Raw genomic sequence first — 60,948 nt, 5'->3', positions numbered from 1 at the left:
CTCTTAAAGGGGATGTTCACTTGTTGCACTTAAAGAATGGTATTGCTTTACGACAGATAGATAGCAATAATATTTTGATAAAAAGGAAAGTGATGATGATGCTTACATGTAAAAGTTATATGTATCCAGGGCCGTTTCTTCAACAGGGCGGGCAGGGCGGCCACACGGGGCGCCGTGGGGCCGGGGGGCGCAGGAGAGGCCTCGGGCCCCGGTGGTCCCCTGCCCGCTGCTGCTGCTGTTTAAGGGCTGTCAGGGGCGCGGATGCCGCGCTCAGTGCTGAGCGCGGGCGCGCCCTGCCCGAACTCAAGGTACCTTCACACGAAGCGACGCTGCAGCGATAGCGACAACGATGCCGATCGCTGCAGCGTCGCTGTTTGATCGCTGGAGAGCTGTCACACAGACCGCTCTCCAGCGACCAACGATGCCGAGGTCCCCGGGTAACCAGGGTAAACATCGGGTTGCTAAGCGCAGGGCCGCGCTTAGTGACCCGATGTTTACCCTGGTTACCAGCGTAAAAGTAAAAAAAACAAACAGTACATACTCACCTGCGCGTCTCCCAGCCTCTGCTTCCTGCACTGACTGAGCTCCGGCCCTAACAGCACAGCGGTGTCGTCACCGCTGTGCTTTCACTTTCACTTTAGGGACCGGAGCTCAGTCAGTGTGATGAAGCAGACGCTGGAGGACGCATGTGAGTATGTACTGTTTGTTTTTTTTACTTTTACGCTGGTAACCAGGGTAAACATCGGGTTACTAAGCGCGGCCCTGCGCTTAGTTACCCGATGTTTACCCTGGTTACCAGTGTAAAATATCGCTGGTATCGTTGCTTTTGGTGTCAAACACAACGATACACAGCGATCGGACGACCAAATAAAGTTCTGGACTTTATTCAGCGACCAGCGACATCACAGCAGGATTCTGATCGCTGCTGCGTGTCAAACGAAACGATATCGCTAGCGAGGACGCTGCAACGTCACGGATCGCTAGCGATGTCGTTTCGTGTGAAGGTACCTTCAGCTGCAAATCTGACAGCTGAGCGGTCAGATCATCGCCTCGCGTCGCCGCGCCCCCCCCCCCGCACCGCACATAATGGTTGCGGCCACCTCGGCGCCGCCACTCACCTCCGCTCCGCGCTGGTATGTGGAAACATTTAGCTCCTGCTGATTTCTACTTGGCACCAGGCGACAATGCAAAGGTGTCAGTGACAGCGACATGCCCCAGTTATCTGCCTCTTCTCTCAAAAGTGACTGCCCCGATATACTATGCCATTCACATGCCCCCCAATATACTGTACCATTCACTTGCCCCCAATATACCGTGCCGTTCACCTGCCCCCAATATACCTTGCTGTTCACCTGCCCCCCAAATTACTGTGCCATTCACCTGCCCCAATATACCGTGCCGTTCACCTGCCCCCAATATACCGTGCCGTTCACCTGCCCCCAATATACCGTGCCGTTCACCTGCCCCAATATACTGTGCCATTCACATGCCCCCAATATACCGTGCCGTTCACCTGCCCTAATATACTGTGCCATTCACCTGCCCCAATATACTGTGCCATTCACTTGCCCCCAATATACCGTGCCATTCACCTGCCCCAATATACCGTGCCGTTCACCTGCCCCCAATATACCGTGCCGTTCACCTGCCCCAATATACTGTGCCATTCACATGCCCCCAATATACCGTGCCGTTCACCTGCCCTAATATACTGTGCCATTCACATGCCCCCAATATACTGTGCCATTCACATGCCCCCAATATACCGTGCCGTTCACCTGCCCTAATATACTGTGCCATTCACGTGCCCCAATATACTGTGCCATTCACCTGCCCCCAGTATACCGTGCCATTCACCTGCCCCAATATACCGTGCCATTCACCTGCCCCCCAATACACTGTGCCATTCACCTGCCCTAATATACCATGCCGTTCACCTGCCCCCAATATACGGTGCCATTCACATACCCCCAATATACCGTGCTGTTCACCTGCCCCCAATATACCGTGCCGTTCACCTGTCCCAATATACTGTGCAGGGGCGCCGCGCTCTCGGCTGAGCACGGGCGCTCCCTGAGACAGTGATCAAAGAGCTAAGCACACACACTATCACTGTCAGACTAGGCTGCCTGGCTGTTGCCAATTTCAATGCTGGACAGGACAGGCTGCAGTCTAGTCTGACAGTGGTAGCAGTATAGCAAAAATGCCCACCCCCTGCCTATGGATTAGTCCTTCCCTTCCCAGCAGCCCCAATATCCGGAAATTCACGAGGCTCTCCTAGATTTGGAGCAAAAGGTTGATGATCCCACTCTTGCTTCTGAAGCAAAGTCACTGTCAGTGATGTTGGAAGACTTTGCCTTTCTAATCACACTGGTAGTATGGTATGACCTTTTATTTCAGGTACAAATCGTAAGTAAATCTATGCAGTCAAAAAATATGGAGATGACTCGATGCAACGATTTGTTGAAGAAGTGTACCATATTTGTAAAAGAATATCGTGATTCTGGCTATGAATCTGCAAAGACCGTGGCCACTGAAATGGCTACAGACTTGGGCATCGAAGCTAAATTTACAATAAATAAAAGGCCCAGTAAAAAAAAAAAATTGTTTGACTATGAAAGTCAGGATGAGTTAATTACAGATGCAGAGCAACATTTTAAGATTTCTGTTTTCTACCCTCTTGTAGATAACATGGTTGCATCACTGGAGAGGCGTTTCTCACAACTGTCTGAGCATAATAAATGTTGGGGCTTTCTATACAACATTAAAGATTTGCCAGAAAAAGAACAACTTAAAAATATGTGCAAATCGTTGGAAAATATGCTAAGCCATACTGCAGAGGTAGACAAACTACAATGTGACATTGACGGCAATGAATTGCTGGAAGAATTAAAACATATTCAGCCAATGATTTCAAATTCTTCTATAACACCACTGGAGGTTTTGAAGCACATAAATTACACGCACTCTCATGACCTGTTTAAAAACATATGGATTGCCATGAGGATATTACTAACTATTCCGATTACAGTTGCAAGCAGTGAGAGAAGCTTTAGCAAACTGAAGCTGATAAAAACATATCTTCGTACCACAATGACAGATGAGAGGTTATCATCTCTTGCTATTTTATCAATAGAAAATGAACTGGCAGAAAAGCTGAATTATTCGGAAGCTATTAATGCTTTTGCAGCGGCTAAATCTAGAAGAGTCAGTTTCTCATAAATCTGCAACCTACAATTTTTAGGATCTGTTTCCAAAATAATTAATAGATATTATTTACCTACAACTTTGTTCTCACCGTTAATAATTAGCATACTTGTCCCTTTTCCCCAAGTTCTATATAAGTTAAAGGCAAATTATAATTTATTAAAAAAAGGGAAGATACAAGCCTGCTCTCTATTTATTACTCAAGCCCACAAAAATAATGTTTATTATTTTCGGTGCCGGGGGGGGGGGGGGGGGAGAGAAATTTCCTACTCTCGCCCTGTGTCATTTTTGGGCTAGAAACTGCCCTGTATGTATCCAATTAGTTGATTGTAAGAAATGTTTGATGATGTTGATAGAAGAATGAGGACAGAAAAGTGAACCCGTACGGGGTTAGTCAGCGAGTCCTCTTTGGAGCCATATGGGGATGGCTCAGTGATTTCAAACTGAAAGTAAATGTTATGTTCTATACCGAGTATAGTAGTTGAAAAGGCAGTAGGCCCGGGCTGAAAGGGGCGGTCCTGTAAAGAAAGGAGAGGCAGCAGGCCTGGAGCAGTTAGGACAGGCGGTCCTGCAGATTTAACGAAGGAGAATGAAAGAGAAAGAGTTAATTAATATTATAATGTTCAGAATAATTATTTAGTGGGTTAGCCTGTACGCCCTTAAAGAAGAAGTCAGTTTCATAATGTTTTATAAGTATGTCTTTAGTGGATAGGGAGTATACATCCTTAAAGGCAATGTCAACTTGTTATTCAAAAGTTTGCACTAAGTAGAATACCCGGTTGGGTAACAGGAGTTATTTATAGCCTGTAATTTATAATGTTTAACCATTCATAACCATTAACCATTAACGTTCAAGTGTCCTCACCTCCCATAAAGGGAAGCTCTGTTCAAGCTTACTTATTGTTATTGCATTTTCAAAATTGTATGTCTTTTTGCTAACCTGTATTGTTGTTTTCTTCCCAGTCCAGGAGTACTGGATTTAACCGGGGGGGAGTGCAGCGCCCCAGAGTCCTGGTCGTTGCAGTACTGTGGCTCCGCCACTAAGGGGAGCTATGGTACGTCTGATGGCACTGAAGGAGTTCATCTGACCAGGTATCACAGACACCAAGACATTTCACAGTCGGGCCTCCAGGGGGAGCTAAGGGTTCTATTCTAGGCCACTCCTCACATACTGGTAAAACTGGGGGTCAGGCAGGAAGTTAGTTGAGAAAGCTGACTGGGTTGGAACCAGGCAACACCTTGTGGCAGAGGGTGTTGTGGGGGAAGATTCGGTAGGGCCCCTGTCGGGGGTGGGATCCTGACAGAGGTCTGGCGACTTGAGAGAACGTCACGGGACCGTGCCTGCTCAGTATAGCGGCGGTGTCCAAGGAAGGATTAGAAGCGAGATAGATTGTGCTGAGTGAGAAACGAGATCAAAGCAACAAGGAGAATACCAGTAGGAGTCGTGCTGTGAGACCGAGGCAACATCCTACTGAGGCGCATAACCGGCGGCCGGAACGCCGAGGAAGTATTCATACATCTAGCTTCAAGCAATACTTCAAACCAACGGCAGGACAGTCAGTCACAGGCGGGCTGTCTCACCTAAATCACCTACGAAGACATACGGGGCAACTTGTGGAGAGGGGTGTCATGATCTCAATGGCAAGAGAACATAGCATAAGCATATATAGGAACTAGCTCTTGGAAGATGGGAACTGAGCTGACCATGAACTAAACCTAACGCACAACTAGCAGTGGCCGGGTAGCATGCCTACGTTGATTCTAGATGCCCAGCCCAGCCGGAGGACTAAATAAAGCTAGCAGAGGAAAATATTAGTCCTAGCTCACCTCTAGAGAAATACCCCGAAAGGAGACAGAGGCCCCCCACATGTATTGGCGGTGAGTTGAGATGAAATAACAAACGTAGTATGAAAATAGGTTTAGCAAATTTGAGGTCCACTTACTACATAGCAGAAGACAGAAAGGACACTTTCATGGTCAGCTGAAAACCCTATCAAAAACACCATCCAGAAATTACTTTAAAACTCTGGCATTAACTCATAACACCAGAGTGGCAATTCCCGTTCACAAGAGCTTTCCAGACACAGTAACGAAACTACAGCTGTGAACTGGAACAAAATGCAAAAACAAACATGGACAAGAGTCCAACTTATCTAGTAGTTGTCTAGGAGCAGGAACAAGCACAGAGAGGCTTCTGATAACATTGTTGACCGGCAAGCAACTAACAGAGCAGCAAGGTTATATAGCGACTCCCACATCTTGATGGGAACAGGTGAACAGAGAAGATGAAGACACCAGTTCAATTCCACCAGTAGCCACCGGGGGAGCCCAGAATCCAAATTCACAACAGTACCCCCCCCTCAAGGAGGGGGCACCGAACCCTCACCAGAACCACCAGGGCGATCAGGATGGGCCCTATGAAAGGCACGAACCAGATCGGAGGCATGAACATCAGATGCATTCACCCAAGAATTATCCTCCTGGCCGTATCCCTTCCACTTGACCAGATACTGGAGTCTCCGTCTGGAAACACGAGAGTCCAAGATTTTCTCCACAACGTACTCCAACTCACCCTCAACCAACACCGGAGCAGGAGGCTCAACGGAAGGCACAACCGGTACCTCATACCTGCGCAATAATGACCGATGAAAAACGTTATGAATAGAAAAGGATGCAGGGAGGTCCAAACGGAAGGAAACAGGGTTAAGAATCTCCAATATCTTATACGGGCCGATAAACCGAGGCTTAAACTTAGGAGAAGAGACCCTCATAGGGACAAAACGAGAAGACAACCACACCAAATCCCCAACAGAAAGCCGAGGACCAACACGACGGTGGCGGTTGGCAAAAAGCTGAGTCTTCTCCTGGGACAACCTCAAATTGTCCACCACCTGCCCCCAGATCTGATGCAATCTCTCCACCACAGCATCCACTCCAGGACAATCCGAAGATTCCACCTGACCAGAGGAAAATCGAGGATGAAACCCCGAATTACAGAAAAACGGGGACACCAAAGTGGCAGAGCTGGCCCGATTATTGAGAGCGAACTCCGCCAATGGCAAAAAAGCAACCCAATCATCCTGGTCAGCAGACACAAAACACCTCAGATATGTCTCCAGGGTCTGATTAATCCGCTCGGTCTGGCCATTCGTCTGAGGATGGAAAGCGGACGAAAAAGATAAATCTATGCCCATCCTAGCACAGAATGCCCGCCAAAATCTAGACACGAATTGGGTCCCTCTGTCAGAAACGATATTCTCAGGAATACCATGCAAACGAACAACATTTTGAAAAAACAGAGGAACCAACTCGGAAGAAGAAGGTAACTTGGGCAGAGGAACCAAATGGACCATCTTAGAAAAACGGTCACACACCACCCAGATGACAGACATCTTCTGAGAAACAGGCAGATCTGAAATAAAATCCATCGAGATGTGCGTCCAAGGCCTCTTAGGAATAGGCAAGGGCAACAATAATCCACTAGCCCGAGAACAACAAGGCTTGGCCCGAGCACAAACGTCACAAGACTGCACAAAGCCTCGCACATCTCGTGACAGGGAAGGCCACCAGAAGGACCTTGCCACCAAATCCCTGGTACCAAAAATGCCAGGATGACCTGCCAACGCAGAAGAATGAACCTCAGAGATGACTCTACTGGTCCAATCATCAGGAACAAACAGTTTATCAGGTGGGCAACGATCAGGTCTCTCCGCCTGAAACTCCTGCAAGGCCCGCCGCAGGTCTGGAGAAACGGCTGACAATACCACTCCATCCTTAAGGATACCTGTGGGCTCAGAGTTACCAGGCGAGTCAGGCTCAAAACTCCTAGAAAGGGCATCCGCCTTAACATTCTTAGAACCCGGTAGGTATGACACCACAAAATTAAACCGAGAGAAAAATAATGACCAGCGCGCCTGTCTAGGATTCAGGCGCCTGGCGGTCTCAAGATAAATCAAATTTTTGTGGTCAGTCAATACCACCACCTGATGTCTGGCCCCCTCAAGCCAATGGCGCCACTCCTCAAAAGCCCACTTCATGGCCAAAAGCTCCCGATTCCCAACATCATAATTCCGCTCAGCGGGCGAAAATTTACGGGAAAAGAAGGCACAAGGCCTCATCACGGAGCAGTCAGAACTTTTCTGCGACAACACTGCCCCAGCTCCGATCTCAGAAGCGTCGACCTCAACCTGAAAAGGTAGAGCAACATCAGGCTGACGCAACACAGGGGCAGAGGAAAAACGGCGCTTAAGCTCCCGAAAGGCCTCCACAGCATCAGGGGACCAATCAGCAACATCAGCACCCTTCTTAGTCAAATCGGTCAATGGCTTAGCAATATCCGAAAAACCAGCAATAAATCGACGATAAAAGTTAGCAAAGCCCAAAAATTTCTGAAGACTCTTAAGAGAAGAGGGCTGCGTCCAATCACAAATAGCTTGAACCTTGACAGGATCCATTTCAATGGAAGAGGGGGAAAAAATATATCCCAAAAAGGAAATCCTCTGTACCCCAAAAACACACTTAGAACCCTTCACACACAAAGAATTAGACCGCAAAACCTGAAAAACCCTCCTGACTTGCTGGACATGAGAGTCCCAGTCATCCGAAAAAATCAGAATATCATCCAGATACACAATCATAAATTTATCCAAATAATCGCGAAAAATATCATGCATAAAGGACTGGAAAACTGACGGAGCATTAGAAAGACCAAAAGGCATCACTAAATACTCAAAGTGGCCCTCGGGCGTATTAAATGCGGTTTTCCACTCATCCCCCTGCCTGATTCGCACCAAATTATACGCCCCACGAAGGTCAATCTTAGAGAACCACTTGGCCCCCTTTATGCGAGCAAACAAATCAGTCAGCAACGGCAATGGGTATTGATATTTAACAGTGATTTTATTCAAAAGCCGATAATCAATACATGGTCTCAAAGAGCCGTCTTTTTTTGACACAAAGAAAAAACCGGCTCCTAAGGGAGATGACGATGGACGAATATGTCCCTTTTCCAAGGACTCCTTTATATATTCTCGCATAGCAGCATGTTCAGGCACAGACAGATTAAATAAACGACCCTTTGGGTATTTACTACCCGGGATTAAATCTATGGCACAATCGCACTCTCGGTGCGGAGGTAACGAACCAAGCTTGGATTCTTCAAAGACGTCACGATAGTCAGACAGGAACTCAGGAATTTCAGAGGGAATAGATGATGAAATGGAAACCACAGGTACATCCCCATGAGCCCCCTTACATCCCCAGCTCAACACAGACATATCTCTCCAGTCGAGGACTGGGTTGTGAGATTGCAGCCAAGGCAATCCTAGCACCAAATCATCATGTAGATTATACAGCACCAGAAAGCGAATAATCTCCTGGTGATCCGGATTAATACGCATAGTTACTTGTGTCCAGTATTGTGGTTTATTATTAGCCAATGGGGTGGAGTCAATCCCCTTCAGAGGAATAGGAGTCTCCAAAGGCTCTAAATCATACCCACAGCGTTTGGCAAAGGACCAATCCATAAGACTCAAAGCGGCGCCAGAGTCGACATAGGCGTCCGTGGTAATAGATGACAAAGAGCAAATCAGGGTCACAGATAGAATAAATTTAGACGGTAAGGTGCAAATGGAAACAGATTTACCAAGCTTTTTAGTGCGCTTAGAGCATGCTGATATAACATGAGTAGAATCACCACAATAGAAACACAACCCATTTTTCCGTCTAAAATTCTGCCGCTCGCTTCGGGACAGAATTCTATCACACTGCATACTCTCTGGCGACTTCTCAGTGGACACCGCCAGATGGTGCACTGGTTTGCGCTCCCGCAAACGCCTATCGATCTGAATAGCCATTGTCATGGACTCATTCAGACCCGCAGGCACAGGGAACCCCACCATAACATCCTTAATGGCATCAGAGAGACCCTCTCTGAAAGTCGCCGCCAGGGCGCACTCATTCCACTGAGTAAGCACAGACCATTTACGGAATCTTTGGCAGTAAATTTCCGCTTCATCTTGCCCCTGAGATAGGGACATCAAAGTTTTTTCTGCCTGAAGCTCCAAATGAGGTTCGTCATAAAGCAACCCCAAGGCCAGAAAAAACGCATCCACATTGAGCAACGCAGGATCCCCTGGTGTCAATGAAAAAGCCCAGTCTTGAGGGTCGCCCCGGAGCAAGGAAATCACAATCCTGACCTGCTGTGCAGGGTCTCCGGCAGAGCGAGATTTCAGAGACAAAAATAATTTGCAATTATTTCGAAAATTCTGAAACCCGGATCTATTCCCCGAGAAAAATTCCGGCAAAGGAATTCTCGGCTCAGATACAGGTGCATGACAAACAAAATCTTGCAAATTTTGTACCTTCGTGGCGAGATTATTCAAACCTGCAGTTACACTCTGAAGATCCATTACAAACAGGTGGACACAGAGCCATTCAAGGGTTAAGAGGAGGTAAGAAGCAGCTAGACAGCAATTAAGGGCTAGGCAGCAAAACTCTGAGGGGAAAAAAAAAAAAAAAAAAATTTCCCTTCAACACTTCTTTTTCTCCTGCTTCAGCCCAAACAATTAACACTTTGCGGGCCGGTCAAACTGTCATGATCTCAATGGCAAGAGAACATAGCATAAGCATATATAGGAACTAGCTCTTGGAAGATGGGAACTGAGCTGACCATGAACTAAACCTAACGCACAACTAGCAGTGGCCGGGTAGCATGCCTACGTTGATTCTAGATGCCCAGCCCAGCCGGAGGACTAAATAAAGCTAGCAGAGGAAAATATTAGTCCTAGCTCACCTCTAGAGAAATACCCCGAAAGGAGACAGAGGCCCCCCACATGTATTGGCGGTGAGTTGAGATGAAATAACAAACGTAGTATGAAAATAGGTTTAGCAAATTTGAGGTCCACTTACTACATAGCAGAAGACAGAAAGGACACTTTCATGGTCAGCTGAAAACCCTATCAAAAACACCATCCAGAAATTACTTTAAAACTCTGGCATTAACTCATAACACCAGAGTGGCAATTCCCGTTCACAAGAGCTTTCCAGACACAGTAACGAAACTACAGCTGTGAACTGGAACAAAATGCAAAAACAAACATGGACAAGAGTCCAACTTATCTAGTAGTTGTCTAGGAGCAGGAACAAGCACAGAGAGGCTTCTGATAACATTGTTGACCGGCAAGCAACTAACAGAGCAGCAAGGTTATATAGCGACTCCCACATCTTGATGGGAACAGGTGAACAGAGAAGATGAAGACACCAGTTCAATTCCACCAGTAGCCACCGGGGGAGCCCAGAATCCAAATTCACAACAGAGGGGCGACTCTAGGGTCCCGGAAGAGCTCCGAGCCTACCCGTCATACGGGTGCCATCCTAACCGTAACATCAGGGAGGGACGGAAGATTAGCAGAACATCATCTAATCGAGTTGTGAGGGAACTTAAGAAACAGACACAACGGTTGTGGGGACTTTCCGTAAGCACAGCAGGGAAGGACCGCAACACATAGCGCTAGCAGGAAGGCACAGATTTCCACCTGCAAAGAGAACTCTGGAGGTGCCATTGGACCGGCCGGACTTGCGCAGCCTGGTTAACTGTATTCCGGATTGAGGACCCAGAGATCTTCAGTAAAGAGGTAAAGAGACTGCAACCTGGTGTCCTCGTTATTTACTGCAACGCACCACCACAGTCATCATATCTATCCCTGTACGCCCCTCAGCAGGGTCACGGACCGGGCCTAGCCACCGTGACAACCCCAGAGCAGAGACTCAGAGGCCCGGTACCGGGTACCCCTCGGCCCTGCGGCAGTGGGGGCGCTACACCTTCCCACAGGTGAAGTGTGTCCCCAGGGCTTCTCAGAGTGTAGATGGTGGAAGGTGTGAGGCGCAGTGAAGAACGAGGACACAAGGTTGCAGTCTCTTTACCTTTACTGAAGGCTTCAGCATCCACAGTCCAGGGTACAGATCATGGGGTAGGCAGAGTCCGGCCGGTCCGAAGGCAAATCCAGAGTCCCCTTATCCAGGTGGAAATCACTAGCCTTCCTCTAGCGCCTGTGTGTTGTAGTACCTTACTGCTGAGCTTCTCATAAGGTCCTCACAACTTATGTAGATGTTCTAGATGTTATGTCTCTTTCTCTGTCCCCCTGATGGTAAGGATAGGACAAACCCGTATGACTGATGGCCTTAGGCTTTTTACAGAGACTCTAGCACGCCCCAGCCCCCACAAGTTGCCACCATGCCGCCTGGGTATAGGTCGGGCAGGTAACGTGGAATTAGCTGTCCTGCCGGTCTCTGGAGCAAGGCATAGAGACTGTTGCTCCCTCGGTGTTCCGGCTACCGGATCCTACGCCTCAGAAGGAGGCAGCCTTTGCAGGGCAGAACTCCTTCTGGTTTCCTCTCCTTTTGCTATGACTTCGTTTCTCACCCTCTACAATACAATTCGCTGTTCTTGTCTCTTTCTTAGCATGTCGGGCAGGCGCAGCTCCGTGGCCTTCTGTCTAGGCCTCTGACAGGATCCCACCCCTGGCAGGGACCACCCTGTCGGCAACCCCTCGATGTTCCTCCTTCCTCTCTGTCTGCCTGACAGATACTGACTGAGTGAAGCTTAGCCAGCTTCTGACTAACTTCCTATCCAGACCACCAGTTTTACCTAATTGTGAAGAGTGCCCTAATAGATAGGAGCATAGCTCCCCCTGATGGACTGGAGTGTGAAGTGTGTTGCATGGTTTGTGATAGCAGATAAAGAGATCTCCTTTATTGCCTTCAAACGTAACATCACTCCCCCTGGTGGAAGAATGACATTACTGCAATGACCAGGACCTCTGGGGCGCTGCACTCCCCCCGCCGTTAAATCAAGTACTCCGGGACTGGGAAAAGAAAACAACAATACATTAGCAAAAAGACATGCACATTTTTAAATGCTATAAAACAAGTTAATTATACTAAGCTTCCCTTTATGGGAGGTAAGGACACTTGAACGTTACAAACAAGAACATATTTACATGGTGCGTACGACTTTAAGCCAAGTAGGAAACAGTTATTAACTAACTACGAAACACAATGACCCATACAGGTATACTATTTACTAAGTGCACTGGAGTGTGAAGTATGGTGTATGGTTTGTGATACCTGATAAAGAGATCTCATTTACTGCCTTCAAAGGTAACATCACTCCCCCTGGTGGAAGAATGATATTACTGCAACGACCAGGACCCTGGGGCGCTGCACAGTGCGTACGGCGTATACAGTGTGTGTGTGGTGCGTACGGCGTATACAGTGTGTGTGTGTGTGTGTGGTGAGTACGGTGTATACAGTGTGTGTGTATGGTGCGTACGGCGTATACAGTGTGTGTGTGGTGAGTATGGTGTATACAGTGTGTGTGTGTGGTGAGTATGGCGTATGCAGTGTGTGTGGAGTGAGTACGGCGTATGCAGTGTGTGTGTGTGTCTGGTGTATACGGTGTATACAGTGTGTGTGTGTGTGTGTGTGTGTGTGTGGTGAGTATGGCGTATACAGTGTGTGTGTGTGGTGCGTACGGTGTATACAGAGTGTGTGTGTGTGGTGCGACGGTGTATACAGTGTGTGTGTGTGTGTGGTGAGTATGGCGTATACAGTGTGTGTGGTGCGTGCGGCGTATACAGAGTGTGTGTGTGTGTGTGTGTGTGTGTGGTGCGACGGTGTTCCGCTGGTGGTACCGTGCAAGAGGCTGGTACCACCAATATGGAGGTCGGTGAACTTCCGCTGCTTGGAATTCTGGGATGCAGACATATCTGAGCGGAACAGGATGTGAAGACATTACAAGGTGAGTATATAGTGAGATAGTAGAGATGTGCAGAGAGATCTGCGGAGGATTGCTTTTGAGTCGACCATATCTCCCTCTCTCCCCTGAGGCCGACCTCCCATGTGCATTCTCTGTGCTACCTATGTTATTACTAGAATTGAAATTCTGTTGCTTTGAAATATTTTTATTGATGTATTTTATAAAAGGTAAGGTGAAAATAGGGAAACATAGGAGAAAAAAATTGGAAATTGGGGGGGAGGAATATATGGGGAAATTCTGTTGTAGAAGAGAGGGACATGTTTTTTCATCTTATTTGAACCCATGCAATACTTTATCTCTCCACAAGAGGGCAGCAGAGGATAACAAATAATAGAACTTTGGGATACTAACTGCTTCACACCTCATGCCATATATATTCATTATGGAGGGGGTGCAGGGGTATGGAGCACAGGTGTCTTAATTGCAGCAGGTCCAGTACCCCTCCACAGAGAGAGAGAGAATGTTGTCTAAGAAGAGGTTTTCATAGGTACCCATTCACATGGAGACGTTTATTCTCAGCAAGGAAGGAAAGCGTAGGACCTGGTATAAGAGAGATGCCAAAAGTGGCTACCAGGTACACATAAAATGGGCCTTTTTTATGGGCTAAACGCTCTCACTTTTCATATTTCTAGTGCAGTAATGCAGTTCAATTTCTGTGTTTCATGTTTGCATGTGTTAGCGCTGCAGTGTGCTGCCTTTTTTGCTTGTCAGGGGTATGGAGCAGACTCAGGAGCTGAGCCCGGACTGTATACACTAGTACAAACCATATGGGACTATTGTACTGCATGAAGGGAGCAGGTATGTGGGTTAACCCCTTCTGTGCAAGAAAGACAACTCTGAATGCAGAAGGGGAGGTAAGGGTTAACACGTTCACACATGAGGAGACATAAAAGATGTTATTATCCCAGCAGAGCTGCAGGAAGCACAGGAGCTGGGGACGGTTCACACTTTACTACTGGAGGACGTCACTGTTGGTCTGGGGTCTTCCCAGGAATCCTGTACCCGGCTGAGCTTCATTTTATCAGAAAGAGCTGACGGGAGAAAATGCCGCTCTACTGCTCCGTCAGCGCCATGTCCGGGGGCTTTCTGCCTCCTGCTCATCTGCGACCTGCGGACACTCGGTCAGTGAGCGCTGATTGGCTCTTACTGTCAGGTGACTGCACTTAGAGCTAAGGGGGGCTCAGCTTAAATTAAAAAAATCTTTTATCCTTTCATTTTGTAATATTTTCTTAAAGGGAATCTGTCATGTCATTTTGGCCAGCATTCTGTAATGCTGTAGATAAGCCCCCGATGTAACCTGAAAGATAAGAAAACAAGTTAGATTATACTCACCCAGGGGCGGTCCGGTGCGGTCCGGTCCGATGGGCGTCGCAGGTAAAGTACTGCAGTGCGCAGGTCCTGGGAAAGGTCAGAGAGGCCCAGAACCTGCGCACTGCAGGACTTTACACTGCCCTCAACAGGGCAAATCAGTACGCCTGCGCAGGAGCCGCAACAGAAGCAACATGGTAAAGCCTGCATTTATAGCCTGACTGCCTAGTGTGAACACTTACCTATGGCTATAAATGCAGGCTTTACCATGTTATTAGCCATAGGTAAGTGTTCACACTAGGCAGTCAGGTCAGGGACCCATCCGATCTGAGATTACCTTGACGTTTGGTGGATGGGCTCACATTTTTTGGCCAAATCTTGTGCTAAGCATCTCATGTGTTTTTTCATAGATTTCACAAGCCATTAAGCTATTCACATTTCATGTATCGCACATTTCCTAGCTTTAGTACAGTTGAGTGCAGCCATTGATCTATTTGCTATCTATAGTGTCTATGGCAGCTGAATTAATACCTGAATAAGCACCCAGCCCTTTAGCTCTGATATACTGCTCTGATATTGTGGATATACCATATGAGGAATATATAGTTTGACCCTATTTGCCCACTCTTAATATTAGGGCCTAACAGGGCCAGGAGGGTCAGTCATTGGTCAGCAGGGGCGTCATTTGCCCAGACTTTTAGGGTGCCAACCTCCACGGCAAGGCAGGGTGATATCAGTGTTTTTGAAGGACGGCTGGGGCACACGTGTTTTGTCTGCTGTGGGCCGGAACTGAATTCACATTGCCCCACAATCCCTTTTCTAAATGGATGTCTGGGTGGAGATGTCTGGGTGGAGTACGTTTCTTACTGACTTTTGCTTCGGAGCCCTCATTACCTCCTCTTCCATGGGATCGGTTTTGGCTACAAACAAGACAGAAGATCTTGGGTCCGGGTTAACAGGTTCGAGTTTACTGTGCAATTCATATACACGTGGCTGTTGCATACAGATTAAGACAAAGTCTCCTTTTAGTGTTGTTCCCTTGGTTTTGTGATCCATCAGTCCTTCTCCCCGTCCTGTCCTGAAACCCACCATCTTTCCCTCACTCTGCCACCCGGCTGACATCTTCCTCATCAGGGAGACAGAGGCATGACTTTCTATACGTCTTCTGGACCTTAGGTCTAACACTGTCCTGGCATCCAGATGTGACCAAAGCTGTGTCCTCATTCTTCTAGGAAGCTAAAACTGACCGGACCGTTCTCTTCTGCTACAGCTTAGCTGCACTAGAACCTGCTAGCTCTCCTATGTTCAGCCTTGCTTTCCTCTCCACTCAGACTTGCACTTGATGAGTCCTAGACTCTGACTAGACTGTGTGACAGCCCTTATTTCACTCACTGTAACCCGGAAACATTTTCTATAAAACCTGATTTGACCCTTCCCAAACTGTGGGCTAATCCCAGCTCCATTACCTATCTCATCACCAGTGTAATACAAACTGTAGTATATCCCTATCTATTATATGGTGTTTGATTCCCCTAGTGGACAGACCTCCCGCATTCTCAAGAACAGCCATAGGCATACCTTGTAGGAGAACCGAACACACAACACCGGCCATAGGGATAAAACATAACATAACTTTATCACACATAGATACAGTGCCTTGCAAAAGTATTCGGCCCCCTGGAACTTTTCAACCTTTTCCCACATATCATGCTTCATACATAAAGATACCAAATGTAAATTTTTGGTGAAGAATCAAGAACAAGTGGAACACAATTGTGAAGTTGAACGAAATTTATTGGTTATTTTAAATTTTTGTGTAAATTCAAAAACTGAAAAGTATAAACCACATTTAAGAAAAAAACATGATCGTGGGGCCATTGCTTCATCTGGAACTTCCTGGTGGACAGGTTGCTTGGCTGCCGGAGGCCTTGCTTGTTCTTGGTCTTGTTATGTGGATTCTGAAGACCAGGAGGCTCCTGAGGGCCCATCTCTCCTGCCGGCAGCTCAGAGTGACTTGGAGATATGTTTCCTTTAGTTCAGGAAAGTAAGAGAAGGAAAAGATGAATGTGATGTAATAACAAAAAAAACATGTATGAAGAGTCATGTAACACTGCAAACTGCACAAAGATGACCCACAATAACCTCAGTGCTGTAGCATTAAAGAGACTGCAAAACGGGGGATGGGAAAAGACCTGGGACTTGTCATTAATATGTCACTTTTTACCTGGTCTACAAAAAACGCACACACGATTCAATGGATCATAAAGAAATGTACAAAATGTATAAATGTATGGCAAGTGACAGATATTATGTATTGTGGAAGATAACCAGACTATTTTTTTTAAATTAAAGGGCCACTGTCACCCCCTCCAGCCGTTATAAACTAAAAGAGCCACCCTGTGCAGCAGTAATGCTGCATTCTAACAAGGTGGCTCTTTTAGTTTTTGGTTCAAGTATTCCCCAAAAATAAAGCGTTTTGAAACTTATCCAAAATACCTGTTTTTAGCCAGGGAGGCGGGTCCTCACTCCCCAGCTTGAACCGCTACTCTGCCGTCACTCAAATCTTCAGGGGCTTTCGGCGCCGCCCCCTCCGCGCTTTTTTCGCTTCAAAACCGGCGCCTGCGCTGTGTTTAAGCTCTGGCCGTCTGACGTCCCAGCCAGGCTTGCAGACTGCGCCTGTGCGGGCAGTGCGGCCACCCTGCTACTGAATCCCCGCCCCGCAGTGTGTTATGCATTATGCACAGTGCGGGGCTGGGATTCCTAGGCACGGCACAGGTGCAGTCCGGAACCCAGCATCTGAGCTGATGGCCAATGCTCAATGCGCCTGCCCCAGGCAGAAGAGCACAGCGCAGGAGCCGGATTTCAGAGGTAAACATCGCTGAGGGGGCGGCGACCAGCGCCCCAGACGAGATGACTGACGGCAGTTGGGCGCTTCAAAGAGGGGGGTTCAGACCCGCCTCCCTGGATAAAGACAGGTATTTTGGATAAGTTTCAAAACGCTTTATTTTGGGAATACTTGAACCAAAAACTAAAAGAGCCACCTTGTTAGAATGCAGCATTACTGCTGCACAAGGTGGCTCTTTAAGTTTATAACGGCTGGAGGGGGGTGACAGTGGCCCTTTAAGAGGTTAATGAATGTCTTTTATTCGGCCAATTGGAGCCTTCCAGAAAAGATCTACGACTGTGATGAATATACTTACTAATGGAGCTGCCTACTGGATGCAAAGAACTGCAGCTCATGGAAGAATGAAACTTCTTACCTTCTCAGCCAATAACTTCTTCTATCTGCCCGGCTTGTCTGCTGCAGCATCATCTCTGGACCCACAGCTTCTCGTTGTCTCCTGAGGCTGCTCCTCCTCTTCCATCCGGATTTGTATCTCCGAAAGGTGCCCGGTGACAAGGACTTCTCACCTACAATTATTACACCCAACTCAATACCTGTCACACATTGTTAGGGGGTCTTCTACAACTTTTTATAGCACTCAGTTCAAAATAAATAGTTTCTTTTTTCTCCTAAACAATCTGTCTGTCATTGACTTGTTCACCCCCAGCACGAGCTCTGGCAGAATATAGCTGTTCCTCGCTCCTCAGTGCCCGGTGCTGTAAGAGGTCGCGCAGGGGAACAAATGATTCCTGGCCCCAACTACACTAATATTGTCTGCCCAGAATGCCCCCAAGTATTCCTCTGCTCGATGCCCCCACAAGCACAATGCTACCCTGCGGTGTCACTGCCCGGGATATGGTCCTTTATAGGTTTCTTTTAGCTGTTCACGAATAAGTGAAATAATGCGAGTACAGGGATTCCCATGTGTGGGTGCAGGGTGGAGAGCATCGAGGATCAGACAAGGAGAGGCCCATACACAGACTGCTCGTATATAGGGGAAGAATCCTGCCGAAGCAACAAGAAGCTTCTGGACTGGGGGTGAGACAGCTCTTCAGCACGGGGAGAGAAGGAGGCAGAATAAGATAATGAAGAATATTTAATACTTCACAAGTCTGCAATGTGAGGAAGAGAATTACAAGATAAACGTTTAGTTCCTCTATAAACCAACAATCAGTAAGCTTGAAACCTTCTGCATCAACAACCGGAAAACCGACGCAAGGTCCACCTGTCGCATCAGTGCTCCCGAGCCTAACCTAATCAGTAATCAGTACTATTAAATAGTAATATTTCCTAACTTACTGCATTCCTCTACATCTGACCATACATCACCATTTAAAGAATCACAATCACTTACTTGTCTGCTGCGGCACTTCTTGGATTGATTTCTCGCTGCTACTTGTTCTTATTTTGCTGTTTTCTGTCCTTCAACCATCTTCTGCCTTTCACTGTCCACATCTTGTTGCACCGTCGCTGTTTTAATCCCTGTAACCAGAGATACTGTGCGAGTATGTTTTCACATGCGGCAATTTCAAGACCATTTACAGTTGGGGTGCCACCATAGTGCCCCTTTTGTCATTGGTGTGCCACCTGTACATACCCTTTACCACTGGCGTGACACCAGAGCACACCCTTTGCCGTTGGTGTGCCACTGGAACACACCCTATGCAGTAGGCCCACCAGATTGGCCCAATATATGACCTTTTGCCTTATTGCTTACCACCGGGGTTCCCATCTTAGGCTATTTTGCCACCAGGGTGCACTCTTTGGCCTTATTGCTTACCACCGGGGTGCCCATCTTAGGCTATTTTCCCACCGGGGTGCACTCTTTGGCCTTATTGCTTACCACCGGGGCACCCATCTTAGGCTATTTTGCCACCAGGGTGCACTCTTTGGCTTTCTTGCCAGTGATGTGCCACCGAAGCACATCTTATACCGTTGGTGTGCCATCGCAGCACACCTCTTTTCCGTTGGTGTGCCACCGGAGCACATTTTTTGCCGTTGGCTTGCCACCGTAGCAGACCGTTTCCCGTTGGTCTGCCACCGGAGCAAACCCTTTGCCGTTGGCCTGCCATCGGAGCACACCATTTGCCGTTGGTCTGCCACCGAAGCACACCCTTTAACGATGGCCTGCCACCGAAGCACACCATTTCCCGTTTAGCTGCCACTGGAGCACAGCCTTTGACGTTGGCGTGCCACGGAGCACAACCTTCGCCTCTGGGGTACCACCAAAGCACACCGTTTACCATTAGGATGCCACCGGAGCACACCCTTTAGCGCTGGGGAGCAACCGAAGAACACCATTTACCGTTGGGGTGCCACCAGAGCACATCCTATACCATTGGGGTGCCACCGAAGCACACCCGTTACCGTTGGGGTGCCATCGGAGCACTCCCTTTACCGTTGGGGTGCCATCGGAGCACTCCCTTTACCGTTGGGGTGCCACCGGAGCACACCCTTTACCGTTGGGGTGCCACCGAAGCAAAACCTTTGTCATTGGCCTGCCACCGAAGCACACCCTTTAACGCTGGCCTGCCACCGGAGCACACCATTGCCCGTTTGTCTGCCACTGGAGCACACCCTTTGACGTTGCTGTGACCCAATTGCACACCCTTTACCTTTGAGATGTGACCGAAGCACAACCTTTACCTTTGGGGTGCCATCGGAGCACACCATATACCGTTGGGGTGCCAACGGAGCACACCCTTTACCGTTGGGGTGCCATCGGAGCACACCCTTTATCATTGGGGTGCCACCAGAGCACACATTTTACCGTTGGTCTGCCACCGGAACACACCCTTTGCCGTTGGCGTGCCACCGAAACACACCATTTGCCGTAGGCCCACCAGAGTGACCCAAAATATGACCTTTTGCCTTATTGCTTACCACCGGGGCGCCCATCTTAGGCTATTTTGCCACCGGGGTGCACTTTTTGGCCTTATTGCTTACCACCGGGGTGCCCATCTTAGGCTATTTTCCCACCGGGGTGCACTCGTTGGCCTTATTGCTTACCACCGGGGTGCCCATCTTAGGCAATTTTGCAACTGGGGTGCAATCTTTGGCCTTATTGCTTACCACCGGGGTGCCCATCTTAGGCTATTTTCCCACCGGGGTGCACTCTTTGGCCTTATTGCTTACCACCGGGGTGCCCATCTTAGGCTATTTTCCCACCGGGGTGCACTCGTTGGCCTTATTGCTTACCACCGGGGTGCCCATCTTAGGCTATTTTCCCACCGGGGTGCACTCTTTGGCCTTACTACTTACCACCGGGGCGCCCATCTTAGGCTATTTTCCCACCGGAGTGCATGCTTTGGCCTTATTGCTTACCACCGGGGCACCCATCTTAGGCTATTTTCCCACCGGGGTGCACTCTTTGGCCTTATTGCTTACCACCGGGGTGTACATCTTAGGCTATTTTCCTACCGGGGTGCACTCTTTGGCCTTATTGCTTACCACCGGGGTGCCCATCTTAGGCAATTTTCCCACCGGGGTGCACTCTTTGGCTATATTACTTACCACCGGGGCACCAATCTTAGGCTATTCTGCCACCGGGGTGCACTCTTTGGCCTTATTGCTTACCACCGGGGTGCCCATCTTAGGCTATTTTCCCACCGGGGTGCACTCTTTGGCCTTATTGCTTACCACCGGGCTGCCCATCTTAGGCTATTATCCCTCTGGGGTGCACTCTTTGTCCTTATTGCTTACCACCGGGGTGCCCATCTTAGGCTATATTCCCACCGGGGTGCACTCTTTGGCCTTATTGCTTACCACCGAGGTGCCCATCTTAGGCTATTTTCCCAACAAAGTCCTCTCTTTGGCCTTATTGCTTACCACTGGGGTCCCCATCTTAGGCTATTTTCCCACCGGGGTGCACTCTTTGGCCTTATTGCTTACCACCGGGCTGCCCATCTTAGGCAATTTTGCAACCGGGGTGCAATCTTTGGCCTTATTGCTTACCACCGGGGTGCCCATCTTAGGCTATTTTCCCTCCGGGGTGCACTCTTTGTCCTTATTGCTTACCACCGGGGTGCCCATCTTAGGCTATTTTCCCACCGGGGTGCACGCTTTGGCCTTATTGCTTACCACCGGTGCACCCATCTTAGGCTATTTTGCCACCAGGGTGCACTCTTTGGCTTTCTTGCCACTGTTGTGCCACCGAAGCACATCTTTTACCGTTGGTGTGCCATCGCAGCACACCTCTTTTCCGTTGGTGTGCCACCGAAGCACATTCTTTGCCGTTGGTTTGCCACCGTAGCAGACCTTTTCCCGTTGGTCTGCCACCGGAGCAAACCCTTTGCCGTTGACCTGCCATCAGAGTACACCATTTGCCGTTGGTCTGCCACCGAAGCACACCCTTTAACGATGGCCTGCCACCGGAGCACACCATTTCACGTTTAACTGCCACTGGAGCACAGCCTTTGACGTTGGCATGCCACGGAGCACAACCTTGGCCTCTGGGGTACCACCAGAGCACACCGTTTACCGTTGGGGTGCCACCGGAGCACACCCTTTACCGTTGGGGAGCAACCGAAGCACACCATTTACCGTTAGGGTGCCACCAGAGCACACCCTATACCATTGGGGTGCCACCGAAGCACACCTTTTACCGCTGGGGTGCCACCAGAGCACACCCTATACCATTGGGGTGCCACCGAAGCACACCTTTTACCGCTGGGGTGCCACCGGAGCACACCCTTTACCGTTGGGGTGCCACCAGAGCACAACTTTTACCGTTGGGGTGCCATCGGAGCACACCCTTTATCGTTGGGGTGCCACCGAAGCAAACCCTTTGTCGTTGGCCTGCCACCGAAGCACACCCTTTAACGCTGGCATGCCACCGGAGCACACCATTGCCCGTTTGTCTGCACTCTTTGGCCTTACTACTTACCACCGGGGAGCCCATCTTAGGCTATTTTCCCACCGGGGTGCACGCTTTTGCCTTATTGCTTACCATCGGGGTGCCCATCTTAGGCTATTTTCCCACCGGGGTGCACTCTTTGGCCTTATTGCTTACCACCGGGGTGCCCATCTTAGGCTATTTTCCCACCGGGGTGCACGCTTTGGCCTTATTGCTTACCACCGGGGTGCCCATCTTAGGCTATTTTCCCACCGGGGTGCACTCGTTGGCCTTATTGCTTACCACCGGGGTGCCCATCTTAGGCTATTTTCCCACCGGGGTGCACTCTTTGGCCTTATTGCTTACCACCGGGGTGCCCATCTTAGGCTATTTTCCCACCGGGGTGCACACTTTGGCCTTATTGCTTACCACCGGGGCGCCCATCTTAGGCTATTTTCCCACCGGGGTGCACGCTTTGGCCTTATTGTTTACCACCGGGGTGCCCATCTTAGGCTATTTTCCCACCGGGGTGCACTCTTTGGCTTTCTTGCCATTGATGTGCCACCGAAGCACACCTTTTACCGTTGGTGTGCCATCGCAGCACACCTCTTTTCCGTTGGTGTGCCACCGAAGCACACCCTTTAACGATGGCCTGCCACCGGAGCACACCATTTCACGTTTAACTGCCACTGGAGCACAGCCTTTGACGTTGGCATGCCACGGAGCACAACCTTGGCCTCTGGGGTACCACCAGAGCACACCGTTTACCGTTGGGGTGCCACCGGAGCACACCCTTTACCGTTGGGGAGCAACCGAAGCACACCATTTACCGTTAGGGTGCCACCAGAGCACACCCTATACCATTGGGGTGCCACCGAAGCACACCTTTTACCGCTGGGATGCCACCGGAGCACACCCTTTACCGTTGGGGTGCCACCAGAGCACAACTTTTACCGTTGGGGTGCCATCGGAGCACACCCTTTATCGTTGGGGTGCCACCGAAGCAAACCCTTTGTCGTTGGCCTGCCACCGAAGCACACCCTTTAACGCTGGCATGCCACCGGAGCACACCATTGCCCGTTTGTCTGCACTCTTTGGCCTTACTACTTACCACCGGGGAGCCCATCTTAGGCTATTTTCCCACCGAGGTGCACGCTTTTGCCTTATTGCTTACCACCGGGGTGCCCATCTTAGGCTATTTTCCCACCGGGGTGCACTCTTTGGCCTTATTGCTTACCACCGGGGTGCCCATCTTAGGCTATTTTCCCACCGGGGTGCACGCTTTGGCCTTATTGCTTACCACCGGGGTGCCCATCTTAGGCTATTTTCCCACCGGGGTGCACTCGTTGGCCTGATTGCTTACCACCGGGGTGCCCATCTTAGGCTATTTTCCCACCGGGGTGCACTCTTTGGCCTTATTGCTTACCACCGGGGTGCCCATCTTAGGCTATTTTCCCACCGGGGTGCACTCTTTGGCCTTATTGCTTACCACCGGGGCGCCCATCTTAGGCTATTTTCCCACCGGGGTGCACGCTTTGGCCTTATTGTTTACCACCGGGGTGCCCATCTTAGGCTATTTTCCCACCGGGGTGCACTCGTTGGCCTTATTGCTTACCACCGGGACACCCATCTTAGGCTATTTTGCCACCGGGGTGCACTCTTTGGCTTTCTTGCCATTGATGTGCCACCGAAGCACACCTTTTACCGTTGGTGTGCCATCGCAGCACACCTCTTTTCCGTTGGTGTGCCACCGAAGCACATTGTTTGCCGTTGGTTTGCCACCATAGCAGACCGTTTCCCGTTGGTCTGCCACCGGAGCAAACCCTTTGCCGTTGGCCTGCCATCGGAGCACACCATTTGCCGTTGGTCTGCCACCGAAGCACACCCTTTAATGATGGCCTGCCACCGGAGCACACCATTTCCCGTTTAACTGCCACTGGAGCACAGCCTTTGATGTTGGTGTGCCACGGAGCACAACCTTGGCCTCTGGGGTACAACCAGAGCACACCGTTTACCGTTGGGGTGCCACCGGAGCACACCCTTTACCGTTGGGGAGCAACCGAAGCACACCATTTACCGTTAGGGTGCCACCAGAGCACACCCTATAACATTGGGGTGCCACCGATGCACACCTTTTACCGCTGAGGTGCCACCGGAGCACACCCTTTACCGTAGGGGTGCCACCAGCGCACAACTTTTACCGTTGGGGTGCCATCGGAGCAAACCCTTTACCGTTGGGGTGCCACCGAAGCAAACCCTTTGTCGTTGGCCTGCCACCGAAGCACACCCTTTAACGCTGGCATGCCACCGGAGCACACCATTGCCCGTTTGTCTGCACTCTTTGGCCTTACTACTTACCACCGGGGAGCCCATCTTAGGCTATTTTCCTACCGGGGTGCACGCTTTTGCCTTATTGCTTACCACCGGGGTGCCCATCTTAGGCTATTTTCCCACCGGGATGCACTCTTTGGCCTTATTGCTTACCACCGGGGCACCAATCTCAGGCTATTTTCCCACCGGGGTGCATGCTTTGGCCTTATTGCTTACCACCGGGGTGCCCATCTTAGGCTATTTTCCCACCGGGGTGCACTCTTTGGCCTTATTGCTTACCACCGGGGTGCCCATCTTAGGCTATTTTCCCACCGGGGTGCACTCGTTGGCCTTATTGCTTACCACCGGGGTGCCCATCTTTGGCTATTTTCCCACCGGGATGCACTCTTTGGCCTTATTGCTTACCACCGGAGCACCCATCTTAGGCTATTTTCCCACCGGGGTGCATGCTTTGGCCTTATTGCTTACCACCGGGGTGCCCATCTTAGGCTATTTTCCCACCGGGGTGCACTCTTTGGCCTTATTGCTTACCACCGGGGTGCCCATCTTAGGCTATTTTCCCACCGGGGTGCACTCGTTGGCCTTATTTCTTACCACCGGGGTGCCCATCTTTGGCTATTTTCCCACCGGGGTGCACTCTTTGGCCTTATTGCTTACCACCGGGACACCCATCTTAGGCTATTTTGCCACCGGGGTGCACTCTTTGGCTTTCTTGCCATTGATGTGCCACCGAAGCACACCTTTTACCGTTGGTGTGCCATCGCAGCACACCTCTTTTCCGTTGGTGTGCCACCGAAGCACATTCTTTGCCGTTGGTTTGCCACCGTAGCAGACCGTTTCCCGTTGGTCTGCCACCAGAGCAAACCCTTTGCCGTTGGCCTGCCATCGGAGCACACCATTTGCCGTTGGTCTGCCACCGAAGCACACCCTTTAATGATGGCCTGCCACCGGAGCACACCATTTCCCGTTTAACTGCCACTGGAGCACAGCCTTTGACGTTGGCGTGCCACGGAGCACAACCTTGGCCTCTGGGGTACCACCAGAGCACACCGTTTACCGTTGGGGTGCCACCGGAGCACACCCTTTACCGTTGGGGAGCAACCGAAGCACACCATTTACCATTAGAGTGCCACCAGAGCACACCCTATACCATTGGGGTGCCACCGAAGCACACCTTTTACCGCTGGGGTGCCACCGGAGCACACCCTTTACCGTTGGGGTGCCACCAGAGCACAACTTTTACCATTGGGGTGCCATCGGAGCACACCCTTTACCGTTGGGGTGCCACCGAAGCAAACCCTTTGTCGTTGGCCTGCCACCGAAGCACACCCTTTAACGCTGGCATGCCACCGGAGCACACCCTTTACCGTTGGAGAGCAATCGATGCACACCATTTACCATTGGGGTGCCACCAGAGCAAACCCTATATCATTGGGGTGCCACCGAAGCACACCCGTTACCGTTGGGGTGCCATCGGAGCACTCCCTTTACCGTTGGTGTGCCACCAGAGCACACCTTTTACTGTTGGGGTGCCACCGGAGCACACCCTTTACCGTTGGGGTGCCACTCGAGCACACCTTATACCGTTGGGGTGCCACCGGAGCACACCCTTTACCGTTGGGGTGCCATCGGAGCACACCCTTTACTGTTGTGGTGCCACCGGAGCACACCTTATACCGTTAGGGTGCCACCGAAGCACATCCTTTTCCCCTTTACCGTTGGGGTGCCACCAGAGCACTTTGTTTCCCGTTTGTGTGCCAGCATAGCACACATAGCCTTCCATTTAATATACTGGTCCTCACATAGCTTTCTATTTAATTATGGATCCCACATAGCCCTCCATTTAATTTATTGGGCCCCACATAACCTTCTAAATAGTACAATAATTCCCCACATAGCCTTTTATTAAATGTATTGGCCCCCACATAGCCTTGCAATTAATTTATTGGACCCCACTTAACTCTTCATCTAATAAAATTGGTCCCACATAGACTTCCAATTAACATATTGGGTCCAAAGTAGTCTATTTAATATAATGGCTCCCACATAACCGTCCTTTTAATAAATTGGGCATCACGTAGCCTTCCAATTAATATAATGGGACCCATATGATTCTTATTTTAATATATTTGGCCCCACATAGCCTTCCAATTATTATAATAGATCCCACATAGCCTTCCATTTAATACATTAGGCCTTACATAACCTTCAGTTTAATATTTTGGGCCTCATATAGTTCTTCATTTAATATAATAGGAACTATATATCCATCCATTTATAATGGGCACCACATAACCTTCCATTTAATGTATTTTAATAGGCCCCACATAGCCTTACATTTAATCTATTGGGCCCCATATAGCCTTTTATTTAATTTGATGGGCCACACATAGCCTTCTCATTTTAATATAATTGGTGCTACAAAGCCTTCCATTTAATATTGTGGGCAGCACATAGCATTCTATTTAATAAAATGAGCCCCACATAGCTTCCAATTAATATAATGGACCCCACATAATTCTTAATTTGCTACAATGGGCCCAACATAGCCTTCCATTTAATGCAATTGGACCCACATAGCCTTTCATTGAATTTAATGGGGCTAACATAGCCCTCTATTTAAATTTAATGGGGCCAAGATAACCCTCTATTTAATATAGTGGGCCAAACATAGCCTATTCCTTAAAAATATTTGACCCCACATAGCTCTTTTTTAATATAATGGGACCCACATAACTCTCCAATTAATATAATGGGTCCCACATAGGTTTTTGTTTAATATACTGTGCCCCCACATATCCTTCCGTTTATTATAATGGTCCCCACATAATTCTTCATTTAATATAATGGGCTCCCTGGAACTTTTCAACCTTTTCCCACATATCATGCTTCAAACATAAAGATACCAAATGTTAATTTTTGGTGAACAATCAACAACAAGTGGAACACAATTGTGAAGTTGAACGAAATTTATTGGTTATTTTAAATTTTTGTGGAAAATCAAAAACTGAAAAGTGGGGCGTGCAATATTATTCGGCCCCTTTGACTTAATACTTTGTTGCGCCACCTTTTGCTGCGATTACAGGTGCAGGTCGCTTGGGGTATGTCTCTATCAGTTGTGTACATCGAGAGACTGAAATTCTTGCCCATTTTTCCTTGGCAAACAGCTCGAGCTCAGTGAGGTTTGATGGAGATCGTTTGTGAACAGCAGTTTTCAGTTCTTTCCACGGATTCTCGTTTGGATTGAGGTCTGGACTTTGACTTGGCCATTTTAACACCTGGATACGATTATTTGTGAACCATTCCATTGTAGATTTTGCTTTATGTTTGGGATCACTGTCTTGTTGGATGACAAATCTCCATCCCAGTCTCAGGTCTTTTACAGACTCCAACAGGTTTTCTTCAAGAATCGTCCTGTATTTGGCTCCATGCATTTTCCCATCAATTTTAACCATCTTCCCTGTCCCTGCTGAAGAAAAGCAGGCCCAAACCATGATGCTGCCACCACCATGTTTGACAGTGGGGATGGTGTGTTCAGGGTGATGAGCTGTGTTGCGATATCGTTTGGCATTGTTGCCAAAAAGTTCGATTTTGGTTTCATCTAACCAGAGCACCTTCTTCCACATGTTTGGTGTGTCTCCCAGGAGGCTTGTTGCAAACTTTAAAAACACTTTTTATGGATATCTTTGAGAAAAGGCTTTCTTCTTGCCACTCTTCTTTAAAGGCCAGACTTGTGCAGTGTACGACTGATTGTTGTCTTATGGACAGACTGTCCCACCTCAGCTGTAGATCTTTGCAGTTCATCCAGAGTGATCATGGCCCCCTTGGCTGCATCTCTGATCTGTTTTCTCCTTGTTTGAGATGAAAGTTTAGAGGGACGGCCGGGTCTTGGTAGATTTGCAGTGGTATGATACTCCTTCCATTTCAATATGATCGCTTGCACAGTGCTCCTTGGGATGTTTAAAGTTTTGGAAATCATTTTGTATCCAAATCCGGCTTTAAACTTCTCCACAACAGTATCACGGACCTGCCTGTTGTGTTCCTTGGTCTTCATGATGCTCTCTGTGCTTCAAACAGAACCCTGAGACTATCACAGAGCAGGTGCATTTATACGGAGACTTGATTACACACAGGTGGATTATATTTACCATCATTAGGCATTTAGGACAAGATTGGATCATTCAGAGATCCACAATGAACTTCTGGAGTGAGTTTGCTGCACTGAAAGTAAAGGGGCCGAATAATATTGCATGCCCCACTTTTCAGTTTTTTAACGCTTCCATTATTATATTAGGCCTCACATAATGCTCCATTTATTATAATGAGCCCCACATAGTCCTCCTAATAGTATAATAGGCACCACGGAGCTTTCGATTATATTGGCCCCCACATAACCCTCCTAATAGTATAATAGGCACCACGGAGCTTTCCATTATATTGGCCCCCACATAGTCCTCCTAATAGTATAATAGGCACCACGGAGCTTTCCATTATATTGGCCCCCACATAACCCTCCTAATAGTATAATAGGCACCACATAGCTTTCCAGTTAATATAATGAGTCCCACATGAGCCTTAAGGTACCTTCACACGAAACGACTTTGTAACGATATCGCTAGCGATCCGTGACGTTGCAGCGTCCTGGCTAGCGATATCGTTTCGTTTGACACGCAGCAGCGATCAGGATCCTGCTGTGATGTCGCTTGTCGCTGAATAAAGTCCAGAACTTTATTTGGTCGTCCGATCGCCGTGTATCGTTGTGTTTGAAAGCAAAAGCAACGATACCAGCGATATTTTACACTGGTAACCAGGGTAAACATCGGGTTACCAAGCGCAGGGCCGCGCTTAGTAACCCGATGTTTACCCTGGTTACCAGCGTAAAAGTAAAAAAACCAAACAGTACATGCTCACCTGCGCGTCCCCCAGCGTCTGCTTCCTGACACTTACTGAGCGCCGGCCCTAAAGTGAAAGTGAAAGTGTGCTGTTAGGGCCGGAGCTCAGTCAGTGTCAGGAAGCAGACGCTGGGGGACGCGCAGGTGAGCATGTACTGTTTGTTTTTTTTACTTTTACGCTGGTAACCAGGGTAAACATCGGGTTACTAAGCGCGGCCCTGCGCCTAGCAACCCGATGTTTACCCTGGTTACCCGGGGACCTCGGCATCGTTGGTCGCTGGAGAGCGGTCTGTGTGACAGCTCCCCAGCGATCAAACAGCGACGCTGCAGCGATCGGCATCGTTGTCGCTATCGCTGCAGCGTCGCTTCGTGTGAAGGTACCTTTAGTTTAATACAATGTCCCTCACACAGATTTTATGGTAATATATTGGCCCCCACATAACCCTCCAGTTTATACACTGGAGTAACTCTCTTTCTTCTCTTTTTTACCTAGTCCAGTCTTTCATGACGACTTCCAGCCATCACTCGTCTTTGTAGAGTTTGCCGTCCAGGTCTCTGCTGCTCCGCACTTTTCAGCAGATCACCGCAATCCTGAAAAACAACAATGTTACATATATAAGGGAATAGAATAAAAAATGCCGCCAGTGTGTCTCCGAATGTAACTATGTGCCCCACTGCGCCCATGAATATATCATTCCCCACAGTGTACCCTGCGCTGCACTGAGAATATACATTAGTGACCAGCGTGTGCCCCCATTATAAATATACATTCAGGGGTCCCTGATACAACGGATACAGCCGCGCTGCTGCAGGAATCCGTCCCCGGCTCGCTGCCCGGCGCCTGCTCTGTGACGCCGGTGAGATGATGATTTCATGGTTGTGCCGCCTGCGTTCTTCAACATGAGCTCAAGTGGAAAAAGCGAAAGCAGCAATTGGAGCCGCATGGAAGAGTCAGGGGGATACTGATATTTTATTGCTTTACTATGCAGAGTGCCTCATTAATTATTATTCACAGTGACCCTCCATCCTGGGCCTGAGAAGTGTCCGTACATTTGTCACCGCGCCTGGTGTCCTCCGTGTGTCTCCCACAGTCTCCTCCGCTCAGATCAGTGTTCTGGTCCAGATCCAAGATGGCCACCACAATGGCGTAGGGAGGGGGGGCCGCGGTGAGTCCAAAGCTCCCATCAGACAATGCCCATCAGAAAGAAGAGGTCGGACATTTATTCACTATGAGCGCTCTACTGGACGATCATATTTATCATCGGACCTACAAGATTCCGTCCTGGACTGTGCTGGGATCTATGACCATGGGCCACGGGGGGATCGGGCCCCTCATGGTGGATCACACTCCTCATAATCTGCCACTGACAGAAGATACATAAGATAAGAATGGCCCCTTATGTGTTGGGGCTGGCGGGGTCCTTTACTGCGGCTCTCCCACTAGTTCAACCTTCTTTCCTCTTTCAACAAAATATTTAGAAATATAAAAAGTAAAACACGAAAATCATTTGTTTCTTACATTATAACTTGATTTAATTAAAAAAAAGCAACAAGAAATAAAAAACTAAACCTGATTGAGATCACAGAGAGCAAACAACCCAAACTGTGCGACGATCACATGATTTATCCGGCACAAAAACAGGATGAACATAACATAGTGATAATTAATGATAAAATTCTAGTTTATGTTCATTTTGTCTCCTACATAACAGAAAGCATTCACTATAACAGATCGTACAAGGTTCTCCTAAGGGGCCAAGAAAAGAATTAAGAAATACTTAAAAATATATTTAAAAATAAAAAGCATAAAAGTGTGAATGGTCCCTTCTCCTGATCCAAAAATAAAGAAATAAAAACAGTGTAAAGACTCAGCACATTTGGCATCGCTGCGTCCGTATAAGTCCGATCTTCAAAAATATAAAATTATTTATATCGAGATGGTAAGTGACATAAACAACAAAATCGAAAAGCCCCAAAAATTTCATAAAAAGACATCAAAACACCGTATGGACCCAAACTGGTGCCACTAAAAACTCCTGCGATCCCCATAAAAACCCCAAGCTCCCAGAAAATTAGGGGCAGAAAATTGCAACAGAAATCAGAGTTTTTTAAAAAGTTTTTATGGTTTTAAAAGCAATAAATTAGGCAAATATTTGTATAAATTTGGTGGTAAAGAGAAGAAGGTAAAAGAGAAACCAACGGCAGAATTACGCTTTTTTTCACCATTTCACTTGGATTTTCCCCATTTTCCAGCACATTATAGGGTACAGTGAATGGGGTCATTAGCCTCTTTACGACATCGGGTGTAATAATAAGCCGATGTCTGACTCCCTCCCTTTGATGTGGGCTCTGGCGCTGAGCTCACATCTTTTTTTCTGGCACATGTCAGCTGTTTTGAACAGCTGACATATGCTTCTATCAGCTGTGGGTGGAATCACGATCCACCCGTGGCTGTTAACTAGTTAAATGCCACTGCTATACTGTGACAGCGGCATTTAATGCGCGCTTCCCGCAAGTGTGCTGGAAATCCCGCCCATTGTGACCCTGTCACGTGATTGCGGGTCACCGATGGGTCAGCATGACAACCAAAGATCTCCAGCAGACCTCTATGGTTGTCACTGTCAGATTACTATAAGCTCCGCACGGCGATCAGCGCTCATAGCAAGTGAGCAATTCTGCTATATACTGGTGATCTGATCATCGCCTGTATGTAGCAGAGCCGATCGGGTTATGGCATCTTCTAGTCTACCATATAGACTATTAAAGCATGCCAAAAGTGGAAAAAAAATATTTTTAAAAATATTAAAAAAAATAAGAAAAATATAAAAGTTCAAATCAACCCCCCTTTCGTCCCTTTGAAAATAAAACAATAAAAAAAAATCAAATATAAACATACAGTGGGGAAAAAAAATATTTAGTCAGCCACCAATTGTGCAAGTTCTCCCACTTAAAAACATGAGAGAGTCCTGTAATTGACATCATAGGTAGACCACAACTATGAGAGTCAAAATGAGAAAACAAACCCAGAAAATCACCTTGTCTGATTTGGCAAGATTTAGTTTGCAAATTATGGTGGAAAATAATTATTTGGTCACCTAAAAACATGCAGGATTTCTGGTGCTCACAGACCTGTAACTTCTTCTTTAAGAGGCTCCTCTGTCCTCCACTCATTACCTGTAGTAATGGCTCCTGTTTGAACTAATTACTTTTCTTCCCCACTGTATTTGGTATCGCCGACTTCAGAATCGCCCGATGTATCAATATGAAAAAAGAATTAACCCGATCTCTAAACAGCATAATGAGAAAAAAGTCAAAACGCCAAAATTACATTATTTTGGTCGCCACATTGCATTAAAATGCAATGACGAGCGATCGAAAAATCGTATCTGCACCAGAATTGTATCCTTAAAAACGTCAGCTCAGCGCGCCAAAACTAAGCCCTCACCCAACCCGAGATCACCAAAAATGGCGCACTTTTTTATTAATTGTTTTTAACAAAGTTTGGATTTTTTTTTCACCACTTAGATAAATAAGAACCTAGACATGTTTGGTGTCTATAAACTCATAATGACCTGGAGAATCATAATGGCCGGTCAGTTTTAGCATTTAGTGAACATGTTTAAAAAAAACAAAAAAAAAAACAACAACTGTGGGATTGCACTTTTTTTTCCAGTTTCACCACAGTTGGATTTTTTTTCCCCATTTTCCAGTACACAACATGTTAAAACCATTGGGGTCATTCAAAAATACAACTTGTGCCACAAAAAACAAGCCATCACATGGCCATATTGACCGAAAAATAAAAAAGTTATGGCTCTGGGAAGAAGGGGAGCAAAAAACGAAAATGCAAAAATAACAATACCTCAAGGGATTAAGGGGTTAATAAGTAAATCTCGTCCCGCAAGAATCAGCCTCACACGGCGATGGGGGCGGAAAATAATAACGTTATAGCCCCGATTCATCAAAGCTTTTATGGGAGAAAACGGGATTATCCTCCCTGTCAGGAAGGGGTTAACGTGGAGATAATAAATCCTTCTACTCGGTGTCACCGCAGAATAAACAGAACATAATGGAGCCGAGGTGATGAATGGTCAGAGCAGATGAGGGCTCCAGTGCTGACCCCTCTAGGACCGCACGGCCCCCCATCACCTGTATATATATATATATATACTCCTCTATACTATATACACGGCCCCCATCACCTGTATATATATATATACTCCTCTATACTATATACACGGCCCCCATCACCTGTATATATATATATACTCCTCTATACTATATACACGGCCCCCATCACCTGTATATATATACATACACTCCTCTATACTATATACACGGCCCCCATCACCTATATATATATATATATATATACTCCTCTATACTATATACACGGCCGGAGCTCACACACCACAACACGCTCCGCTGCGGCTCCACAAGCAGAGCGCACCTGGCTGCACACACACCTGCTCCGGTCACTGCTGTGAGCGCTCATATCGCTGCTGGCTCCGCTCCTCAGCCGCGTCACTGCCTCAGCAATATGGAGACATCCGCACTGATCGGAATCCTCGGGGGCGTGGCCTGTCACTGTAGCCACACAAGGGTTGTCATGGAGATCTCCAGGGAAGGCAGAGCCTGTGGGAGATGGGCGGGGCTTCACTGTGGTGTGGGCGGGGCTTAGAGCAGGAAGTAGAAGCCGTGCAGTGTGATTGGCTCCTTACCTTCTGCCAGTAATGGAGCAGATATCTGGCTCCTATAGGGTGGAGGGGGCTCAGGAAGGGTCCACACCCCAAAGATCAGGGAATAAATAATACCGGGTGATTAGGATTTCTCCCCCGTTTCCTAAGACATGAACGAGGGCAGGAGGACATTGTTTTATATTGTAAGGAATCTGATTTCTTCTTTCCTCCCAGTTTTCTCCTGACATGAGATGACCCCACATGTATTGTACGATAATCTGTGAATATGTGGGGGGATCTGCTCCTCACACCCACATCAGTCCCCCACGTCTGAGCTCTGCCTTACAGGGGTCTTCTGGTCTGTCACATTTATGCCGTATCCATGGAGATGACATCATGGCCGGTACATGCGATCTCAGCGATGGGACCCTCATGGATCTGGAGGATGAGGCGCTGCTGCTTCTCGTGGACAGGGGGTCACAATTCCTGTACACATGAGGGGTCTTCTGCCATCTCTGGGCTGAGAAAAATGCCGGCAGCGCGCAGTCTATATGATGTGAGGATTTACAAGTCTGCAGTCACAGTCACATAGATGACTGCAGACTTTTACCTTAAGACCGAACAATCCCTTTAAATACATGTATATTGCTCTAAACATCCCATTTGCTGTTTTGCTCCGTGTGACATTTTGCTCTGTTCGGCCTTCACCAGCTCCTTGTTTCCCAGCACCTTGGTGGCAGCAGGATGAGTTACCCTGAGGGTCCGTCAGTGCGCTCCTCATCATGTGGGGTCTCCGGCTCTTCTAGATCTCGGAGGGTTTATGACTGTATCAGAGTTCAGCCCAATGTAATGCTGGTCTGTGGCCCTAACCAGCACAGAGTCGGTCAGGATGAGCTCACTGATGGATCCTCAGTCACCTCATTCTCCAACCAGCGATGCAAAGGAAATAAGAACCCCATTAAAGCCAAATTGTTTATGAAGCGTTATTGCAGAAATATTTCTATATATTTAGATTTAGTCCAAAATGCCTGATTTAAGTTTGCAAACAAAATTATACCTAAAAGTGTCCATATCATTAACACTAGCACAGCTGAGGATTTGGTACAATTGTGTCTGGCCTGGACAATCCCCTGTAAGGGAAACCAAGTCCAAACGGATAGATTTTCCCTGCACTGATACATTGTAGCGAACGGTCAGGACAGGAGAGGGATTGTGTAGACTGGATCCCATTGTAATAAACGATCCGCCGCCGTCAGTGTCACCAGATCCTGTTATTATCATCTGTGGTCACTGCTGTATATATAGCACAAGAGGAGGAGCGGGCACAGGATCAAGGCCCCTAACGGGACAAAGACAAGAATGGTAATTTTTATTTATTATATATATATATGTATGGTATATATGTATGGTATATATGTATGATAGATATATATATGTATATATATATAATGTTCCCATTCTTGTCTTTGTCCCGTTAGGGGCCTTGAACCTGTGCCCGCTCCTCCTCTTGTGCTATATATACAGCAGTAACCACAGATGATAATATATATGTCAATACACAATAAAAGACTTTAAAATATATATATATATATATTTAGTACCAACACACTGGCAGGAAGTCTGATCTATTAAAAACTAGTGATGAGCGAATAGTGAAGTATTCGGATTCGGGAAAATGGTCACAAATACTTTCCAATATCTGTGTATTGGTACCAAATACCAGATAGGGACGGAGCGCTATTTGCCTCCTGGAGTGCAGATTTTCCTAGAATAGTTTGCGGACAAAATATAGAGCCCCCAAGTGCTGGAAGAGCAGAATCCTCCTTTAAGTGACCCCACTATGGAAATTATACTCCCTGGGAATTTATATACAGGAGCAGTGACAATTTTGACTCCATGGTTGTTTTCCAGAAACCAGCAGCAGTGAATATTGTGGAGTGAAAATTGCAAACTGCTGTTTTAGTGACCAGTACGCTGTAGTGACCAGTACGCTGTAGGGACCAGTACGCTGTAGTGACCAGTACGCTGTAGTGACCAGTATGCTGTAGGGACCAGTACGCTGTAGGGACCAGTACGCTGTAGTGACCAGTACGCTGTAGTGACCAGTATGCTGTAGGGACCAGTACACTGTAGTGACCAGTACGTTGTGCCCAGCTCATCCATCTGCAGACATGCACCTCTACGTTTGGCATTTCTGTAGTGATGAGAGCCCGGCTAACATGTGGGCGCTAAATATGGTTTAGGCAGACTGGGGCTCAGGAGGGAGGAGGGCATTTGGATGTGGGAGAGCAGAATTTGGTCAATTTGTTTTGAGGGGGTGGGGGTAATTTCCCTTTTCCAGAGCTTTGTACTAACCAGTAACGTGGAAGCCCCCAATATTTCCGTTAACAGATGATAGACCCGTGTGGGGACTTGCTTTTTTTGTGGAATCAGTAGATTTTAGTTGGAATATTTTACATATTTTGGGTAATATTTATCCAGAGCTCTACGCTGAGCACTTATATGCGGGTTTCCATACAAATCTCCAAGTGACGTGATTTAGATGAAACACTTGAGGGATCCATTAACCCCTTCACCCCCAAGGGTGGTTTGCATGTTAATGACCGGGCCAATTTTTACAATTCTGACCACTGTCCCTTTATGAGGCTATAACTCTGGAACGCTTTGACGGATCTTGGCGATTCTGACATTGTTTTCTCGTGACATATTGTACTTCATGTTAGTGGTAAAATTTATTCGATATAACTTGCGTTTATTTGTGAAAAAAATGGAAATTTGGCGAAAATTTTGAAAATTTTGCAATTTTCCAACTTTGAATTTTTATGCCCTTAAATCACAGACATATGTCACGCAAAATACATAATAAGTAACATTTCCCACATGTCTACTTTACATCAGTACAATTTTGGAACCAAAATTTTTTTTTGTGACGGACTTATAGGGGTTAAAAGTTGACCAGCAATTTCTCATTTTTACAACACCATTTTTTTTTAGGGACCACATCTCATTTGAAGTCATTTTGAGGGGTCTATATGATAGAAAATACTCAAGTGTGACACCATTCTAAAAACTGCACCCCTCAAGGTGCTCAAAACCACATTCAAGAAGTTTATTAACCCTTCAGGTGTTTCACAGGAATTTTTGGAATGTTTAAATAAAAATGAACATTTAACTTTTTTTCACACACAATTTATTTCAGCTCCAATTTGTTTTATTTTACCAAGGGTAACAGGAGAAAATGGACCCCCAAAGTTGTTGTACAATTTGTCCTGAGTACGCTGATACCCCATATGTGAGGGTAAACCACTGTTTGGGCGTATGGCAGAGCTCGGAAGGAAAGGAGCGCCATTTGACTTTTCAATGCAAAATTGACTGGAATTGAGATGGGACGCCATGTTGCGTTTGGAGAGCCCCTGATGTGCCTAAACACTGAAACCCCCTACAAGTGACACCATTTTGGAAAGTAGACCCCCTAAGGAACTTATCTTGATGTGTGGTGAGCACTTTGACCCACCAAGTGCTTCACAGAAGTTTATAATGCAGAGCCGTAAAAATAAAAAATCATATTTTTTCACAAAAATGATCTTTTCGCCCCCAATTTTTTATTTTCCCAAGGGTAAGAGAAGAAATTGGACCCCAAAAAATGTTGTGCAATTTGTCCTGAGTACGCTGATACCCCATATGTGGGTGTAAACCATTGTTTGGGCGCATGGCAGAGCTTGGAAGGGAAGGAGCGCCATTTGACTTTTCAATGCAAAATTGACTGGAATTGAGATGGGACGCCATGTGGCGTTTGGAGAGCCCCTGATGTGCCTAAACATTGAAACTCCCTACAAGTGACACCATTTTGGAAAGTAGACTGCCTAAGGAACTTATCTAGATGTGTGGTGAGCACTTTGACCCACCAAGTGCTTCACAGAAGTTTATAATGCAGAGCCGTAAAAATAAAAAATCATATTTTTTCACAAAAATGATCTTTTTGCCCCCAATTTTTTATTTTCCCAAGGGTAAGAGAAGAAATTGGACCCAAAAAAATGTTGCGCAATTTGTCCTGAGTACGATGATACCCCATATGTGGGTGTAAACCATTGTTTGGGCGCATGGCAGAGCTTGGAAGGGAAGGAGCGCCATTTGACTTTTCAATGCAAAATTGACTGGAATTGAGATGGGACGCCATGTTGCGTTTGGAGAGCCCCTGATGTGCCTAAACATTGAAACTCCCTACAAGTGACACCATTTTGGAAAGTAGACCCCCTAAGGAACTTATCTAGATGTGTGGTGAGCACTTTGACCCACCAAGTGCTTCACAGAAGTTTATAATGCAGAGCCGTAAAAATAAAAAATCATATTTTTTCACAAAAATGATCTTTTCGCCCCCAATTTTTTATTTTCCCAAGGGTAAGAGAAGAAATTGGACCCCAAAAAATGTTGTGCAATTTGTCCTGAGTACGCTGATACCCCATATGTGGGTGTAAACCATTGTTTGGGCGCATGGCAGAGCTTGGAAGGGAAGGAGCGCCATTTGACTTTTCAATGCAAAATTGACTGGAATTGAGATGGGACGCCATGTTGCGTTTGGAGAGCCCCTGATGTGCCTAAACATTGAAACTCCCTACAAGTGACACCATTTTGGAAAGTAGACCCCCTAAGGAACTTATCTAGATGTGTTTTGAGAGCTTTGAACCCCCAAGTGTTTCACTACAGATTATAACGCAGAGCCGTGAAAATAATTTTTATTTTTTTTCTCAAAAATGATTTTTTAGCACCCAGCTTTGTATTTTTACAAGGGTAACAGAATAAATTGGACCCCAAAATTTGTTTTCCAATTTGTCCTGAGTACGCTGATACCCCATATGTGGGGGGGAACCACTGTTTGGGCGCATGACAGAGCTCGGAAGGGAAGGAGCGCCATTTGGAATGCAGACTTAAATGGATTGGTCAGCAGCCGTCACGTTGCATTTGCAGAGCCCCTGATGTACCCAAACAGTACAAACCCCCCACAAGTGACCCCATATTGGAAACTAGACCTCCCAAGGAACTTACCTAGATGTGTTGTGAGAACTTTGAACCCCCAAGTGTTTCACTAAAGTTTATAGCGCAAAGCCGTGAAAATAAAAATTCTTTTTTTTTTTCACAAAAATGATTTTTTAGCCCCCAGTTTGGTATTTTCACAAGGGTAACAGGATAAATTAGACCCCAAAAGTTGTTGTCCAATTTGTCCTGAGTACGCTGATACCCCATATGTGGGGGGGAACCACTGTTTGGGTGCATGACAGAGCTCGGAAGGGAAGGAGCGCCATTTGGAATGCAGCCTTAAATGGATTGGTCTGCAGGCGTCACGTTGCATTTGCAGAGCCCCTGATGTACCCAAACAGTACAAACCCCCCACAAGTGACCCCATATTGGAAACTAGACCTCCCAAGGGACTTATCTAGATGTGTTGTGAGAACTTTGAACCCCCAAGTGTTTCACTACAGTTTATAACGCAGAGCCGTGAAAATAAAACATCTTTTTTTTCCCACAAAAATGATTTTTAGCCCCCCAAATTTTTATTTTCCTAAGGATAACAAGAGAACTTGGACCCCAGAAGTTGTTGTTCAATTTGTCCCGAGTACGCTGATAACACATATGTTGGGGTAAACCCCTTTTTGGGCGCACGGGAGAGCTCGGAAGGGAAGGAGCACTGTCTTACTTTTTCAACGCAGAATTGGCTGGAATTGAGATTGGACGCCATGTCGCGCTTGGAGAGCCCCTGATGTGCCTGGACAGTGGAAACTCCCCAATTCTACCTGAAACCCTAACCCAAACACACCCCTAACCCTAATCCCAACGGTAGCCCTGACACACCCATAATTCTAATCCCAACCCTAATCCAAACGTAAATGTAATCCAAACCCTAACCCTAACTTTAGCCCCAACCCTAACTTTAGCCCCAACCCTAACTTTACCTCCAACCCTAGCCCTAACCCTACCCCTAACCCTAACCCTAAACGTGACTGAAATACGTGGCACTGAAATACGTGGCACTGAAATACGTGGCACTGAAATACGTGATACGTGGCACTGAAATACGTGGCACTGAAATACGTGGCACTGAAATATGTGATACGTGGCACTTAAATACATGGCACTGAAACACGTGGCACTGAAATACATGGCACTGAAATACATGGCACTGAAATACGTGGCACTGAAATACGTGGCACTGAAATACGTGACACGTGGCACTGAAATACGTGGCACTGAAATACGTGGCACTGAAATACGTGGCACTGAAATACGTGGCACTAAAATATGTGGCACTGAAATACGTGATACGTGGCACTGAAATACGTGATACGTGGCACTGAAATACGTGATACGTGGCACTGAAATACGTGGCACTGAAATACGTGGCACTGAAATACGTGGCACTGAAATACGTGGCACTGAAATACGTGGCACTATGACTGTCAGAAAATGTTCATTAAACGGTTAGGGGTGAGGTTAGGGGTAGAGTTAGGGTTAGGGTTTGGATCCCTTTATCACCTTGGTGGTGGGTGGCTTTTCAGTGTGTTTTCTGTTTTTTTTCGATAAAAATGCATGCGTTTTTAACGCAAACAAACGCATGTGCCTAAAAACGCAAGAAAATACTGCAGGTTGTATTTCTGAAAATGAACGCATGCAGAAAAAAAACGCATGCGTTTGAAAACGCGACCAAACGCGTACAAAAAAATCGCATGCGTTTTCAATGTTAAATATAGGGAAAAAACGCATGCGTTTTTTTGTGCAAAAAACGCTGCAGACAAAAACGCAAGTGTGAAACCAGCGACGCTTTTTATAGCAAAAAAGTTTTTGCGTCTCCACATTTTGAGACCTATAATTTTTCCACATTTTGCTCCACAGAGTCATGTGAGGTCTTGTTTTTTGCGGGACGAGTTGACGTTTTTATTGGTAACATTTTCGGACACGTGACCGTTTTTGATCGCTTTTTATTCCGATTTTTGTGAGGCAGAATGACCAAAAACCAGCTATTCATGAATTTCTTTTGGGAGAGGCGTTTATACCGTTCCGCGTTTGGTAAAATTGATAAAGCATTTTTATTCGTCGGGTCAGTATGATTACAGCGATATCTCATTTATATCATTTTTTTATGTTTTGGCGCTTTTATACGATAAAAACTAAAATATAGAAAAAATAATTATTTTGGTATCGCTTTATTCTCAGGACTATAACTTTTTTATTTTTTTGCTGATGATGCTGTATGGCGGCTTGTTTTTTGCGGGACAAGATGACATTTTCAGCGGTACCATGGATATTTATATCAGTCTTTTTGATCGCGTGTTATTCCACTTTTTGTTCGGCGGTATGGTAATAAAGCGTTGTTTTTTGCCTCGTTTTTTTTTTTTTTTTTCTTACGGTGTTTACTGAAGGGGTTAACTAGTGGGGCAGTTTTATAGGTTGGGTCGTTACGGACGCGGCGATACTAAATATGTGTACTTTTATTGTTTTGTTTTTTTTATTTAGATAAAGAAATGTATTTATGGGAATAATATATATATTTTTTTATTATTTATTTAGGAATTTTTTATTTTTTTTTACACATGTGGAAAAATTTTTTTTTTACTTTTTTACTTTGTCCCAGGGGGGGACATCACAGATCATTGATCTGGCAGTGTGCACAGCACTCTGCCAGATCGACGATCTGCTGTGCAGGGCTGCAGGCTTACCAAGTGTCTGCTCTGAGCAGACACTTGGTAAGCCACCTCCTTCCCTGCAGGACCCGGATGCCGCGGCCATCTTGGATCCGGGACCTGCAGCCAGGAAGGAGGTAGGAGACCCTCGCAGCAACGCGATCACATCGCGTTGCTCCGGGGGTCTCAGGGAAGCCCGCAGGGAGCCCCCTCCCTGCGCGATGCTTCCCTATACCGCCGGTACACTGCGATCATGTTTGATCGCGGTGTGCCGGGGGTTAATGTGCCGGGGGCGGTCCATGACCGCTCCTGGCACATAGTGCCGGATGTCAGCTGCGATATGCAGCTGACACCCGGCCGCGATCGGCCGCGCTCCCCCCGTGAGCGCCGCTGATCGGTGATGACGTACTATCCCGTCGGCGGTCATACGGGCCCACCCCACCTCGACGGGATAGTACGTCTGATGTCAGGAAGGGGTTAAGCAGCAGATTTAGGGTATGTGTCCACGTTCAGGTTTGCGTCAGGATTTGGTCAGGATTTTGCATCAGTATTTGTAAGCCAAAATCAGGAGTGGGTGATAAATGCAGAAGTGGTTGGATATGTTTCTGTTACACTTTTCCTCTAATTGTTCCACTCCTGGTTTTGGCTTACAAATACTGATATAAAATCCTGACCAAATCCTGATGCAATCCTGAACGTGGACACATACCCTTACTCTGGACTCTGTTCAGCGTTGTCTTTTTTTCCCCCAGAAGTGCACAAATCTGTGGCAGACAGCACATTTATGCACACCTGAAAAGGACACCGCATGATCAAAGGTCCTATGGTGTCCACAGTGCCTCCATCTGCCCCATTCCAGGGAATCTTCCACTAGCGGATCCATCCGAATCACGTATTTCAGAGATTTACAAGGAAATCCCGACGTAAGCGCTCAGCTTAGAGAGCAGGATAAATGTGAGCCGAGACATACTGCAATCTTTGGGAGGCAGAATAAACAAACAGCAGGTGAAGAACTAGTTTTATTTTTTATGCCGTTCCTCGTACGGTATAAGTGATTAGGCGACTTTATTCTTCGGGTCGGTGCGATTACAGAGATAACAGATTTATTGATTTTCTGTTTGGCTGCTGTCACACACTAAGATGCTTCTTTTTGCAAAAACTAGCTCTTGTATAGTCATATTTTGAGTGTTATAATTTTTCCATATGTTGGCCAACAGTCATGTGACTGCTTATTTTTTTGCAGGACAATTTGACATTTTTATTGGTACCATTCTCGGGCACAGGACATTTTGACCTTCTATTCCGATTGTTGGAAGGCACAATGAACAAAAAAGCAATTCAGGAATTGTCTGGTTTTTTTTTATACCATTCCGTGTGTGGTTAAATTGATAGAGCAGTTTTATTCTTCGGGTCAGTACGATTACAGCGATACCTCATTTATATATTTTTTTTATGTTTTGGCGCTTTTGCGCATCTATTTTATAGGAAAAATTATTTTTGCATTGTTTTATTCTTAATGCTAATACTATTTTTCCACTGAGGAAGATGTATGACAGCTTGTTTTATGTGGGACAAGTTGACGTTTTCGGTGATACCATATTTATTCGCATTAGTTTCATTACATTTTAATCCACTTTTTGTTCGGCGTTATGATAAATAAAAAGCAATGCTTTTATTTATTTTTTTACAGTCATCACTAAAGGAGTTAACTAGTGGGACAGTGTTATAGGTTGGTCGGGTAGTTCTGGAAGCAGTGGTGCCAAATGTGTACTTGTTTTTTTTTTCATAAAAATATTTAATGCTGGGTACAATAGACATTTTTTAAATGCAATGCTCCAAAATAAATAAAGGGAACACTAAAATACCACATCCTAGATATCACTGAATGAAATATTCCAGTTGTAAATCTTTATTCATTACATAGTGGAATGTGTCGAGAACAATAAAACCTAAAAATTATCAACGTAAATCACAACTAATATCCCACGGAGCTCTGGAGTTGGAATGATGCTCAAAATCAAAGTGGAAAAATGAAGTTACAGGCTGATCCAACTTCAGTAGAAAAGGAGATTTTTGTGTACTCACTGTAAAATCTCTTTCTCCTAGCTTCTAATTGGGGGACACAGGACCATGGGTGTTATGCTGCTGTCCACTAGGAGGCGACACTATGCATAATCTGAAAAAGATTAACTGTGGCACCTCCTATGCAGTATACACCCCTGGACGGCATCAGCCTTCTCCAGTTTTGTGCAAAAGCAGTAGGAGGAACGTAACATGAATAACATAATTATGCCTGTAAGAAGGCAACCATGTTACATGAATAACATAATTATGCCTGTAAGAAAGGCAACTATGTACGAGCTCAAGCAAACAATATGAGAACTCAACAGTTACAACGGCCCGGAAAGGGCAACAGGGTGGGAGCTGTGTCCCCCAATTAGAGGCTAAGAGAAAGATTTTACGGTGAGTACACAAAAATCTCCTTTACTCTGTCGCCTCATTGGGGGACACAGGACCATGGGAAGTCCTAAAGCAGTCCCTGGGTGGGAAGCAATGGACGAATATTGTGCAGACAGGCCCCTATACTTAGGGCACCGCCGCCTGCAGGACACATCTACCCAGGCTCGCGTCCGCTGAGGACTGGGTATGAACCCTGTAGTGTTTAGTAAACGTGTGTAAGCTAGTCCAAGTGGCCGCCTTACACACTTGTTGTGCCGAAGCCTGGTGCCAAATGGCCCAGGAGGCCCCTACCGCCCGTGTAGAGTTTGCCGTAATACCGGCTGGAAGAGAATTCTTAAGACGGTAGGCCTCTTGTATGGTGGATTTGATCCACCTGGCAAGGGTAGCTTTGGAAGCTGGCAGACCCTTGTGGCCGCCTTCCGGAAGGAAAAGAGAATCAGACCTCCGGAAGGACGCAGTCCTAGACACGTATATACGCAATGCCCTGATGAGGTCAAGCGTATGCAGAGCCTTCTCCACTCTATGAACTGGAAGCGGACAAAGGGATGGTAGTGAAATTTCCTCATTGAGGTGGAAGTTGGACACAACCTTCGGGAGGAAGGATGGTACCGTACGAAGAACTACCTTGTCCTGGTAAAAAGCCAGGAAGGGCCGCCTGCAGGAGAGTGCTGTCAGTTCAGACACCCTGCGCAGCGAGGTGATTGCCACCAGGAAAACCACCTTCTGGGAGAGAAGGCGGAGCGGGACCTCCTTAAGGGGTTCGAAGGGTGGTTCCTGCAATGCTGTCAGGACCAGGTTGAGGTCCCACGTTTCTAGTGGTCGTCTGTAGGGGGGAACCAATCGGGAAACCCCCTGAAGAAAAGTCCTTACTTGCGGCTTGGTAGCAATGCGCCTTTGAAAAAGCACTGAGAGGGCTGACACCTGGCTCTTAAGCGAGCCCAACGACAGCCTGGCCTCCAGACCGGATTGGAGAAAACCAAGTACTTTGGGTAGAGAATAAGGGAGTGGGATCTGGCCACGAGATTCGCACCAGGTAAAGAAAGCTTTCCAGGTACAGTAATAAATCTTGGCAGAGGCTGGCTTCCATGCCCTGATCATGGTTCCAATGACGTCCGTCGAGAGCCCTGCCTGGGTTAGAACCCAGGTTTCAAGGGCCACGCCGTCAAATTGAGAGCCCCTGAATTCTGGTGGTAGAACGGCCCTTGTGATAGATCGTGGCGGTCGGGGAGACGCCAGGGAGCGTCTGCTGTGAGTTGTACGATGTCGGCGTACCATGTGCGTCTGGGCCAGTCCGGTGCAATTAGAATGGTTGGAACTCCCTCTTGTTTGATCTTCCTCACCACTCTGGATATCAGGGGGAGAGGTGGAAAAATATACAGAAGCTGGAACTGGGTCCAGTCCTGAACCAGGGCGTCTGCTCCGAGCGACCGCGGATCGTGTGTTCTGGCCATGAAGTTGCAGACCTTGGCATTGAAGTGGGATGCAATAGGTCCACATCCGGGGTCCCCCAGCGGAGACAGATCTGGTGAAAAATGTCGGGATGGAGAGACCACTCCCGAGTCTATACCTTGTCGGCTGAGGAAGTCTGCTTCCCAGTTGTCCACACCCGGAATGTGGACCGCCGAAAGAACCGACCCTGTGTCCTCCGCCCAGCGGACGATGTGTGACACTTCTCGCATCGCCTGGGTACTGCGGGTCCCCCCTTGGTGATTCACATATGCCACAGCCGTGGCATTGTCCGACTGTATTCTGATGTGAGAGGCTGCCAGTAAGTGATGGAAGGCCCTCAATGCGAGAAGGATGGCACGAATTTCCAGGATGTTGATGGGCGTGGTTGCTTCCACTGGGGACCACTTGCCCTGTGCCCTGTGGTGTAGGTGCACCGCACCCCAACCCGTCAGGCTCGCATCGGTGGTCAGAACCTTCCATTGACCTGCGAGGAAGGATTTCCCCTTTGCTAGCGAGGTTGGCTTGAGCCACCAGTGCAGGGACTTCCTGGTTGGCGACGTTAGCTGGAACTCCCTGTCGAGAGAAAAGGGATTCCTGTCCCAGGACTTGAGAATGGCTAGTTGGAGAGGTCTGAGGTGAAACTGGGCAAATAGGACCGCTTCTATTGCTGCTGCCATCTTGCCGAGGACTCTCATGGCAAAGCTGTGAGATCGAGGGGGTTTGCAGAGTAGGGTGCGAACTGCTAGTCGGAGAGCCAGTGCCTTGTCCTTGAAAAGGAGCACTAGACTCCTGGAGGTGTTGAATAGCATTCCCATTAAGGTCAGGGACTGACTCGGGGTTGGTGATGACTTTTGTAGGTTGATTAACCAGCCCATGCGACTGAGAGTATCGGTTGTGATTGAGACGCTGAGCTCGCAGTCCTTGAAGGTGGGAGCCTTGATGAGTAGATCGTCCAGGTATGGAACGACTACTATGCCTCTGGAGTGCAGGACGTCCATGGTGGCTGCCATGACTTTGGTGAACACTCTGGGAGCCGTGGCGAGTCTGAAAGGGAGAGCCACGAACTGGTAGTGGTCCTGGCCTATTGCGAACCTGAGAAACCTGATGGGCAGGTGCAATAGGTATATGCAGGTATGCGTCTTGTATGTCTATGGAGGCGAGATATTCTCCCTTCTCCATGGACGCAATGATGGACCGAAGGGACTCCATGCGGAAATGACGGACCCGTACATATTTGTTGAGCTGTTTTAGGTCTAGTATGGGCCGTACGCTGCCTCCTTTCTTGGGAACTACGAACAGATTGGAGTAGAACCCTCGGAAGCGGTCGGTCGTGGGTACCGGTACTATGACTCCTGCTTGAAAAAGCGAGGAGACCGCTTGGTGGTAGGCACGAGCCTTGGCTGGCGGTTTTGGGGGGACAGAGAGGAAGAATCGGTCCGGTGGGTTGGAGGTGAAGTCTATTTTGCATCCGGAAGACACTAGTTCCCTGATCCACCTGTCTTCTGTAATCGGCCGCCTACTGGTGTGGTGTCTTCCAGAGTCCGTGAGTCATGATGAGGAGAAAGTCTGAGATTTTCCTCCTCTGGGCTTAGGCTGGCCTGCTTTTGACTGCCAGGTCTTGTCCGACCTTTGCGTCGATCGTGAGTTGTCCCTGCGTGGGGAACGGTTACGATTTTGTGCTGGACGCGAGACGGACCAGCCCGAGGAATTCCGAAAGGATCGGAATCAAGTTTGGTTACGCTTCTTGTAAGTGCGTTTAGGTTTCAGTTGGGGAAGAGAAGTACTCTTACCCCCGGTGGCGTTGGATATCATAGTGTCCAACTGTTCACCGAAAAGTCTCCCACTGAGGTAGGGGAGGTGCATGAGGGACTTCTTTGAGGCTGCGTCCACTTTCCATTCCCGCAGCCAGAGGATACGCCGAATCGTGATGGCGTTTGATGCTATCCCCGCTACTCCCCTTGCTGAATCCAGAGCTGCATGGAGCATGTAGTCTGTTACAACTGCTATTTGAACCGCTTGGTCCGACAGCTCAGGAGCGGATGCTTGGAGAGCTTGTTAAATTCTTTGCCCAGGCCAGAATGGCCTTGGCAGCCCAAACTGAGGCGAACGCGGGAGCCAGGGATGCCCCTGCTGCCTCGAAAAATTGAACGAGCCATGCGTTCTACCTGCCGGTCTGCTGCGTCCCTGAGGGTTGAGCTATCTGGCAGTGAAAGGAGGGTCTGTACTGCCAGCCTAGAGACTGGGGGGTCCACTTCAGGTGGATCTGTCCATTCCTTGGTGTCCTTCTGTGGGAAGGGGTACCTCGCCTCCAGATATTTGCGATTAGCGATTTTTTTCTCAGGCTGTGAGAGGTGCTTTTTAAGGATCGCCTTAAACTCTGGGTGGTTAGAGAAAACCTTAGGCGGCTTCAGAGGTCCTTCAAAGGAAATCTTATGTTCTGGGGCCTCTGGTGGCGGATCAGAAATGTCCAGCACCTGATGGATGGAAGAAATTATGTCCTCAACTAGCGCTGTATTGCTAGGAGGGATTGGGATCAGGGACCCCTCCGTTTCCCTGTCTGAGTCAGAGTCGCAGATGCCTTCCGAATCCTGTGTATCACTGAGGCGTCCCCTGCTGAGTGGGCCGGGGAGAAGGCCTTCTCTGGTCGGGGATTGCGGAGATCTGCATTGTCTGTCCCTGGAATGGGACGGTCTAGATGACCTGGAGCTACGGTGTCTCTCCCTAGAGGGGGATGACCGTGTGCTATGGGATGGCGCAGATGGACTTGATCTATGGGTCCGCTTGCATCCTGACCGAGACGTGGATGTGCCAGGGTCATCTTGCTCCTGAGTAAAGCTCTCCCTTTGCTGGGTAACGGTCATAGCCAGGGCATGACCCTGCAGAGCCTGAAGCAATGTGGGGGATAGGTTATCTATCGACTGCGTCATAGATTGCGATATCTGAGTAGCCCATTCCGGCGTGGCATTAGACACCGAGGCATTGGTAGGGGCTTCTTGGGGCTCTGACACATTAGTTTGTATACAGTTCTGACAATGCGGGTACGTGCTGCTACTGGGGAGAGTGGTCCCGCAGGCTGTGCAGAATGCATAATAGCAGTTCTGCCTGGTTCTCTTGGACCTTGAGCCCGGCATAGTGCCCAGATGCCGGCAGAGGACCTTACAGGGGTAGAGAAACCTATAGGGGAGCCTTATAGGTAATATGGATTCACAGCTGAGTAAAAAACCCAGCTGTGATCTTACCCCACCAGTGTGCCGCTAGGTCCAGCACCGAAGATCCACAGTCCTGTGCCCCCCGGAGACTGGCTGCCTGGTCCTGCAGACCGGGATATGCAGGGTTAATCTGCAGCAGAAAATGGCTGCTGAGAAAGAGAGGAAAGGAGAAGGGGGCGGAGAGCTGGAAAAAGGCGGCAAAGCTGTGTAAAAACGCGCCCTTTCTGTCTCGATCCACCCCCTTTATGACACTGTAGAGTGTCATATTTGTCATCCGGGGAGCGGGCCGGGGGGCGGCTGCTTCAGCTAGGCCAAAGCCGGGGCCTAAATTAGATGCCTGAGGCCCAGAAGGGCTCCAGGCCGGCGCGAAAGTCCGGGAGGGGGTCGGATCTGAACCGGACCCCTCCGGATTTAAAGGCAGGATGGTGGTGGGGCTGTAAGCGGAAGAGGGAGCCCGGTTGGGGTCTCCCTGAGGCAGTATAGAGCTGGTGCTGCCGCAGAGACAGGGGTGCAGGGAGCCCTGTGTCTGTATGTGCCATGCCTGCCTGCACTCCCCCCGGCCCCAACAGGAGCCCGCAGCTGGGCTGGGGTCCCTGGATGCAGGCGCAGTGTGCTGGCCCATTGCTGGGAGCTGTAGAATGCTGCCTGTACAGGCCTTACCTGAGGTGTCTCAACCTAATACCCCCAGAGGGGGGATTAGGAAGGGTGCTGTTGTCACACCTTCAGGGGCCTTTATCCTCGCCTCGACCCAGAAACCAAAAGGAATTGGGGAAGGAGGGGGGATCTCTACTTCGAACCAGCACCCGAGGGACTGGGGAAGGAGCAACATGGGGAATAGCCATCTCTACTTCAACTGGGCACCCCATATATAGGGGGCCGAGGAAGGAGCCATGCCGGGAGTCTCACAGGAGACCCTCTTTTCGTCATCTGTAATCCTGTCGGAAAAAACGGAGAAAAAATCTTATGTGTGCCTCCTATGCGACACTAAGCAAAAACTGGAGAAGGCTGATGCCGTCCAGGGGTGTATACTGCATAGGAGGAGCCACAGTTAATCTTTTTCAGATTATGCATAGTGTCGCCTCCTAGTGGACAGCAGCATAACACCCATGGTCCTGTGTCTCCCAATGAGGCGACAGAGTAATGCCTCAAGACAAGGAAATGATGCTCAGTAGTGTGTGTGGCCTCCACGTGCCTGTATGACCTCCCTACAATGCCTGGGCATGCTCCTGATGAGGCAGCGGATGGTCTTCTGAGGGATCATCTCCCAGATGGTGCAAGACATGATGTCCCAGATGTGTTCAATCGGATTCAGGTCTGGGGAACGGGCGGGCCACAGTCCATAGCTTCAATGTCTTCATCTTGCAGGAACTGCTGACACACTCCAGCCACATGAGGTCTGGCATTGTCCTGCATTAGGAGGAACCCAGGGCCAACCACACCAGCATATGGTCTTACAAGGGGTCTGAGGATCTCATCTCGGTGCCTAATGGCAGTCAGGCTACCCTCTGCGAGCACATGGAGGGTTGTGCGGCGCTCTAAAGAAATGCCACCCCATACCATTACTGACCCACTGCCAAGCCGGTCATGCTGAAGGAAGTTGCAGGCAGCAGATCGCTCTCCACTGCGTCTCCAGACTCTGTCACACGTACTCAGTGTGAACCTGCTTTCATCTGTGAAGAGCACAGGGCACCAGTGGCGAATTTGCCAATCCTGCTGTTTTGTGGCAAATGCCAAGCGTCCTGCAGTGCTGGACTGTGAGCACAACCCCCATCTGCTGATGTCGGGCACTCAGACTATCCTCATGGAGTCGGTTTCTAACTGTTTGTGCAGACACATGCACATTTGTGGCCTGCTGGAGGCCATTTTGCAAAGCTCTGGTAGTGCTCCTCCTTGCACAAAGGCTGAGGTAGCGGTCCTGCTGCTGAGTTGTTGCCCCCCTCCACATCTCCTGGTGTACTGGCCTGTCTCCTGGTAGCACCTCCAGCCTGTGGACACCGCAAACCTTCCAGCCACAGCTCGCATTGATGTGCCATCCTGGATTAGCTGCACTACCTGAGCCAGTTGTGTGGGTTGTAGAGTCCATCTCATGCTACCACAAGTGTGAAAGCACAACCAACATTCAAAAGTGACCAAAACATCAGCCAGAAAGCATTGGTACTGAGATGTGGTCTCCACCTGCAGAACCACTCCTTTATTAAGGGTGTCCTGATAATTGCCAATAATTTCCATCTGTTGTCTATTCCATTTGCACAACCGCATGTGAAATTGATTGTCAAAAAGTGTTGCTTCCTAAGTGGACAGTGTGATTTCACCGAAGTTTGATTTACTTGGTGTTATATTGTTATTAAATTGTTCCCTTTATTTTTGAGCAGTGTATCTTTACAGTTGTGTTTTTACTTTGTCCCACTGAGTTTTTTTGCAGTCTGTTCGCTTGTTAAAGGCATAGAAAAGCAGGAGAATTGCTATGCGGTCAGCGCTGCACTGACAACTTGCCTCATGATGCACCGAGCATGATCTAGCAAGTTGGTGGCTCTGGTGACCTGGATGGTGTCATGATGACATTGAGTCACCATTGCAACGATCAGCACATCGCGATGAAGTCACAGGGCTGCCGATCAGAGCAGGAGGAGATCCCGGTCTACATGCCTACTAAATGATGTGATAGGTATCAACTGCAGTATTTAGAGGGTTAAAGCAGTGCCAGCACCGCTCTTGGCACAGAGTAGGGTGACCGCATTCAGAATCTTCTGACACCCGGCCGCGATCGCCAACCTCCTTTGCGTGGGAGACCGCCATGAAGTAGTATATATACTGCATCGCTAGGAAAGTACTTCCCAACCATGATACATACACACTTTAAAAAGGGTCAATACAATAAAAAAAAACAAAAGGGTGGGGGTGTGGCAGAGGCCTTTTTCAGGAAATGTTTGTCCCAGCTGTAGTTTGTTTAAAAAAAAAAAAAAAAAAAAAAACACAACTCAAAACAAAAAACAGGCATGTTCAGTAAAGTTTTCATGGAACATTTTACTCTCCAATTGAGAAATTTCTGTACATTAAAAGCCACAAGAGCTTCAATAAGTTTAGTGAAAATGGAACCAGAGAAGAGCATTAACAGCAACAGCCACAGACTGGAAATGGAAACTGGTGGAGTTTACTCAAAAGTAGACAGGAAATTTATTACAATTTCTTTCAGCTTGGCATCTGCCTGCTCAGAGATCTTCCCGTCAGCCCTGAAGGGAAAAAAAAAAAAAAAAAAAAAATTATGGGTAAAACATTAGCATTGCCATAAACAGTAGATCAAAAGCCTCTGATAAGCAAAGGTTTTTTTTTGTGTGAATTGCAATTTTCATCAGATGGATCAAACATCTCTGGGTGCTGCACAATGTCCTGCACATGAGACCTCAATAAGTGTCGTTGCTTTGAGACATGGTTGACCAGATCTTGACGTACCTGATAGTTGCAAGTAGATCCTGGTGTTGGCTCTTAATGTGGGAAAGGAAAGCGTTCTCGAATTTTGTGATCTTGGTTGGCTCCATTTTGTCTAGATGACCCCTAACACCGGCATAGATAACCGTCACCTGCTCCTCAATAGCCATGGGCACTGCAGAACAAAGCCATGTTAGAATCCATGTCAGCATTACTGTAGGACGCATCAGGCAATAAAATACTGCAAGAAAATACATGTGTGGCTCACCATACTGTCCTTGCTTCAGCAGCTCAGTCAGACGGACACCACGGTTCAATAGTTGTTGGGTAGCAGCATCCAAATCAGAGCCGAACTGGGCAAAAGCTGCTACTTCACGGTACTGGGCCAACTCCAGCTTCATGGTACCAGCCACCTATGGACAGAACATACAGACTGAAGATTGGCTCCCCCAACCCCTCCTTCACACTCCTATCACATGCAAACATCTACAAACCTGTTTCATGGCTCTGGTCTGAGCTGCAGATCCGACACGGGACACAGACAGACCGACATTGATGGCAGGTCGGATACCCTTGTAGAACAACTCGGTCTCCAAGAAGATCTAAGAGAAAAACACAGTGTGCATTATTGCCTTCTCCACATCACCACTCACAGGACTTCAGGGGTATTTCCATCTTCAAGATCCTATCCCAATGTGTAATAGATTAGCAAAGTATAATAGGTCCATGGAAAAAAAAAAAAAAAAAAAAAAAAAAAGTGTGTGGGCAATTCGTTTAGCTGAAGCTTGTGGGAGATTTACTAACTCACCTGGCCGTCAGTAATGGAAATGACATTTGTTGGGATGTAAGCAGACACATCACCGGCTTGGGTCTCAATGACTGGGAGAGCAGTCAAGGATCCACCGCCAAACTGGTCGTTCATCTTAGCAGCCCTCTCAAGCAGACGGGAGTGGAGGTAGAACACATCACCTGGGTAGGCCTCACGACCAGGAGGACGACGCAGTAGTAGAGACATCTGGCGGTAGGCCACAGCCTGGCAAAAAAGGTTTTAAAAAGAAATCGTTAATTATCTGACATGGAGCTGGAATCTAAGGCTGCAGCAAAAGCTTTTAGCGAATATTGAGCAACAAGCCATAAAAAAATAAGTTTAGTCAGCGGCAGTCAATAATTTATACCCCCTCTGAGATCTGTGCGATCTGAGCACCAACAATCATGACTTCTCATACTACGTTTTAATGGTAGCAAGAGAAGTAGGATCTAGCAAGAGGGGGCAAGGGAAGCAGATTTTAGGTTTTACACCACAGAAGGCTTTGCACTTTGTAATACATTTGGGCATATGACACTGGGGTGAGTAGCGGTTTTGGGCCGTGTCACATGCCAGCCTAACAGATTCTGTGACTTGTACGCTTCACTGCGGAGGCCTAGTCTTATGCCAATTTACGTTGTACAAGATGTGCAGTCCTTATAGACGACATGTATGTAATGGTCACAACAGCAGATTTTTAATGTCAGTTACCTGTTTGGACAAATCATCGTAGATGATCAGAGCGTGTTTTCCATTGTCTCTGAAATATTCTCCCATTGAGCAGCCAGAGTATGGTGCCAGGTACTGTAGGGGGGCAGCATCAGAGGCCGTGGCAGACACCACAATTGTGTACTTCATGGCATCTATGGGGGAAAAAAAAAAAAAAAAAAAAGTAAATACATATACTACCATTGGAAAATGCTAGCACCGATCTCTGCTGGTATAGAGCAGTCAGACTGCTCGCAGCTCTTAGGCTATGAGCCCACGTTGCGGATTAGCCTCTGGAATTTTTTAAGCGGATTCTGCATCTCTTGGCAGAAAACGCAGGTGCGGATTTGATGCAGATTTTGTGCAGGTTTCATGCGTTTTTACCCCTGCGGATTTCTATAATGGAATGGGTACAAGAACGCTGCAGATCCGCACTAAAGTAGTGACATGCTCCTTTTAATCCGCAGCTTTTCCGCACCATTAGCACAGCATTTTTTTTTTACATTGATTTACATTGTACTGTAAATCACTTGCAGATCTGCAGCGTTTCTGCAAGGTAAAAAACGCTGCGGATCCGCAGTAAATCCGCAACGTGTGCACATAAAGTCTTAAGGTCTGTTGTTGGGCCACGACTGCAAACGTACTGATTGACCATTGGCTTCCTGCTGCCCAACTGCAGGGACCCTGCTGTCAGTCAGCATTACATCAGAAGAGCAGCCCAGAAGAGGAAGAGCTGCTAGTCAGAGAAAATGTTTCAGACAATCCCTTTAAGGTGCAACTAGTGGCACTGCAGTTGTGAAACTACAACTCCGCATTCCCTGATAAAACTCAAGCTTGCAGCATGAAGGTTAACAGCTGGAGTGCTTTATGTTGCACATCGCTGCACTAGACAGGTAGGCGGCTGAAGATGTTGTGGTCGTACCTGCATCAGTCAGTCTCTTCACCAGCTGAGCCACGGTGGATCTCTTCTGACCGATGGCCACATAGATACAGTATAGTTTCTTCTTCTCATCAGTTCCATCATTAAATCGCTTCTGGTTGATAATGGTGTCAACGGCAATGGAGGTTTTGCTGCATAGAACAGAGCAGGTATTAAAAAAAAAAAAAAAAAGATTGTAGTCTTGAGTAGTATCTGCATGCAACTCATTTAAGCATTGTAGCTCTTCATCCTATAAGTTTCTCAGCAATGATTACACCATGCAAAACTTAAGGGAATTGGGGCGAAGAATCTCTCAGTTTGACAGTGAGGGGGAATAAGCTCCTGCTGGATCCTGGTGTCCGATCATAGAAGGTGCTGGCTCATCTTGCTCGAGGTTGGCGTGTATAACTACATTGTAAGCAGAATACAGCGTTGGTGATGTGGATGGAGGCAATAAGCATAGCACTAGAGGTTAAGTGTCATAGTTCTGCACATTGGCTCTAGGAGATGCCTTTCTGTGCATAGCTGCCATATACCTAAAGCCAAAAAAATGATGTAAGTGAAGGCTCCCCTCACTGTCCCATGTAGAGAAATTATGCAGCACCTCTTTCTGCACAGGGCATTGATACTGTTCTGCATGTCAGGTATGACTTTTCCTGTTGGGCACCTAGCAGGTATCAGACACGCGTCCTTTTCTAGTTGGTACAATTCTTTCATACCAGCCAGGGTTCTTGCAGTGGTCTCAAAAAAAGCAGCGCACAGCACCAACAGCATGACAATGCAAAAATCACCATTTCTAGAGCTTACCCAGTCTGTCTGTCACCAATGATCAGCTCACGCTGTCCACGGCCGATGGGCACCAGACTGTCAACAGCTTTGATTCCAGTCTGCATGGGCTCCCGCACGGAGATACGTGGAATTATACCAGGGGCCTTCAGTCCAACTCTTCTGCGGTTTTTTCCTGTTAGTGGGCCCTTTCAACAAAAAAAAGCAATCCTAGATCAGATCTGCTGGTCCATTTCCATATATTTTGATCATCATTATTCACTCTAAATGCCTTATACAGGATCATCTGGTGCTGACGACATGACTTCTGAACATATCAGCTCATTGTTCATGAGTCTTTGCAGTTCCGAGCAGACATGTCATCGGCGCCACTCACCTAGTACAGAAGTGAGTGGCAGCAGACAACTTCTTATTAAAGTTTCTCTGACAGGTATAGCCCCTTCATTGGCCCTGTATTACCCCCATATCATCTTACCTTGCCATCAATAACATTTCCCAGGGCGTCCACAACACGGCCAAGCAGTTCATCACCAACAGGCACGTCCACAATGGCACCAGTTCTCTTCACAATGTCTCCTTCCTTGATGAGTTTGTCGTTACCAAACACGACAACACCAACATTGTCGGGCTCCAAGTTCAAGGACATGCCCTAGTGATAAATTACAGAATTATATACAAATCCTACTCTGCCCCCAACATCAGGGCTTTTATACGGACACCTTACAGTGTGGTTTCCCCTAACCCAAAAAGGGACAAAGTACTGCACAGCAGCACCAACACCACCACCGTGAGGTCACATCGCACAAAACCATGTCACCTTCCCCAGTCTCATGTGGCATTACTGGGAAGCTGTGGCACTGACCATGCCTGGGACATAATGATTTCCTGATTTACCTTTAAGGGGTTAATTAACAATTGTAAGTGTCCTATCAATGGGATCCCATAGCCAAGACCCCACTGATTTATTAGAAGGGATGGGGTCCTGTATACTCATTTAAATGGAGTGCTGGTTAAGTATGTGCGCTGCATCTCTATTCACTAAGGGACCAAGTACAACCCTGCCAATTCAGTCAATCCCGTAGACCAGAGGTGTCAAACTGCATTCCTCGAGGGCCGCTAACAGGTCATGTTTTCAGGATTTCCTTAGCATTCCACAAGGTGCTGGAATCATTCTGTGCAGGTGATTAAATTATCACCTGTGCAATACAAGGAAATCCTGAAAACATGACCTGTTGGCGGCCCTCGAGGAATGCAGTTTGACACCTCTGTCGTAGACCATAAATGAGGCAGCAGTGAACATTCACAACTGCGGCGCCATTCAGATGCGAGATACAAAGGGGATTCGTTCAGGGCACCTGTAGATATCCTGCTCATATGCACACAAATGCCATCTTTTAGGAGGGGGGAGGTTATGATTCTGATCTGCTTTTTTAGTAAAAAGGAGAGAGTGGGGTGGTAGTGGGTGCAAAATGAAGGCCACTAGTGGTACCAGTGGAGATGACATAACAGACCTACCTTAAGTCCAGAGGAGAACTCCACCATCTCCTCAGCCTGGACGTTCCTCAGGCCATAGACACGAGCGATACCGTCACCAATGGAGAGGACACGACCGGTTTCCTCTAGGTCTGCGCTAGTGTCTGCACCAAGGATGCGCTCCTCGAGGATGGAGGACACCTCAGCGGTGCCTGTACAGAACAGCAATTGCCATTTAGTTATGTGATACACAAGATCTATGTGATACACAAGATCTATCAAAACTAGAACACACTTGTGCATGAACAACTCCCTCATGCCCTAAATTACAACAGTCTTTGCTAGTTATTCTCAAGCCCAAGGCTCCTATTTGGCATCTTGTAGCATGTTTCAAAGCAGTGTGTCAGCTGCCGGGCTTACCAAGGAGGAGCAGCAGCCTACTTGCGTAGATCAGTGCTGTGCCCAACAGCACAACCTAAGAAGGGGAGTGCGCTTTAATTGGGCTTATAAACCTTCGCCTTTATTGAACATACGGTACTAGAGGAGCAGCACTAGATTTGGGTTTACTCTCTGAATCCACAGACCCGAGCCGTTCCCCTTGACATTACAACCTAGGAGGCTGCCCTCCCTTGACATGTCACAGCATCTCTGGCCCTGGCCATGTGGGATGAGAAGCATAGAGGACTTGTAAGCACTCACCAGTCTTCTGAAGCCATGATCCGGATGCATGGATGTTACGGGTGGCGACGAAAGCAGCACCAAGGGCCTTCTTAGAGACCTGGGCAGAAAGACAAGTGAAGAGAAGTATTTATAGGCTGTTCCAGAAGTGACTTCATTCATTGTAGGTCACACAGAGGACAAAGTGCAGAGAAGCCAAGGGCACGACACTAGGAGGAACGAGAGCAGGGGTAGGAAGACGGAGAACTACAAGTACACTGCAAGACATTAACCTGTCCTTAGTGCAAGCTTTACGGCTGGAATCACACAAACCGATATAGAAAGGTCTTCAAAGAATGAGAATAGAATAAAGTAGTAATTATTTTTTTCCGTTGGTTTCAGTTTTGTCACATTATACCTGCGGTCCACTCTGTGGGTAATATATTACAGCTGGATATACTCTGGTGGGGAGAGATTTATTATAACTTGTCACATCTAATCCCTGCTAATTATGTGCTTAGGAGTCAAGTGGGCGGTCCTAACCAGTGCTTGAAGCCTTCCCTGCATGTGCACACAGTTGTGATTAGGACCACCCACTGGACTCAAACTTTGATGTAATCTTTTCCTCTGTTAATTACACACATCAAAAAGCCTGGATGTTTAATATGAAACATCCCATTTAGGAAAATAATGGGTGCAAAGAGACTTCTATTACCCATGTGAGGAAAGTCAAAGGGTGTTTCAGAGCCGCTCACTTCAATATTGGAGTTACCAGCAACAATACAATGCCAGAGAGCAATCGAAGAGAAGCCTGCGCGATGAGCGAACGTGCTCGGATAAGGCATTATCATGCACTAACTGAGGGTCTTCAGCATGCTCGAACAATATGCTCGGGTCCCCGGGGCTACATGTCTCGCGGCTGCCTAACAAATAGCCAATCCCTGCCTGTGTTGCAAAGACAAAGATCGCTGCGCCAATCAAAATGCGGTACTTGTTTCCCCTGTTCATGAAGTGCTGTCCTGGAGCATGCATGTTTTAATAAAAGGACAAGTTCTGATTTTACCCAAGACTTTTTACAAGTGTCTTATTAGAGGGACACCCCCTACCTTATAATGTGACAGCACCTCACTATGATATGCCGTCACTGAGCGATCATGCACTGGGATCCCAGTCTATCCTGAGAGGAGGATTCGGAGCTCTGTCCCCCCAATGCATGAGTATACGTACATATGGAGATATATTGTTGCCATCTGTGGGGCCCTTAAAATAGGAGTTTAGTAGGTAACCCCTTTAAATCACAATGTACCGCCCTCATACTCCGTTCTCACGGTGTCAGCACTGGGTCTGACATGACACTGCCGCATCACATGATCCCTGTAGCCAACCAATCAGCAGTCTCTTCACTGCCCCTCCTTCAGACATAACTGACATCCACAAATAGTGAGAGATGTGTCTGTGCTCACTTCCTCTGGACATCTGAATTTTTCGGGGATGGGGGGGGGGATGGGGGATGGGGGGGGGGGGGGGGCAGTGAAACAGCCACTGATTGGTCGAAAGGAGACCAGCACAGGACTGCTGGCACGGCTATAGGTGTAATTTTATATAGGGGAAATGGTGATTAAGAAAGGGATGTCCAATTAGAGGAAAAACCCTTTAAATTCATGCATTTGAGGCTAAAGAATCAATTTTGTCATTCGATTTCATGACAAGTTTTGCTTTTACAGTGTGTGAGCTCAACACTTTGCATTCTCTCCTGTAAGGTCGGGCTCACTAAGAAAAGGTGAACGATGCAACATTTTTTATAAAATACAGAAGTTTTTAACCCTAAACATGGATTTAAAAAAATAAATAAATAAAAAATAAAGGGGGTGGGGGGTGGAGAGAGAGAGCCCCATTGGTGAACAACCCCAGGAGGGCGCGGAGTGTATGGGCAGCACAGGGGGAGGTCAGCACAGGGCAGTGTATAGGCAGCGCAGGGGGAGGTCAGCACCAGCACAGGGCAGTGTATGGGCAGCGCAGGGGGAGGTCAGCACCAGCACAGGGCAGTGTATGGGCAGCGCAGGGGGAGGTCAGCACAGCACAGGGCAGTGTATGGGCAGCACAGAGGGAGGGCAGTGTATGGGCAGCACAGAGGGAGGGCAGTGTATGGGCAGCACAGAGGGAGGGCAGTGTATGGGCAGCACAGAGGGAGGTTAGCGGCAGCACAGGGCAGTGTATGGGCAGCACAGGGCAGTGTATGGGCAGCACAGGGCAGTGTATGGGCAGCACAGGGCAGTGTATGGGCAGCACAGGGCAGTGTATGGGCAGCACAGGGCAGTGTATGGGCAGCACAGGGCAGTGTATGGGCAGCACAGGGCAGTGTATGGGCAGCACAGGGCAGTGTATGGGCAGCACAGGGCAGTGTATGGGCAGCACAGGGCAGTGTATGGGCAGCACAGGGGGAGGTCAGCACCAGCACAGGGCAGTGTATGGGCAGCACAGGGGGAGGTCAGCACCAGCACAGGGCAGTGTATGGGCAGCACAGGGGGAGGTCAGCACCAGAACAGGGCAGTGTATGGGCAGTACAGGGGGGAGGCCAGCACCAGCACAGGGCAGTGTATGGGCAGTACAGGGGGGAGGCCAGCACCAGCACAGGGCAGTGTATGGGCAGTACAGGGGGGAGGCCAGCACCAGCACAGGGCAGTGTATGGGCAGTACAGGGGGGAGGCCAGCACCAGCACAGGGCAGTGTATGGGCAGTACAGGGGGGAGGCCAGCACCAGCACAGGGCAGTGTATGGGCAGTACAGGGGGGAGGCCAGCACCAGCACAGGGCAGTGTATGGGCAGTACAGGGGGGAGGCCAGCACCAGCACAGGGCAGTGTATGGGCAGTACAGGGGGGAGGCCAGCCCCAGCACAGGGCAGTGTATGGGCAGTACAGGGGGGAGGTCAGCCCCAGCACAGGGTAGTGTATGGGCAGTACAGGGGGAGGTCAGCACCAGCACAGGGCAGTACAGGGGGAGGTCAGCACCAGCACAGGGCAGTGTATGGGCAGCACAGGGGGAGGTCAGCCCCAGCACAGGGCAGTACAGGGGGAGGTCAGCACCAGCACAGGGCAGTACAGGGGGAGGTCAGCCCCAGCACAGGGCAGTACAGGGGGAGGTCAGCACCAGCACAGGGTACTGTATGGGCAGCACAGGGGGGAGGTCAGCCCCAGCACAGGGCAGTACAGGGGGGAGGCCAGCACCAGCACAGGGCAGTACAGGGGGGAGGCCAGCACCAGCACAGGGCAGTACAGGGGGGAGGCCAGCACCAGCACAGGGCAGTGTATGGGCAGTACAGGGGGGAGGCCAGCACCAGCACAGGGCAGCACAGGGGGGAGGCCAGCACCAGCACAGGGCAGTACAGGGGGGAGGCCAGCACCAGCACAGGGCAGTACAGGGGGGAGGCCAG

The 60,948-nt window shown here is 48.0% G+C and overlaps 1 protein-coding gene and 1 long non-coding RNA gene across 5 annotated transcripts in view; both read right to left on the bottom strand.

Annotated features, from left to right (window-relative positions):
- Nucleotides 1-16,107: 16,107 nt before the first annotated feature.
- On the bottom strand, nt 16,108-33,846 carry LOC143804996 (uncharacterized). 3 transcript variants are annotated; one of them, XR_013221147.1, is made up of 5 exons: nt 33,740-33,846; nt 29,763-29,864; nt 18,571-18,713; nt 17,593-17,743; nt 16,108-16,361 (listed from the first exon to the last, which is right to left on the bottom strand). It is a non-coding gene; the product is annotated as an uncharacterized LOC143804996 (long non-coding RNA). The 3 variants fall into 3 exon arrangements; XR_013221146.1 differs by having other exon boundaries at nt 18,571-18,698; XR_013221145.1 differs by lacking the exons at nt 29,763-29,864; nt 33,740-33,846 and having other exon boundaries at nt 18,571-19,549.
- Nucleotides 33,847-51,747: 17,901 nt separating this feature from the next.
- Nucleotides 51,748-60,948, bottom strand: part of ATP5F1A (ATP synthase F1 subunit alpha) — a 10,049-nt gene continuing 848 nt past the window's right edge. The window contains exons 2-12 of one of the 2 annotated variants that reach the window (XM_077283695.1): nt 57,560-57,638; nt 56,903-57,072; nt 55,863-56,036; nt 55,409-55,575; nt 54,605-54,753; nt 53,686-53,837; nt 52,978-53,202; nt 52,664-52,771; nt 52,438-52,582; nt 52,194-52,344; nt 51,748-51,973 (exon numbers count right to left, since the gene is read on the bottom strand). In XM_077283695.1, coding sequence (XP_077139810.1) covers nt 51,895-51,973; nt 52,194-52,344; nt 52,438-52,582; nt 52,664-52,771; nt 52,978-53,202; nt 53,686-53,837; nt 54,605-54,753; nt 55,409-55,575; nt 55,863-56,036; nt 56,903-57,072; nt 57,560-57,638 — 1,599 coding nt within the window. In that variant the 3' untranslated portion in view covers nt 51,748-51,894. Of the gene's footprint in view, nt 51,974-52,193; nt 52,583-52,663; nt 52,772-52,977; nt 53,203-53,685; nt 53,838-54,604; nt 54,754-55,408; nt 55,576-55,862; nt 56,037-56,902; nt 57,073-57,559; nt 57,639-60,948 lie in introns of both variants that reach the window. The other variant, XM_077283685.1, reaches the window with a different exon arrangement.

Source organism: Ranitomeya variabilis, chromosome 1 (assembly GCF_051348905.1).
Source record: "Ranitomeya variabilis isolate aRanVar5 chromosome 1, aRanVar5.hap1, whole genome shotgun sequence".
NCBI classification, from domain to species: domain Eukaryota; kingdom Metazoa; phylum Chordata; class Amphibia; order Anura; family Dendrobatidae; genus Ranitomeya; species Ranitomeya variabilis.
Note: the sequence above shows the minus strand (reverse complement) of the source record. Positions and strands in the feature narration are given on the sequence as shown.